At 38.8% G+C, this 72,089-nt stretch overlaps 2 protein-coding genes and 1 long non-coding RNA gene across 3 annotated transcripts; 2 read left to right on the top strand and 1 right to left on the bottom strand.

Annotated features, from left to right (window-relative positions):
• Nucleotides 1-13,016: 13,016 nt before the first annotated feature.
• On the top strand, nucleotides 13,017-31,935 carry LOC125802383 (zinc finger protein 271-like). Its single transcript, XM_049480273.1, has 2 exons — nucleotides 13,017-13,103; nucleotides 29,459-31,935. Exon 2 carries the CDS (start codon nucleotides 29,590-29,592, stop codon nucleotides 30,811-30,813), a length of 1,224 nt encoding a protein of 407 aa, XP_049336230.1. The 5' UTR covers nucleotides 13,017-13,103; nucleotides 29,459-29,589; the 3' UTR covers nucleotides 30,814-31,935.
• Nucleotides 31,936-43,019: 11,084 nt separating this feature from the next.
• LOC125802387 (uncharacterized) lies at nucleotides 43,020-50,544 on the bottom strand. Its single transcript, XR_007439451.1, has 2 exons — nucleotides 50,426-50,544; nucleotides 43,020-47,232 (listed from the first exon to the last, which is right to left on the bottom strand). It is a non-coding gene; the product is annotated as an uncharacterized LOC125802387 (long non-coding RNA).
• An 8,037-nt stretch (nucleotides 50,545-58,581) lies between these two features.
• Nucleotides 58,582-60,700, top strand: LOC111188306 (zinc finger protein 239-like). The gene has a single exon (XM_049480274.1). The coding sequence runs from the start codon at nucleotides 58,722-58,724 to the stop codon at nucleotides 59,691-59,693; it is 972 nt and encodes a 323-aa protein (XP_049336231.1). The 5' UTR covers nucleotides 58,582-58,721; the 3' UTR covers nucleotides 59,694-60,700.
• Nucleotides 60,701-72,089: the final 11,389 nt, after the last annotated feature.

Below are 72,089 nucleotides of genomic sequence, written 5' to 3'. Positions count from 1 at the left end.
AAAACAAGCTATACGATCACGTACATGTTATGTTAAAATACTGTTTTAAAAAAAAAGAACACTCAGACGAGTGAGAGCTCTGAGATGGATGTGTGCTATACCTGCAGCCGTTCATTGCAAGACGTGAAGGATTATTTGATTTAATCTGTTTCAGAATAAACAGAGTGGAAAGCAGCACTGGTCTGAGACTCATTTACTGACCAAACAGTGGTCGTTACAGTGGTGCCGTCGACTCCGTGATTCCTGGTCAGCTTGATGCAGATCGCCGTGGGTGTGCTGCGGAATTCAGCGCAGGAGTGTTGTTGTGCTGCGGAGACTCAGCGAGGGAGTGCTGCGGAGATTCAGCGCGAAAGTGCTGTTGTGCTGCGAAGATTCAGCGCGGGAGTGCTGCGGAGATTCAGCGCGGCTGTGCTACCGAATTCAGCACGAAAGTGCTGTTGTGCTGCGGAGACTCTGCGCGGGTGTGCTGGTGTGTTTCCGAAACTCCTTCAGCGCGCGGACAGTGAGATCGCACCCTTTCAGCGCCGCGGAGCTCTTTGCAATGCTTTTAAAGCATTAGTCAGGTACAGGGGACTGCTGAATCGTTATTAAAGTGTGCATTTTTTTTTCTCTCTTTCACCTGATTTGTGTAAGTTTTAACGTTTACTGAATTCAGAGCTAAAATTGCAAGTAAGTCTATGTATTCTGTTGATATGGATCACAATTTGAGTTTTGGAAGGGGTAGAGGTTTTATGTCTGTGCCTGTGACACCTAAATTTAATGAGAAATATTTAGGTACCGGTACTTCTGTGCTAACTGAGAGTAATGGTGATTCAGGGTTGGGTCAGGATTCAGTTGAATCTACTGTGGGGCAGTTTGCACAGGGTGGGCCAAGTCACTCTACACCTTTTGCTCATGTAAATCCAGTACAACAGCTGAGTGAAATGATTTGTCAAATGGGTTCACAGATTGGTGATGCTATCATTGAAAAACTAGCTTCACAGGGTTCAGTAAATTGCAATACGAACCAATGCACTGTACAGCAAGACAGACCTAGTGGTGGTGAAACGCCATTTATAAATGTGAGTGTCAGTCCTAATAGGGAACCAGTCATTTTCAGGGGTGATGATTCAGACAAATGCTCAGTTACAGAGTGGATTGACATGATGAAGTCCTATGTCAGAAAACAGAATTACACAATAGCTGAACAGTCAGATGAAGTACTCTGTAGGTTGATGGGTAGGGCTAGAGATGTAGTTCGAATAGGCTTGAGAAGCGATCCCACACTTAATGCCAGAGAAAATCCAGATGCAATCTACAACATACTGCTGCAGTATTTTAGTAAGACATCGTCATGCCTGGCACTTGCAGACTTTTATTCTACACTTCCAAGACACAAAGAAAATCCTGTTGATTACTGGATACGTGTCAACAAAGCAGCAGACCTCGCTGATGAGGGCCTTCGTCGTCAAGGCAGACACATGGAAAACATGACAGAGGAGGTAACCAGAATGTTTGTTGCACTGTCCAGACCCTGAGTTAGCTTATGTGTTCAAATGCAAGCCGATTCACGAGTGGAGTGCAAAACAGATTCAAGAAAGAATGGATGAATACCAGCGTGAAAAGAGATCTATGACTAGTGCATCAGGTGCTGTACATTTACGACACAATGCAACTGCTGCTCATGTGAAAGACAGTGATGTGACTGTAAATGGACAGACAGTGTCCAAATGCAGCAATAATGTCCCTAACACTAACGAAACAATTGTGATGTTCCAACAACATGCCAGTCAGAGTGATGCCATGTTAAGTCGCATGATGACAATGCTTGAACAGGTCTTGGAAAAAGTCCAGAAAAAGAATGCAGTGACATCTAACCATCATGAGGGTAGAAGAAGGAGCTGGCGCAACATCACAACTTGCAGCGTGTGCGGTGAGAACGGTCATAGTACTAAATCGCACTGTTTCTCAGCGAAGTTATGTTTCTCTCCAGGCCACACTAAAAGCTCATGTACAGCCAAACTGTCCCAGCAGAGCAATGTGCAGGAAAACTAACAGACCTGTGTATGGAGGGAGGATGCCCAGGTCAGATGGAACACTCCCAATATGAATTTGATGCTCAAGATGGATCAGAACAAACTGTTTTTCAGAACACACAAAAGATTAGGAGCAGTGACAGTCTGTTTTATACTTCAGTAATGGTCGAAAACAAAGTGCCACTCAAAGCTATGCTAGACAGCGGATCCATGGCGTGTACGCTCAGTGAAGCAGCAGAACTGAAGCTTGTTGAAGCTGGAGCCGTGACTGAAACAAGTCGGTCAGACACTGATGTAATACTCATTGGATGTGGAGGTAGCCGTGTGAAGCCAAAGTCTACAATAGAGCTCACCATGGAGATTTATGGCTGCAATATTTCTGTTCCTGCTCTTGTAGTCCAAAATCAATCAGATGATCTAATTATTGGAACTAATGTTATTAAGCATGTTCTTAGTGTAACAGTATGTAAATCACTTGGCCTTGGCTATAGAAGTAACCCAGTAAAGTACACTGCTACAGTAAAATGATTCACTTCTGAGCAAAGAGACAAGTTTCCAAAACAATTAATTTATTTTCCACACAAAATAGAAATCTCATTCACATTTATTTTTACTTTCATTAAAACATTGGTACCAAATCAAGAATATAGTTATTCAATTAAAACACAGGGCTCTTTATGCAACTGAACACCACTGCATAAATCCACACATCCAAGGGGCCTGGAGATAAACAGGTAGACAAGAGAGAAAGGGAAATTTAACACCCAAAAATCTGATTAGTCACACGTGTTTATAAATACCAACAAAAGATCTCACAGCTTAAAACCTCACACTTTCAAAAGTGACAAAAGTATTTCCCTAATTGTTACTCTTAGGTCTAACCAGGCTTCCAAGAACCACTAGCAAAAGTGTTATGATGGCAGTGACTTAATACAGCCCATAAAGTCTCTAGTTTAGTCTACTGAGCGAAACATTATACAAAATAATATTAATCAAAAGAAACAAATAAAACAGAAACAAACAAACCAATATACTCAAAATAAACCAAAACGATCTCAAAACAAATCAAAATAAAACAAAATAATTACAAAACAGCAGCTAGCTAGAGGTCAGTCCTTAAAACCTGAATGGCTGGGCCTACCGTACATAAAATCAAGGCAATAGTCAGGAACTGATCCTTAAAAGCATAAACAGCATTGGCTTCAAACAGGAGCTTCCAGCAGCAGCTAGAGGGGCAAATCAGAAATGGAGAGCAAGGGTGCATGTGTTGTCTGCTTTAAGGAGGCCAAAGGGGCTAATTAACAGGGCCTAAACCAATCAGAGCATGGAGGAAACTATTTTGCTAATTAGCCACTACATGAAGGGGGAAAAACAGCAACAATAAGCCTAACCAGGATGAGACAAAATGGCCGCTCCAGGAAGTGGAACACAGCAAAAAGCAAAATAAAGGTCCATGCCATCACATTAGTCATCTGAAACAAAACAGTCACTACTGGAAGGTGATTTCTACTCCCACCTCAGACTGTCATGAATCTGAGCAGTTCTTGTCTCTTCTTGCTGGTCTTAATCGCTGGACCAGTGGTGACGCTCCTGACAAAGTTGGTACAGCAAAATGCAACACAGCTGTCACTTTAGATGCTGGTACTGAATATCTGTTGTGGGCTAAGCTACCTGGAAAATTTGTAGTATCGCCTGGCAGTACTGTTATCGTGGAACCCACCTCCTCACGTGCTGCTCCCAGAGGTTTGATGGTTGCCCGGGTTGTGACACCTTTATGGGGACATAAATGGATCCCATTAAAAGTGCTGAATGCATCTTCCAATCCTATTACTATAAGGAGAAATGCCAAACTTGTTTTCACATGTTTAGCTCTTGAAGACATGAAACGTCCAGAATCACTGTGTAGCGAAGTCCAGATTACTAGCCATGGTCAGAATGTTCCCAAAGGCTCTGACATTTCCAGATCCCATGAGAGTAACACAGCAGATGTGAAAGAAAAACTGAAGCTTGCGGGCCTGAGCGATCTTGATTTAGAGTCGTGTGATGTTTCTGAAACATGGAAAGACAAACTAGCAGACTTAGTTCTCAAGTATGAGGACATTTTCTCTCGTCATCATCTTGACTGTGGTGAAGCCAAAGGGTTTGTCCACAGAATCCACCTTGTTGACGACAAGCCATTTCGGCTACCATTTCGCAGGGTGCCTCCTGCTGAGTATCAGAAGCTAAAACGTGTCTTGGATGAGATGGAAGAGAGGGAAATAATCAGAAAGTCTACCAGTGAGTATGCCTCGCCACTTGTTCTTGTCTGGAAAAAGAATGGCGACTTAAGAGTGTGCACTGACTTCAGATGGCTAAACAAGCGGACACTGAAAGATGCACATCCACTGCCTCATCAGGCTGATTGCCTGGCCGCTCTTGGAGGAAATGCACTGTTCAGTACAATGGATCTGACATCTGGTTTTTACAACATGCCTCTCCATGAGGATGACCGAAAGTACTCTGCATTCACGACACCGATAGGGCTATATGAATATAACAGACTTCCGCAAGGTCTTTCTAATAGTCCTGGCAGCTTCATGAGAATGATGACGAGCATATTCGGTGACCAGAATTTCCTAAGTCTCTTGTGCTACATTGATGATCTTTTGGTGTACGCACCAACAGAAGCACTGGCTTTAGAACGCTTAGAGCTAGTTTTCAGTCGCTTGCGTTTGCACAACCTGAAGTTAGCACCTAAAAAGTGTTGGTTCCTCAGGCGGTCAGTTAAGTTTCTTGGCCATATTGTGGATGTCTACAGACTCCAGCAAGGTAGATGCTATCAGCCAGATGTGCACCAAAGACTTAATGGAGCAAGACGGTGTCACTCCCTCTCCATCTCGTATTAGATCATTTCTGGGCATGGTTAACTTCTATCAACACTTCATACCAAGTTATTCAGCCACTGCAAAGCCTCTGTTTGAGTTGGTAGCAGGCCAGAAGCAAAAGCGTAGGGGTAGACCCTGTGCAAAAGTTCGCACCCAGCACCGAAAGTTGTCTCCAAGTGACTGGACATCAGCTCATCAACAAGCATTCGATGCACTTAAGTCCTCTTTGCTGACCTGTGTCGTGTTAGCGCATCCTGATTTTACTAGACCCTTTATTCTGTCCACAGACGCTTCGCTAGATGGTTTAGGTGCTGTTCTCTCACAAGTTCAAGAAGGCCAAAGTAGAGCCAGACCCATTGCTTTTGCGAGCAAATCACTCACGCGTGCTCAGAAGAAGTATCCTGCACATCGTCTCGAGTTTCTTGCGCTAAAGTGGGCTGTGTGCGAAAAATTTAGCCACTGGTTGAAAGGTCATGTATTCACAGTGTGGACGGACAACAACCCGCTTACCCATATCATGACCAAACCTAAACTTGATTCATGTGAACAGAGATGGGTTGCAAAGTTGGCTTCATATGAGTTTGATATCAAGTACATTCCTGGCTCTAGAAACATTGTTGCAGATGCACTCAGTCGCAAGCCATTTGTTAAACAGACCATCGGCAAGCGGATCTTGAAAGACTCCTATGATGAACTGCTTAGAGAAACTGTTCCTGTCTCTAACAATTCAGTTCAGAATGCTTTCAGGTGTTCAAGCTGCCCTACAGATCATTTCACAGGTTTGGGACAGAAAACGTGTGCACCAGTGTGCCACAAGAATCATTCTCTTTCTAGAGAGGAAGTGTCGGCTATTCTAGAGACACACAGTGTATGGGACTCTGGAGCTAGAGTGCGTGCTACAGACGTGTTGGATCACTTACCCCAGATGATTTCATCTGATGCTGATATCATCCCTTATTCAGAGAGAGAGCTGCGTGAGGCCCAAATGACAGATCCTGTGTTGTCGAGAGTGCTGAACTATGTGGTCAGAGGACGGAGACCATCAAGACGAGAAAAGGCCAGAGAGTCTTTAATGGTTCTAAGGTACTTAAAACACTGGGATAAATTGGTCACTTGCAGTGGCATTCTGTATCGAGTATGCAAAGATCAAATCTCAAAGAAGAAAAGACACCAATTTATTGTCCCTGACTCTTTCAAACAAGAAGTCTTAAAAGGCGTCCATGACTGTGCAGGGCATCGAGGGCAATTTTGGACCTTAGCAATAGCTCGTCAGAGATTCTTTTGGCCCCATATTGACAGGGATGTGCGTGAATATGTCAGACACTGTCCTAGATGCGTCATTGGTAAATCTGCTGATCCTGAGGGTAGAGCCCCGTTAGAGAGTATCAAAACTACGTTACCTCTTGAGATCGTATGCATTGATTTCTGGTGTGCGGAAGACCGCAACAATAGGTCTGTTGATGTACTTGTGGTCACAGACCATTTTACCAGGTTATCGCACTCATTTCCATGTAAAGACCAATCTGCAAAGCAGGTAGCTAAGCAGTTATGGGACAAGTATTTCTGTATATATGGATTCCCAGAGAGAATTCATTCTGACCAATGAGCTTCATTTGAGAGTCAGTTGATCAGTGAGTTGCTTAAGATCGCTGGAGTCAGAAAGTCCCACACAACTCCTTACCACCCAATGGGTAATGGCAGTGTTGAACGGTTTAATAGAACCTTGGGAAATATGATTCGCGCTCTTACCCCTGACGCTAAGAGAAATTGGCCACAACAGCTGCAAACTTTGACGTTCATGTACAACTGCACAGTGCACGAGACAACAGGCTACCCTCCTTTCTTCTTGATGTTCGGTAGGGTTCCACGCCTTCCCATTGATTTGATGTTCAAAAACATCTTGAGAGACCCTGAGATTGGCAGTTATGATCCTTACGTCAAGTCTCTGACAAAAGACCTTAAAGACGCAATGCTGGTAGCTCAACAACATGCTGACAAAGAACAGCGTCGTCAAGAGCAGATCTACAACCGTCGTGTGAAGGGTTCACAAATCACAGTTGGTGACAGAGTTTTGGTCGCAAATAAGAGAGAGCGAGGAAAGCGAAAAACTGCAGACAGATGGGAGTCCACAGTCTACACTGTTGTCGGTGTGAACGAGTCAACTCACACATACAGAATCCATAATCCTGTAACAGGTCAGGACAGAGTTGTTCATCGTAACTTGCTGATGCTTGCAAATTTTCTTCCCTTGGACATGGATGCAGTGTCAGATGCCTCCTTTGCTGAATCCCAATCAAGTGTGTCACATGACATCTCTGACGTGGATGAAAGTCTGCCCAGAACAGACATTTCTGAAGAAACGTGCTAAAGAATTCAAGACTGGGTATCTAGTTTGCCTTGTAGTGAGGATAATGTGAGCAGCATTGAAAATGTTGAAGCCCCACAAACTGTACAGTCCCCAGTCCCAAGTCAGGCACACACAGGACAGACTTTTCACTCAGAAAATGTAGACCAGCTCAGTGATGACACCAGATCTGATTTAGCCACATCTGAAAACCATGTACATGCACGCACTAGTGAACCTCCAACACAAACTGTTAGTTCAAGTTCTGTACATGAGGTTAGGTCACGTGTGGGTCGCATAGTTAAGCCAGTTGATTGCTTGATTTACACTATGTCGAAGCAGGTAACTGACAGAAAAAGTTATAAAGCCATTGATAAGTTTGCTAAGTCAGTTTTTCAAGTATTCAAATGAGTCAGTTCTAATGTTTTACAGTTCTAGGAAGGTCAAGAAGGCACCTTAAAAAGTTTTTTTTTCTTTTATTCTGTTCTAATAACATTGCAAACTATTCTGGGTTAGCTCAACTTTTTTTTTTTTTTTTTTTTTTCTCTTTCTTTTTTTTGTTTTGGCTCAGTGATAGAGTGTAACTTATTGTGGAACAGGGTTACTGTGGGATGTAGGCTGCATCCTGCTTCCAGAAAATGGTGGAGAATTGGTGCCATTCTCTTTCCCTTTTCATCCCTGGTTGGGATACTCTTTTAAGTTGGAGAATTGTGAATTACCTGTGTCCAAGGAAAATGAAAATTTAGTGTGTGATTTTTGTATCTGAGTGCCCAAGCAATATGTGTGTTCATTTTGGTGAAATTCAGTGGGGGAGGGTGTAACAGAGTTAGAATTACCAGATAATATAATTAGTGAGTTTCACCAAAATTGCTCTACTATTATAAAAATGGGTAAAAAAAGTCTAAAAAGTTCATTTTTTTGTGAAAGTTTATATTTTTGTAAAAAAAAAAGGTTAAATATATTTTTGGGAGCTTTTCATTTCTTGCTTTGACGTCCCTGCAGGCTGTGTCCCTCTGCTGCTGCCGTACCTCCATCAGACGAGTGAGAGCTCTGAGATGGATGGTTCGTAGCTGCTGCAGTTTCTCTCTAAAATATATATTTTCTAATCTTTATCTAGTTAAAAACTTTAAAAACACTGTTCTATAACTTTATAAAAATATCTAGTGCTCTATTTATTATAAAGTTTTGATAAGAAATGTTAACTTTATCGAGTTTAGTCTAGACATGTGCTCCGCACGTGCGGGCCACATTATATAATTCATGTCTCTAAAGTAAAATGTGAATTAAGCTAATCCCTTTTTATCTTATTTTACTTTTTACAACCTCAGTGTGCTATACCTGCAGCCGTTCATTGCAAGACGTGAAGGATTATTTGATTTAATCTGTTTCAGGTATGTTGCTCCCTAGACTTTCCCTCCAAAGATGTTCTTTAAATATTTCTAAATATGTTATTAATTAATTAATTTTTCTAATGCTGTTGTGCTATAAGATAAAAAAATGCTTTCCTCTGTAAATTTTTGAATATGTTTTTATGAGAAAAACAAGCTATACGATCACGTACATGTTATGTTAAAATACTGTTTTAAAAAAAAAGAACACTCAGACGAGTGAGAGCTCTGAGATGGATGTGTGCTATACCTGCAGCCGTTCATTGCAAGACGTGAAGGATTATTTGATTTAATCTGTTTCAGAATAAACAGAGTGGAAAGCAGCACTGGTCTGAGACTCATTTACTGACCAAACAGTGGTCGTTACAAAGAGAGGGAGAAAAATGAACAATAACGAATAAAAAAATAAATAAAACCACTTAAAAGACTTGTCATTCTTGTATTTTGTGAGAAATATATTTGTGTAAATATGCACGTGAGGGAAAAAATTATATTAAATAAAATAACTAAAATATATTTTTTAAATTTGCATTTTATTGCCAAATCTGATCCCCAGTTTTCCCGAAACTGACTGGTTCTAGCATATTTTATTTACATCAGTAATGCATATATGTTGGCCTTTATGTTTAATGCAGTCAGTAAAAGATAACAATAAGGATCATGTGTTTAAATATTTATGCTAGAAAAGGGAATTCTGAGGTGAAATGGAAAGGCTGGAATTAATTAACATTTTGGTATTTATCTTTGAAACTTTCTTATAATTGTTTTGTTGCATAAGCAAGTATTATTAATATACTTCATGAATATTAAACAGTCCGTTCATATTTATTATTAAATATTTCATATTTGAGGAAAATATTAATTTTAAGTTTTATTTACAGTCAGTGTTTATTAAATAGAACTGGTTGGGGGTTTGTTTATTAATAAGAGCTGATTAATGAGGGGATTTTAATGAAATTAATTTGGGTAAAGCTCTGTAAAGTGTGCCGCTGGTAGAGAGGGGTGAGAGGTGAAAGGGCGTCTAAGGTAAGATGGTGGATGTAGTGCGTCCGAGGCTGCGTGCGTACTGCCGTCTGGCGTACTGAAAAAGCGTACTGCTTTGCTCGGCAAGCAGTGCGTACTCACCCCAAACCAGTACGTACTGCTTAAGTACGCGATTTCGGACGCAGCCTCACAGACCGCTGCTGAGGTACGGTGGCTCAGAAAGACCAAACGTAGTGTAACTGCAGTTCACCACTAAACAGCAGGGGCCGCCAAAACTTCATTTAACAGCATTAAAGTGCCTCATTTTATAAAGTTCATCTAAAACAAAGGTATTTTCTTACTCTGTTGTACTTACAACAGTAATAAACGCTGTAAAATAATTGAGTAATGCTTCATTTAACTCTTAAAAGACAAGCCTAGGCATTATTAACCATTAAAATTAATTAAACAAATGACTCAGATCATCATTAATTAACACTGCATTTGGAACATTAGTAACTTAGTAATATGTAATAATGTCTAAAGTATGGTCATTTAATAATGGATTGTTGGTATTGTGGACCATTTTTTAGAAATTCACTTATTCTGATGTATTTTCCTTCATAATACCGAATATCTTGGTGTTATTTTGGGTCAATGAAAGTGTGTAAAGTGTGTCCTGAATTTAAAATATATTAATATAGTTACGGCAGAACTGTATTACTGTGGTACACTTGCTATTCCAAACTAATGGTTTTAACTGGGATTTCTTAATAAAACTAAGCTTAATAAAACTAAACTTAATAAAACAGCGCGGCTAAAGATACTGTAATTTGCGAACATTGTTTTAATATATTTTCAAACTATGTTTATTATCACAGTGAAATTGTGAATTTTCTGTTAAATCAGTAAGTTAATCAACATTACTTATAAAAACACTAGTGGCAGAGTGAAATTCCACTTTACAGAGTCTTGCCTGACCCTTACCTCGCTACATTCGTTTCCAAAACCAATTCTTTCTTTTTAAATGTAATATTTTATAGGCAGACTTTTATTTTGATGGGAAAATCACGTGTCTTTCTGGCAGCTGTTTATGGAGTTGCTGCTGAACATCGCTGTGAAATGAGCAACAGTTGCTAATATAGAAGTCAGCTTGTAAAATATTACATTTAAAAGGCATTCACATATTACTAAATAACGAATGTTTAAAAATGTAGTAGATCCTGTTAGTTAATTGTGATCTGAGCCATTAGTTTAAGGAATTTTAATGGTAAATAATGTATAACCTTTTTAACACTGTGTATGTAATAAATGCTAAAGAGCTTTCACTTTACTGATCAATAGTACCATTTTGACTAACCCAAAGAGAAGCACTTACTCGTTGTATTAAATAATCAATGCTTCACTTTGTGATGGTAACCATGGATATTCAAACAATTGTGTACTGACAAAATTTACTATGCAAGTTAACACTGTTCAAAAATTTACACCAAATTATCCAACCTTTTTAACACTGTGTCTGTAATAAATGCTAAATTTGTACCAGATGGACTTGGTCCTCACTGTTGATGGTAAACCGCAAGTGATGCCCCAACTTATTTGCACTTACATTTCAATTTAGGTAAGATGGCTACAGTTAGAGTGAGACTCAGAGATAGAAATGTGCACAGGTTTATCAGCAAAACGTATTTCATTGTTAGAGTCACTTCAAACTACCCCAATAAATAGCACTTACTAATTACTGTGGAAATATCAGTGCCATTGTTTGAGTACCGACTGGGACATTGATTCCAGTAGACACTTTTTTAAAATCTAAATTTTATTTAAAATATTATAGTTACATTTCCTTTACATTTACCTTCTTGATGTCCTGCAGATTCTTGAAAAGGAGATCGTACTGCAGTAGATCTTGTTTGTTGCTCACCTTGTTTAAAGTATTACTATTTATGTATTCTGAAAGCTTTCTATAAATTGAGGTCATTCACACATACTCCCTGTAAAATCACTCTCTGACATCACAATGGACCATCCTGATCTCTGTATAGAGGGGTACTTCACACTTGTAAAAGCATTTGAAACGTCATATGCAAATATCCGTTTAAAACTAACAATTATAAAATAAAAAGTATTTGGTTAAAAGTTTATTTGTTATTAGGTAAAAACTTTTTAAACTTTTCCAAAATGAGTACAGCAAGCATTCTCATTTTACTACAAAATATTAGCCAATTTAGACAGAACTTTTTGTACACATTAAAGGAAGAATTACTGATGTTGAGACTATTTGGACCAGATTATATCAGGTTCTGTGTAGAAATAAAACTTAATCTATTATGTTTGGGGTCAATTCACTGTTTAATGCATTTATGTAAGTAGTTAATCTAATTTTGTTAACCTCATATTTGGTGACTTTTTCTAATTTAATGGGGACAATTGGGTAAACATAAAATTAATGGGATGTTTTTATTGTGTCTTGTACACATTTTGTATACATCAGTGTTGTTGGACCCCAGGCTATAAATACCAGAATTTGACACACATTTCTGTTGAAAGATGTGAAGGTCAATATGACATGCATTTTTATAATCTTCAAAAAAAAAATTATCCCTAAAATAACATAATTATAACTGTATTAGTGCAAAAAACACTGTTCACAGTTCATGTGACAGGGGGGGGCGGGGAAAACATAATTCACATGAGAACTTGATATTTCTCATTCTGTGGAGGAATATATTGTTCCTACAAACATATTGTTCACACAACATAGTGGTTATTCAGAGATATAAAAGGTTTCACAGCAGCTTTTAAACCAGTTCTTTATGTGTTCTGTGTCTCTCTCTTTCTGCTCTCTCTCTCTACTGAAAATTACGTCTAAGAAAAGGTTTACTCTCAATGAGGATTTCTCACATCTCTTTCACCATGACAGAGACGTAGAGGAGAATGTGTCTGAGAAAAAGGAGGACTTTAGAGAGAATCCTGATTATAATGAATCCTCTGATGAGAATGAGCCCTTTACTGTATATCCTCTTTTTGTCTCTCAATTAATAAAAAACAGACTACCTTCCAAAAGTAAACCGTTATTATGGTCTGTCTCCCCACTTAAAAAAGGGATAGACTTAGTGCTGCTAATGTAATCAGAATAGTTCCAGTGTGTAGTTCTGTGTGTAACTCCAGCATCAGTAGCAGTAATGCTAGTAAATCTACTAAATAAAAAAAAAAATAGTTGTAGAAAATGGAAATATAGGAGTACGTTTTCTTTCTTATTTTAGTAAAATACTTTGTTCTACTTTGTAAAATTAAAGGAAAACCCCCAGAGAAGTAGTTATACAGTGTTTTAAATTGGAGTTTTAGCTGTTTAGCTCCATTCAGCTCCATGCATTGAGGACTCCCTCGCGGGCTCCCTCTAGCGGTGATGGGGTATAATGTGATATAGCGGGGGAGGGGGCGGGGCTCTACATAACCCGGATGAGGCTGAGCTTCCCGGGTCTGTAGCTGGAGAGGAGGAAGAGCAGGATCAGCTGAACTACAGAAGGTAAACACACACTCTCTCTCTCTCTCTCTCTCTTTCTCACCTCTCTCAGGGGGCGGCTGTGGTGGGGGTGGTGAAGCTCGCATATCTAAGTGTTTATTTGGGTGTTGAAAGCGCTTCTGTTTATTTACAGTAAGCCTAGATTTAGCAATTTAGCATTAGCATTAGCAAAACTAGCTTGTAAAATGACCCAGTGTTGTTACCAATACCCAGTGATGGTATAGTTACTTTGAAAAAGTAATCCGATTACTGATAAACTAAGTTACTTTACAAGTTACTTTATTAGTTACTTTCAGCAGCTGCAAACACCACCTCCCGCCGCCTTAACATAAACATTATAACCGCGGTCACGCCATCTGCACTTAGAAAACGCTCGGTCGCGCTATCCACACAGAAAACTGGAGTGCGCGTCTAAACCGTGTTTTACTGTAGCAGCGTGCACAGCGCACCCGGAGGAGCGGAGACTGGCGCTTCTCGTGCAGAGACTTAAAATGGAACAGAAACGAGTTTTACACCTAAATAAACATGATTTAACGAGGTCTAATCCACAAATATACACCAGAAAGACCACTTCTTATCTGTAGAACAGTGTAACGTTTTGAAAAGGTTTGGAGTGTTATTAAATAAGCAAATCAAATTGTTATAAAATCACAGCCCTAAATTCTTAAAGATCTTATTATCATGTATCCCAGATATATGTTTGAAGTGATATTACTGTATCATTTTTGAGTAATTGAATACCAAAACTATCTATTCGGTTTTGTATAAAAGGGATTTTGGAGTGCTATAAAACCAAAAAAAATCTAATTCTTCTTAAATCAGAACATGAAATCCTTAAATAATACCTTCCATACTATTAATGTCATGCATGTATACTGATTGTACAGTATCATTTTGGAGTAAATGAATACCAAACTTAGGAAAAATGTATATTCGGTTGTGCATAAACCAGATTTCGGTGTCCTATAAAACCTTCAAATCAAATTGCTATCCAATGAAACCAAGAAAGTCTTGAAGAAAACATTCCATTCTATTAATGACATGAGTAACAAGTGATATTACTGTATCATTTTGGATTAATTGGATACCAAACTTGGAAAAATGTCTATTCGGTTGTGCATAAACCACATTTCAGAGTCCTATAAAACCAGCAAATCAAATTGTTATCCAATGGCACTAACAAAGTCTTGGAAAACACATTCTATACTATTAATAACATATATATCAAGTGATTTTACTGTACCATTTTGGAGTAATTAAATATCAAACATACAAAAAATGTTAATTTACTTTTGCATAAATCAGATTTCAGAGTCCTATAAAACAAGCAAATCAAATTGTTATCCAATGCCACTAAGACATTCTTGAAGAACACATTCCATACTATTAATGACATGAGTAACAAAGGATATAACTGTATCATTTTGGAGTAATTGAATACGAAGCTTAGGAAAAATGTCTATTTGGTTGCGCAAAAACCTGATTTTGGAGTCCTGTAAAACCAGCAAATTAAATTGTTATCAAATGCTACCGAGACTGTCTTGAAGAACACATTCCATTCTATTATTAACATGAGTAATAAGTGATATTACTGTATAATTTTGGATTAATTGGATACCAAACTTAGAAAAAATGTCTATTCAGTTGTGTATAAACCAGATTTTAAGGTCGCATAAAACCAGCAAATCAAATTGTTATCCAATGCCACCTAGACAGTCTTGAAAAACACATTCCATACTATTAATGACATGAGTAACAAGTGATTTTACTGTACCATTTTGGAGTAATTAAATATCAAACATACGAAAAATGTTGATTCACTTTTGCATAAACCACATTTCAGAGTCCTATAAAACCAGCAAATTAAATTGTTATCCAATGCCACTAATAAAGTCTTGAAAAACACATTCTATACTATTAATAACATAAGTATCAAGTGATTTTACTTTACTATTTTGGAGTAATTAATTATCAAACATACGAAAAATGTTGATTCACTTCTGTATAAACCAGATTTCAAAGTCCTACAAACCATTAAATCAAATTGTTATCCAATGCCACTGATACAGTCTTGAAAGGCACATTCTATACTATGAATGACTTGAGTATCAAGTGATTTTACTGTATCATTTTGAAATAATTGGATACCAAACTTGGAAAAATGTCTATTTGGTTGTGCATAAACCAGATTTCGGAGTCCCATAAAACCAGCAAATCAAATTGTTATCCAATGGCACTAACAAAGTCTTGAAGAACACATGCTACACTATTATTGACAAGAGTATCAAGTGATTTTACTGTATCATTTTGGAGTAATTGGATACCAAACTTAGGAAAAATGTATATTCGGTTGTGCAAAAACCTGATTTCGGAGTCCTATAAAACCAGCAAATCAAATTGTTATCCAATGTCACTAATAAAGTCTTGAAAAGCACATTTCATACTATTATTGACATGAGTAACAAATGATATAACTGTTTAATTTTGGAATAATTGAATACCGAACATAGGAAAAATGTCTATTCGTTTGTGCATAAACCAAATCCTATAAAACCAGCAAATCAAATTGTTGTCTAATAAAACCAAAACAGTCTTGAAGAAAATATTCCAATCTACCAAGAACATTAGTCACAAGTGATATTACTGTGTCATTTTTGAGTAATTGGATAGCAAATTTAGAAAAAAAATGCCTGTTCAGTTGTGCATAAACCAGATTTTGGAGTCCTATAAACCATCAAATCAAATTGTTATCCAATGGAACCAAGTCCTTCTTGATAAACACATTCCATACTAGTTTTATAGGACCCCGAAATCTGGTTTATTCACAACCGAATAGACATTTGGTATCCAATTAATCCAAAATTATACAGTAATATCACTTGTTACTCATGTCAATAATAGTATGGAATGTGTTCTGCAAGACTGTCTCAGTGGAATTGGATAAAAATTTGATTTGCTGCTTTTATGGGACCTTAAAATCTGGTTTATGCACAACCGAATAGACATTTAAATTTTTTTCTATGTTTGGTATCCAATTAATCCAAAATGATACAGTAATATCACTTGATACTCATGTCAATAATAGTATAGAATGTGTTCTTCAAGACTTTGTTAGTGTCATTGGATAACAATTTGATTTGCTGGTTTTATGGGACTCCCAAATCTGGTTTATGCACAACCAAATAGAATTTTTTTCTATGTTTGGTATCCAATTACTCCAAAATGATACAGTAATGTTCTTTGATACTCATGTCATTAATAAAATGGAATGTGTTCTTTAAGGCTTGTGGGGGAAAATCAACATTTATTCCATGTATTCCTGATTTACTTCATGTATTCATAATCAATTATACTGATTATTACTGTTAATCATTCAATATTCATCCTGTTAATCATTCAATCAGTATGTTATCATTGATTTTATGTGAACTGTGTATTCTCTGCTCCTGGGACATACAGGCTCAGATTTGAGGCCTAAAGAGATGAAAATTGAGTTCTGCCTGGAGACTAGCGGGTCATAGCAAATGGTGTTTTCTGATTCATGAATTATTCTCTCCTAAAAAGCTTATCTTCTGGTACGTGCAGTTTCTGTTCCTCTTTTTATATTTGGTAGTGATCTGTTCCAAACAGATCACGAGTTTGGCATTGCCTCATGTATGCAGGGGGGGACTGTATAAAAATGCCCAGTCGACACAGAAACGGGGCTTTTTCCGATCTTTCCTGACTTTTTTCATTTTCATTCATTGCTTTGCTTTTCCTTTTGCAACTTCAAAATAAAAACCTTCTCTTTTTGGCATCCCGGCTCGTTGACTGTCTTTGTCGATTTCCACGACAAATTGGCGTCCCTGGGTGGGCGGCTCGTGCACCGGGACCTCTAGACCCTGCAAGAAAAGCGGAGGACGCTCTTGGGTTAAAAAAAAAAGAAACCCAACCTTAGAACCTCAACTGTTTTTTAGAGGAAAAGGCGTTTTCTCTGGGGGTCGAGGGGTGTCCGGGGCCGCTGCAGCCGCACCACGTGTGAGTATATTTTTATATCTTTCTTCGTCTGGTTTGAGCCCCCTGGCACACAGTCTGAGTTGATGTGAAGAGGTTAGAGGCAAAAGGAGGAACCTGTAATTTTTTTTTGGTGCTGTGTGTTTGCCTCAATCCAAGATTTGGGGCATAGCCCAGAAAAAACTGGTTCCTGGGGCCGGATAACCCGCCTTTGTATGACGATATTTAAAGGTTAAAGATTTTTTCCCCTGGTTTTTTGGTGAGAAAACGGAGGGCACAGTCTGACGGGGCTGTGAGCACATAGGCACAGCGATAGAGTCGCGAACCTGCTGGTAAAGAAAAATGGATCGATCCCTCATCTGTGTGTTGAGAGCGGGGGGTTTCGGGCCAGAGGGGAAACTTTGTTAAAGTACATTTTTCTAAGGGGAAATGAACGGGGATGCCGAAAGACAAGTGTCTTATAAATGTTTTTGCTATCTAAATTTTTTTTTGGCTTTGCTCCGCACCGCTTCCGTTCTTTTCTCACTTCTAAATTTTTCTGTCTGGGTTTTATCCTCTCGTCTTTTCCTGTTTAGAGTGAGTGAAACAGAAGTGTGTGCGACAGTGCGACTGACAGAGAGGAAAAGAAAAGGGTGTACGAGTGTCTGTTAAAGGGATTAAAAGTGTACCTGTGAGTGTGAAAGTGTGCGGGTCCAGTTTTCCTGAGAGAGAAACAGAAAATGTGTATCTTGTGTTGGCGGAGAGAAAGAATGTGTGTGTGGCAGTGAGTGAGAAAGTGTATGGCAGCGAATTAAAGAGTGTGTGTACGAAGTCGTGAGTGACAACGAAATAGGAAATGGATGAGTCCCACTGCAGGGGAGGAGTCCAAGGTGGAATAGGTGGAGTTGGTCCAGCCTATTGGGTTTTAGACTGAGAGGTTGATTTTTAATTGTGAATTAACGCTTGTGAGATATCATAGAAAATAGAACATAAGTTCAGTAGGGAAATAGAATAATACACAGAGGCGAACAGAAAAGGAAAAGGCTTTTGTGTGGGTAGATGTGTATGTATATATATATATATATATATAAGAAAATATAAGGATATAAAAAACCTAAATATACAAGGTAAAGATCTATCTGTAAACGGAGCAGTGCAGTAGATGTTACTAATGGTCATAAATAATTAAATAATTAACAGAGTAAAGTGCAATGACATCTATTATGACAGTGACTAATGTGAAATAGAAATATAATATAATATACATATGCATACGCTATAAGACAGTTCTAAAATAAAAATGTGAAAATGTGGATACCCAATCATGAGTACAGTGTACTTTAATGTAAGCAAGGTTGGGAAAAATGTTAATATAAATAATTAAGTTGTTGAATAATGTCGGAGAGGTATGTGACTGGATAGAATTTATAGAATTTAATAAAGGGATTATGGGGTTGGTTAGCAAAACAAATTAAAAATAAAAGTAACTGGAAATTCCAAAATATACTATGCCATGCAGTACTGCTGTGTAAGATGTCCTCAGAGCAGGACAAATAAACATGGTTTCTTGTTTGATTGTTAAATAAATAAGTTTAATAAATAGAAAATGCTACATAGTGAATAGTGAATGAATTAATGAGTGAGCCATTCCAAACACAGCTTTTTATCAGGTGATTTAGTCAATTATCTTACTATTCGTTTCTCATTCAGACTGATCTCAGTTCAGTCCTAGCTGAATGAGACTTATATAAGACGGATGTAATATCTAATTTCTCTATGTTACATTTTGATCCTCATAAGAGGGATAGTTGATTTCAGAAACCAATGAGAAAAAAACCTTATTTATTTGAAAATGAAACTACAAGCTTTAGTGAATTGGGTCTTTCTCATTTTAAATAAGGGGAAATACAATGAGTTTGAAAATGCAGCTCTCTGTTTTGCTTTACAGTATTAAATTAGACTAGAAAGAGATCTGGAAAACGGCATAGATTTAGTTTTCATGCTTATACAATGCCACCTATAAAACAAATGCATAATTTTCTGGCTGTAGCATGAACAAAATCAGCTAAGCAATATAAAATTGTTTCATCTGCATAATGGTAAAGTTTGCAATCTGAAGAAGCAGAGCCAGTAATATAATTTATATATATATATTAAATAAAACTGGACCAAACTTTAACCTTGTGGTACATCTGTGAGATACAGATGCCAAATCTGAATAATTATTCATTGACATGCACTCTTTTGGGTCTATTCCAGAGCAGTGTTATCAAAGCAAATAATTTAAGCTAAATTCAGTGGGAGAGAAGGGGTGATACTGATGGTAATAAGGAAAATCTGTATACAATAATAACAAATAATAAACCATGGGTACTCGGTGCCTTGCACAGGCTTTCACGGCGAACACCAGAGTGTGAGTTTGTGACAGTGTGACATACCTGGGTTTGTGCTCCCTGCAGAAACACTACAGCACTGAATGTTGATGAAACAGTGCTGCTACGCTGTGTGTGGTTCAGTGGGCTAGGCTGGTTAGCCAAAGACGGGTAAGATCCCAACATATTACACAGGGACAACCTAAGACAGGCACAGTCTCGATCTGACCACCACATGCATTTCAACAGAAAACGGAGAAAACATCGTGGAAGGGAAGCGCAGCCCAGGGGGGAGTGAGTGGATGAATGACGTGATGGGGGGTGTGTTCAGTGGAGGCCTGGGCAGGGCAGACCGGCCCAATGGACAGTAAAGAGGGTGAAGCAATTTTGCGTTAAGTTTTCTGAAACAGAAATTCTGTTTCAGAAAAAGGGGGAGAGGTAAATAGATGATCATTATTGCCACCATTATTTGCCCAATAATTATTTTATAGATATAGAGCATTTTTTTTTTAAACTTTTAGCTTGTTTTATCTTTTAAAGTTTGGTTTTAAAACAACCTCTATGCAGATGAGCAATTACTCTCAGCAATATTGTAACAGTCTTAACTTTAAGACACACCCAATCCTAATTTAAAAAGAAGAAATAAGAAACTTAGAAATCACAAAATTGAACTTTCACTATTCAACATGTGAGACACTTTTGGAGCAAGGGAAACAGTAAGTGGGATTTGATAAATTGTTTAAGGAAATATATGTATTGTTGATAATTGTGAAAAGCAATCTGCTTGGCATTGTATATGCATAAATACATATTGAAAATATTGAAAAGTAAATGTAAAGCATTGCTCGGATTTACTTGCTATAATAACGTGGACAAAGCAAAGCATAACATCTGTGTTTATTAATATTGATAATATTATTGTTTGTAATGGAACGATTGATACAGAGAAAAATAATCACGTTCCACTTATACCAATTCTTAAAGCACTAAATAAAATCAACTAAATCTAGAAATCAAGGCTTTATAAAAATCTTGGGAACTGAATAAAGTCAGAATCATAATTTCTTAATAAATAGCACACCGCAGAAAATTAAAGTGGCAGGTAAAATAATATAGCCACAAGCGGTGATGCAAAAGTTAAAGCAAAAGTAACCCAAGAAAGCCCAGTACATCAACATGGAACCATTCCTGAGACAAAAGCCACATTATGTGTAGTTTGTGCAGAGTTTAAAACTTTGGGCCCTGATATTATATCAATCAGTGTGGAGATGAATGGGAGAATAGAGCAGCTGATCATCAAAAGTTTGCATGGAGCAATGATAATAAACATGATTCAGATATATTTCCATATGTTTGTTCCTTATTTATTATCTATGTAGTATTATCAATACAATATAAGAAGATATGCAGGAAGCATTCAGTGGTAGGTTTAACAGCAGGTGCGTTTAAAGCAGCAGCTTTGGGCTGTGAAGCAGTAAAATATGGTCTGTACAATGATGGTGCAGAATTGAGGTGTGTGATCTTTAGCTTGGTTAGTGTTTGTGAGAGTGGAAGTAGAAGTGTTTGAGTTTGTTTATGTGTACTTGTGTGTGCGTTTGTGTGTGTGCATGAGACATAGTGTGTGTCTAGTGGTAAACTAGGTGTTTGTAAAAGCTAATTTGGCTATAAGAGATTAGTTATAGCCATGGGGAAGCAGTTACACTAAAAGGGAAAGGGATGTGAACAAAAGTAAGGAAAAAAAACAGTAATTAATGGTGTTGATAATTAAATGTTGCAATTTAAAATTGAAAATGACTAAATGTTAGGGATTTAAAGCACTTTTGACAGTAAAGATCATGATTGAGTATAACTGAAAATAAGGACAACTGAAGAAGGTAAGAAAACAAAATTGGGCTGAAATCTGTGCACAGACAAAATTTAAATATGAAATAATTAACTTCCAAGGGGAAATTAGAGCTCAAGTTAAGTGTGATAAATGTATTTTAACCATGTATTTTAACTTGCAGGAAGGAGACACGGAGGACCCCTTAACAGACTTCCAAAATGAATAGAGAACCTTAAACATGATTATAACGAATCGAAAGTCTTGTTTCAGATCTGTTTACACAGGGGGAGAAGGAGAACGTGGTGCAAAGGTGGACCAGTCCAGACACAGAGTGAGGGCTACTCCGCCATTGCGCACGAAAGGGGAACGAGCATGGCTGGATTGAGCCTTTCCAGGTGACTGAGAGAACAACGCACGCAGATCAACTGAAAGGCGAGGGTTCTACAGCTGTGCAGCAACAGAGATCGCTCACAGAGCAAGCGGGAGGAGACGAGACAGCAGCAGCTGAATCGTCTGACTCAGACGAAGGCCGCAGCAGGAAGGAGGGGCAGCTGAAATTGCCCACAGCAGCAGACAGCACACAGCAGGGGCGTCAGTGCCTGGCTGTGACCGAGGAGCGAAATTGAGGAAGTAACTCATTCAGCAACGTTTCGTTTGCGTCAAAGTACACTACATACAGAGACTATTAAACACATCTCATTAAAAACACACATAGTCTTATCACACAACATCAAGAGCCAGAATAAAGCTCTTCGTACGTGGGGCTGAGGTAGTCTACGAGAAAAAGGAAGCCAAACCACTATAGACGATGATTTTCATGTATTTTTTCCTTGTTGCTCTGGGAGCAGGACAACAGCAGGACATTGTGCATTTGACCATCACAGATATCATTGTAATCAGCATTTATGTGTTGAAAATTATTATTATTATTATTATTTTTTTCTTATTGTTTAATCAAAATGAAAATTTTTGATTAAAAGGGGGGAAATGTGGGGGAAAATCAACATTTATTCCATGTATTCCTGATTTACTTCATGTATTCATAATCAATTATACTGATTATTACTGTTAATCATTCAATATTCATCCTGTTAATCATTCAATCAGTATGTTATCATTGATTTTATGTGAACTGTGTATTCTCTGCTCCTGGGACATACAGGCTCAGATTTGAGGCCTAAAGAGATGAAAATTGAGTTCTGCCTGGAGACTAGCGGGTCATAGCAAATGGTGTTTTCTGATTCATGAATTATTCTCTCCTAAAAAGCTTATCTTCTGGTACGTGCAGTTTCTGTTCCTCTTTTTATATTTGGTAGTGATCTGTTCCAAACAGATCACGAGTTTGGCATTGCCTCATGTATGCAGGGGGGGACTGTATAAAAATGCCCAGTCGACACAGAAACGGGGCTTTTTCCGATCTTTCCTGACTTTTTTCATTTTCATTCATTGCTTTGCTTTTCCTTTTGCAACTTCAAAATAAAAACCTTCTCTTTTTGGCATCCCGGCTCGTTGACTGTCTTTGTCGATTTCCACGACAGGCTGTCTTGGTGGTATTGGATAACATTTGGATTTGCTGGTTTTATAGGACTCTGAAATCTGGTTTATGCACAACAGAATATACATTTTTCCTATGTTTGGTATCCAATTACTCCAAAATGATACAGTAAAATCACTTGATACTCATGGTATGCATAGTATGGAATGTCCCCTTTAAGGCTGTCTCAGTGGCATTGAATAACAATTTGACTTGCTGGTTTTATAGGACTCCGAAATCTGGTTTATGCACAACCAAATAGAATTTTTTTCTATGTTTGGTATCCAATTACTCCAAAATGATACAGTAATGTTCTTTGATACTCATGTCATTAATAAAATGGAATGTGTTATTTAAGGCTGTATTGGTGGCATTGGATAACAATTTGATTTGCTGGTTTTATAGGACTCCGAAATCTGCTTTATGAACAACCGAATATACATTTTTCCTAGGTTTGGTATCCAATTACTCCAAAATGATACAGTAATATCCTTTGTTCCTGACGTCACTAATAGTATGAAATGTCTTCTTTAAGGCTGTCTCAGTGGCATTGGATAACAATTTGATTTGCTGGTTTTATAGGACTCTGAAATGTGGTTTATGCACAACTGAATAGACATTTTTTCCAAGTTTGGTATCCAATTACTCCAAAATGATACAGTAAAATCACTTGATACTCATGTCATGCATAGTATGGAATGTCTTCTTTAAGGCTGTCTCGGTGGCATTGGATAACAATTTGACTTGCTGGTTTTATAGGACTCTGAAATCTGGTTTATGCAAAAGTGAATTAACATTTTTTGTATGTTTGATATTTAATTACTCCAAAATGGTACAGTAAAATCACTTGATACATATGTTATTAATGGTATAGAATGTGTTTTCCAAGCCTTTGTTAGTGCCATTGGATAACAATTTGATTTGCTGGTTTTCTAGGACTCAGAAATCTGGTTTATGCACAATCGAATAAACATTTTTTCTAAGTTTGGTATTCAATTACTCCAAAATGATAAAGTAATATCACTTGATACTCATGTCAATAATAGTATAGAATGTGGTTTTCAAGACGTTATTAGTTGCATTGGATAACAATTTGATTTGCTGGTTTTATAGGACTCCAAAATGTGGTTTATCACAACTGAATAGACATTTTTCCTAAGTTTGGTATTCTATTACTCCAAAATAATACAGTAATATGACTTTTCACTCATGCCATTAATAGTATGACATGTGTTCTTCAAGACAGTCTTGGTGGCATTGGATAACAATTTGATTTGCTGGTTTTGTAGGACTCCGAAATCAGGTTTTTGCACAACCGAATAGACATTTATTCCTAAATTTGGTATCCAATTAATCCAAAATGATACAGTAATATCCTTTGTTACTCACGTCATTAATAGTAAGGAATGTGTTTCTTAAGGTAGTCTTGGTAGCATTGGATAACAATTTGATTTGCAGGTTTTATAGGACCTTAAAATCTGGTTTATGCAAAAGAAAATAGACATTTTTCCTAAGCTTGGTATCCAATTACTCCAAAATGATACAGTAATATCCTTTGTTATTCATGTCCTTACTAGTATGGAATGTGTTCTTTAAGGCTGTCTTGGTGGCATTTGATAACAATTTGATTTACTGTTTTTTTAGGACTCTAAAAAATTATGCACAATCGAATAGACATTTTTCCTAAGTTTGGTATTCAATTACTCCAGAATGATACAGTAATATCATTTGTTACTCATGTCAATGATAGTATGGAATGTGATTTTCAAGAATGTCTTGGTGGCATTGGATAACAATTTAATTTGCTGGTTTTATGGGACCTTAAAATCTGGTTTATGCACAACCGAATAGACATTTTTCGCGTGTTAAATATTTTTTTAATATTTAACAAGTGATATTACTGTATAATTTTGGATTAATTGGATACCAAATGTCTATTCGGTTGTGAATAAACCAGATTTCGGGGTCCTATAAAACTAGTATGGAATGTGTTTATCAAGAAGGACTTGGTTCCATTGGATAACAATTTGATTTGATGGTTTATAGGACTCCAAAATCTGGTTTATGCACAACTGAACAGGCATTTTTTTTCTAAATTTGCTATGCAATTACTCAAAAATGACACAGTAATATCACTTGTGACTAATGTTCTTGGTAGATTGGAATATTTTCTTCAAGACTGTTTTGGTTTTATTAGACAACAATTTGATTTGCTGGTTTTATAGGATTTGGTTTATGCACAAACGAATAGACATTTTTCCTATGTTTGGTATTCAATTATTCCAAAATGATACAGTAATATGACTTGATACCCATAACATTAATAGTATAGAATGTGTTTTTCAAGACCTTATTAGTGGCATTGGATAACAATTTGATTTACTGGTTCTATAGGACTCTGAAATCTGGTTTATGCACAACCGAATAGACATTTTTCCTAAGTTTGGTATTCAATTATTCCAAAATTATACAGTAATATCACTTGTTACTCCTGTCATTAATGGTATAGAATGTGTCCTTCAAGACTTTGTTAGTGCCATTGGATAACAATTTGATTTGCTGGTTTTCTAGGACTCTGAAATGTGGTCTATGCACAACCGAATAGACATTTTTCCTAAGTTTGGTCTTCAATTACTCCAGAATGATACAGTAATATCATTTGTTACTCATGTCATTAATAGTATGCAATGTGATTGTCAAGACTTTCTTGGTTTCATTGGATAACAATTTGATTTGCATGTTTTATAGGACTCTGAAATCTGGTTTATGCACAACCGAATATACATTTTTCCTAAGTTTGGTATTCATTTACTCCAAAATGATACTGTACAATCAGTATACATGCATGACATTAATAGTATGGAAGGTATTATTTAAGGATTTCATGTTCTGATTTAAGAAGAATTAGATTTTTTTGGTTTTATAGCACTCCAAAATCCCTTTTATACAAAACCGAATAGATAGTTTTGGTATTCAATTACTCAAAAATGATACAGTAATATCACTTCAAACATATATCTGGGATACATGAGAATAAGATCTTTAAGAATTTAGGGCTGTGATTTTATAACAATTTGATTTGCTTATTTAATAACACTCCAACCCTTTTCAAAACGTTACACTGTTCTACAGATAAGAAGTGGTCTTTCTGGTGTATATTTGTGGATTAGACCTCGTTAAATCATGTTTATTTAGGTGTAAAACTCGTTTCTGTTCCATTTTAAGTCTCTGCACGAGAAGCGCCAGTCTCCGCTCCTCCGGGTGCGCTGTGCACGCTGCTACAGTAAAACACGGTTTAGACGCGCACTCCAGTTTTCGGTGTGGATAGCGCGACCGAGCGTTTTCTAAGTGCAGATGGCGTGACCGCGGTACATTATAACCAGTTTTGCCAATACTCCCTTTATTGGAAAATGCATTTTTGACAGCAACAATGTATCTCTAGACATTTAAAGTTGAACTATTTCCTGAAAAAAAGTTTTTATAAAAATTAAATACCTTTAATTAACTTAACATAAATGATTGTTTTTATAAAAATTATAAAATAAAGTCTTTCTTGACCTGACATATAAAACACTGTAAAACTGAACATTGAACCTGTTGTTCTCTGCAGGGCAGCGAGGAGTGGTTTTACAAAACAAAACCGTGTATATGGTTCAGGCTGACATCATGTGTGCTTTTGTTATTTTGGCCTAGTTTTATTTTGTAATCACATCTTAAGAGTGAAACAGTGGAGTGGGGTGAGTAAACCAATGGTTTAGAGTTTGGATGAAGAGGATTGGTGTGGTCCTGCTGTTCTTGTAGTAATTTGTCTCATGAATTTTTGCAGTCTGAGTACTTGGCAGTTGAGGCACGGATCATGAACATAGTTCGCTATGCTTCTGGATTCTTGTTGAGCCTGTATCAGATGGTAGTGGTTGCTGTGTTCTGCTCACGCAACTTATGTCATTTATTGTGTGTGATTGTGCTTAGGTAGGGTGCTGTGGTTAGTGTGTTGTTGCCATAGTTAAAGGAAGTGAGCATAGATTAAGGAGGGATTCTGTTTGTTCATTGGTTATTTTTCGGTAGGTCTGGATACTTGGCAGTTGAGGCAATGGACCATGAACATAGTTTTAGGCTGTGTATCTGGCTCCTTGTCGAGCCAGTATCAGATTGTGGTGGTTTTGGCTATTGTTTTTAGTTGAGTGAGTAGTAGATCCTGGCTGAGCCCTATGCATAACCTCAGCTGTTAGGTGAAGGATTTGTCAATATCCTGTAATATATTACTTACTTAATTTAATAAATAATTCCCTCAGTTTTAATAAATCTTTCTGTTAAATGTAATACATAATTCCCTCAGTTGAATAAATTGTTCTGTTAATTTAATAAAAAAAATCTCTGTTTTAATTAAATCGTTCTAAATTTCATAAATAATTCCCTCAGTTTTAATAAATCGCTTAAATTTAATAAATACTTTCTTCAGTTGTAATAAATTGGTACGTTAACTTTAATAAATAGTTCCCTTTGTTTCAATAAAAGGTTCTGTTCATTTAATAAATTATTCCCTTAGTTGTCATAAATCGTTCTGTTAATTTAATAAATAATTTCCTCAGTTTTAATATACAGTTTTCTATTAAATAAGGTAATTCTCTAAGGATAGTAGTACAGTGGGGTAGCTGCTGGTGTTGTGAAGTATTTTACCTCAGATCAGCTCAGTTTAGTTCAGTTCTGTTCCCACTCTCCGTTTTGCAGGCGGAATAAATCTTCAGTTAGGAACCGAAAATCAGAGCAGCGATTTCAGGCCGGACATATGAGAATCTGCTTCTGATTGGTAGTCGGCGCCGCGCGTCACTGCTCATTTGCATAAAGTTAAGTTCTGGTCAACTCTTTCGCGTCACTCAAACCGTCTGCTTCGCATCGCGCTGCGTCGCTGCCTGTCGCCCAGTGTCGCTCGCTCTCATTGAAAATGAATGACTTCCGGGTGCTTTGTCGCTCACAGCGTTCGGTGTGGACGCACAGTAACATTAGCACAGTGACTTGGATAAGTAACTTTATTCTGATTACTGGTTTGGAAATAGTAACGCGTTAGATTAATCATTACTGAAAAAAAGGGTCAGATTAGAGTAAAGCGTTACTAAGTAAGGATTAACCATTACAGACAGCTTGTACATTATCCTACCATTTAGGCTATATAACAACAACTTATCACAAATTTAATGTGTTTAAGACATTCAGGCTGCTAATAGTATTTTGTTGTTTGGAATTGCCTGCTAGCTTAGGTAGCTGTCTAGATAGCATTGGCTAGGTAAAGGTGGCTAAAACCTTAATTTACCTTCAAAATGAATGTAAGTAGCTGTATTCTTTTAACAAAACTGCTCTTGTTATTCGATATTTTTCTGTCGTTCGTGGTACATAAAAAATATGCTGTGCGTGTTCCACACAGTTTTTTTATCCACAGATTTCAAAGAGTTAGCTATAGTAAAATGTTTTATGATGTGATTTATTTATGTGGTAATAATGGTTAAGTGTTCATCTACAGTGGGAGCTGACGTGTTTCCTTAATGCGACTGGCAGAGAGAGAAAGAGAGCTGTTTAATAGGCAGAACTGGCCCATAATAGGGGACCAAAGTACTTAGGTTAGTCAGCTAGCTAATGTTACCAGCGGTTTTAACCAGTAGTTAACATTTCCTAGCTAGCTAAAGTTTTAACCCCAGTATATAATGTTCTCTATCTAATGTGTAGCTAACCATTATTCCCAGTGCTTTTTTAACCAAGTAGCTAATGTTATCTAGCTGGCTAATGTTACCAGTGCTTTTTTAACCAAGTAGCTAATGTTATCTAGCTGGCTAATGTTACCAGTGCCTTTTTAACAAAGTAGCTAATGTTATCTAGATAGCCAATGTTACCAATGTTTTTAATTGGTAGGTAAAGACAACACAGCTGCCAATATCTTCACCAAGCCAGGACAAATTTTACTCTTTTAATTTGGATACAAACCTTTCTGCACTTCTTCCTAAATGAGAGTGTAGACATTTCAGACATGAGTAGATGCTGCATTGTCCGACATCCATCCATTTGCGTTTCTTTTTATATTTATTTTAAAGATACAAACACATCTTTTATGATTGAGCTAATTAAAAATGTCATTTCTGGAGCTGTGATGGTATGTAGATGCATGAAATAAGTCTCCACTGATACTGTGTATTGTATAAAATAATATTTGTTATAATACAATAATTAACCCAGTTTTGCCAATAAGTACCCAGGTTTGCTTGTGAGAGAAAAAAAAAAACGTCTTGAACTCAAGAGTGCATATCACTGTTAGTCTGAAGCTAATGTGGTGGAAAATAATGAACTGCTATCAGAATCTTTTATAAATTGATGTAAAGGAAAAAGCTTCGGACATCTTTGGTCACGTGATCAATGTCGAAGGAATCAAGCATCGGCACAGTGGTTCGAACCAATGCGTGTCGTTTTTTACGACACACGCCTCAAAGCTTCAGATTCAAGGGTAACATCACTCACTTAGAATGACTTAGAATGGGATAAAAGTACAAATGCTTTTATGGTAATATGAAGATGTCCCAGTAGTCTTGTCTATATAGTGTAACTGATTCAGGCAGTTCTCTTCAGTTTATTGACCTGCTTTTATTTTAATATTTTTCTTTGTGTTTTCCAGAAATGAAAAATATTCTCCTGAAATTCATATTTCACTAAGAGCAATGTTAATCTGCTGAAAGAGGCGAAGCAGAAGCCGTCCTGAAGAATCTTCAGAAAACAAAGAAATTGTTTGATACATTTAACAGACAAATGAAGCCAAGTCCCGACATGGAGAAACATCAGCACTCTGCCAAGAGTTTTACTAAACGGAGTGATCTCAAAAAACACCAGCGCATTCACACAGGAGAGAAACCATATCACTGCTCAGACTGTGGGAAGAGTTTTAACCAACAGAGTGATCTCAAAAAACACCAGCGCATTCACACAGGAGAGAAACCGTATCACTGCTCAGACTGTGGGAAGAGCTTTAATCAACAGATTACTCTCAAACTGCACCAACGCATTCACACAGGAGAGAAACCGTATCACTGCTCAGACTGTGGGAAGAGATTTAATCAACTGAGTAATCTCAAAACACACCAGCGCATTCACACAGGAGAGAAACCGTATCACTGCTCAGACTGTGGGAACAGTTTTACTGCACTGAGTACTCTCAAACAACACCAGCGCATTCACACAGGAGAGAAACCGTATCACTGCACAGACTGTGGGAAAAGTTTTAATCAAGAGAATCATCTTAAAATACATCAACGCATTCACACAGGAGAGAAACCATATCACTGCTCAGACTGTGGGAAAAGTTTTAATCAAGAGAGTAATCTCAAAATACACCAACGCATTCACACAGGAGAGAAACCTTATCACTGCTCAGACTGTGGGAGGAGTTTTAATCTACAGAGTAATCTCAAACTGCACCAGCGCATTCACACAGGAGAGAAACCGTATCACTGCTCAGAATGTGGGAAGAGTTTTACTCAACAGAGTAAACTCAAACTGCACCAGCACATTCACACAGGAGAGAAACCGTATTCCTGCTCAGACTGTGGGAAGAGTTTTACTCAACAGAGTAAACTCGAAATACACCAACGCATTCACACAGGAGAGAAACCGTATTCCTGCTCAGACTGTGAGAAGAGTTTTAATGAACAGAGTACTCTCAAAAAACACCAGCGCATTCACACAGGAGAGAAACCGTATCACTGCTCAGACTGTGGGAAGAGTTTTACTCAACAGGGTAATCTCAAAATACACCGGCGCATTCACACAGGAGAGAAACCGTATCACTGCTCAGAGTGTGGGAAGAGTTGTACTGAAATGAGTGCTCTCATAAAACACCAGCGCATTCACACAGGAGAGAAACCGTATTACTGCTCAGACTGTGGGAAGAGTTTTACTCAACAGAATAATCTAAAAAATCACCAGCGCATTCACACAGGAGAGAAAACTATCTCAAATTTGTCCCACGACAATTAAAAGTGCAAATTGTAAATCTTTTGGACAGAACACCTTATCCTGCACAAATGTTTCACCTTGTCACTTGGGACACGTTCCACCAGAAACAAACATGAACTGAATTTAACAATGGATTTTACAGGTTCAGCAAAATGATTCTTATCCAGGGATGATGTTTATTGAATTACATGTTATGTTTTCTCGTATATTTGATGTTTCAGGACATTCTTTGTGAGACAGAGCTCAGTTTTTAGGGTAGTTACGGTAGGAGTTCAGTTCTGAAGAAGGGAAGGTCGTTTAAGTTCGAGCGAGGGCACTTACAGTGCTTGCACCAGATGTTAGGTTAGCATAACTTAACTTAAAATTTAGATGTTGTAGTTGTTAGGAGTAGATTAGGATTCTTAGCTTGCAACTAAACGTTCAGTACCAAACCTTCAGTGCTGATGATTAGAAGGTTTTGAAAGCATTTAATCGCTTTTCTATCGCTTTTCTTCGCTTTCAGATTTTATTATTTCTATTCATTTCTAGTACCTCTGTTTTTACTCTGTGGAAGCCGTCCTCAGTTCCCCAAGCTTAGCATAGCTTAGCTTAATGCTATTAACTACCAGGCTGCCCATATGAAAGGAGACGACCACCACCTGAGCCACTCCAGAGAGTGTGCTCCCAAAAGTGAGACCCAGAGCCACAGAGAGACGACACTGTGCTGGGTACTGCCGTGTGGAGCATCCAGACCCCGCAGAGAGACCAACAAAATCTTTTCCAGAGGTTAAATAAAACGCTCCAGCCGTAGTTCTAATACTGAAATCAACCCACTCCAGACTTGTGTAGCACAGTAAGTTTGCAGGCTTATTTATTACCCCTGCTGTTGTTCTCGTTTGTCTATGGTTCAGTCGGTCTGATTAAATATCTGTTACCATAGAGGGATCTACATGGATATTTGTTTGTGTTGTATTACTCTAGTTTATTCTCTTTTTATTATTAGATATATCTTGCTTAAGATTTTTTAATCTCCAAAGTTACTAAGAATATCCAGTTAATTTAGTTCATTGATTGTTTTTATCCAGTACCAACTATTGTCTTTGTATTGCTTCACCTCTATAGGTATTCATCTGTGTGTTTCAATAAAAGGCTTTTATATTGCAAGATCTGCAATCTCAGCGTTTTTTCTCACAATATGGTTGATAACCTTTCTGTGACCTGGAACCTATCCATCCTGAGACTGTCTAATGTTATTATTTGGTAAATACTAACTGGCACGCAAAGGACGAATTCGGTGTGAAATGGACTTGGAGAGTGTAGTGAAATATAAGTACGAACTTTTGTTTAATAGCCCACCGCCATTTACCCCCCGAGAGTATCAAAATGCATAATTGAGTTGTAGTTGGCTGTAAAAGTTTTGTGAGAGCTTTGAAAATGCCCAAACAAATTGGTAGGTTAGGATTCAGATTGCAAAATGAACTACGTGGTAATAATTCCAGATGTTGGCGAAAATATCTCTAATATTCTTGCATTTTTAGTGACAATTTTGAAATCTGTCCCCATAACTTCAATCTAACGTGTCATTTTTAACAAACTATCTATGAAGTTAAAGGTGTAAAGGTGAAAAAATAGCCATTTCTTTGCATGAATAACGATATGGTCCATATCATATCGCTAGTATTGTAAGTCTGCTGGGAGCATTGGATAAAAGCACTGTATTTGGGAATACTGGGGAAGAATTGAGGTGCGTTATTCAACTATTCGTACCCGTCATGTTTCAATACAAGTCAGTTTCACAACAGATTTCTCCTTTACCTGAAGTATTTAAACCATCTGAGCTTCAAAGTCACCTAAGTTGTGGTGTAAGTGGGTCCTGTTAGTGGTTCAGATTCCTAGAAACCCAATGGTTTATGCGTTCTAGCCGATGAGGAGACGAGACAGATTTACGCTACAAACTCTGATTTATAGGGAAGAGCAGCCAGCGGTTCCTGTACGGGTGGAGAGGGTCGGTAACGCTACCTTTACCTGGTTTAGATGCGGTCACTGCACTGCTGTGCCGACTGCAACCGACTGTATTTGCTGTCAGGAGGCTAACGTGGGTCATTTGCACAGAGATCTTCCCTGCAGAAGCCTGAGCAGAACTTTTCAGATGCTTTTTTGAGAGCCAGAAGTTTTGGAGGTGTCTATTCTCTCTATGTGAGGTCTGTGCAGAAACCCTACAGCCCGTCAACAGTAGGTATTGCCATCCCATTAACTAGCCTGTTTATATACAAGTGGATATTGAAACACCCAGGCACTGTTTTGTTGATAAACTGTTCAGTTTGTAAGTTAAAAGGCTTGCTGGGTAGCTAGCTTCATTTAGTTAGTGTTAGCTAGTTAGCTAGCATTGGCTAGCTATCTTAACAAGGCTAGCATTAGCTATTTACCTAACTAACTTAGCTAGCTAAGTCAAGACTGTCTATGTGCAACAGGGACTTCACAGTGCACATGCACCTCCAAGCCCCAGAAATGCACTCTCAAGCCCCAAACCTTCAGTGGCCAATGAAACTGGGTGTGTTCAGTCATAGAAGAGATCAGTATGAACATGTGGGTAAATTGAATGCTGATATCACTTTAGCCAAGTAGCTAACTACTTATTAAATGTAAATGTATCAACGTTTCAGGTAGATTGTTTTAGCTTCTATGAGTAGCTAGCTAGCATTAAGCATATTTAATTGCTAAATTGTGACATGTCAGTTATAACCATAGACTGTATATAAAGATGGACGCTGTGTCGCCGTTCCCATTCATTCAATGAAAATGAAGCCAAAATCTTCCGCCATTTTGGCGATTCAGAGACCAGAGTCTGCTCAGTAGAGACCAGAGGAGGGAGAAAGGCTGTGGAGAGACCGCCTACTCATTTAAATAACCCCGCCCCTGAGGGCTGCCTTTCGGTCACAGATTGCAGAGCGGGGCGGAGCTGACGGTCTGTTATTGGTCCCGCCCATAAGCAGCCCTTTTACCATAACCACACCTTTTTTGAATAGAGCTGAATAACGTTTTAAAAAACGAATTCTGTGGGGATATAAAAATTTGACAATATAAACAGAGGTTACACTAGCTGTTGCATTTAAATAATGGAGGTAGAATTACAGTATATTAGAAAAAAACAAGATTGACAAGATTGAAAGTTGTCTGTTTTGCCATTTAAACCTATGGGGATGGGTGGAGTTACACAGCTTTCTGCAGCTGAACAGCAGGGGGCGCCCGACCTGTGGTGGCTTCACTTTTAAGAGACGATGCTCTGTCCAGCTATATACAGTCTATGGTTATAACAGTAGCAAGAAGCTAACTGGTTAGGTTGGCTAACTAGCTTACCTAATTGCTAATCAAGCTAACTAGCTATCCACAGCATAACAGTAAGACAAAACATAGACACTAAAGCTTAAAACATTTAATATTTATGTTTATCTAACAATCAGTCTATCTACAATGCAACAACTTGGGGCTTGAGAGCGCATTTCTGGGGCTCGGTAGTGCATGTGCACTGTGAAGCCCCTGTTGCACACAGACCCCTCTCAGCTAAGTAGCTAATTCTAGCTTTGTTTTCTGTTGATCGTCAGCTTATCTAGACTTTCGGTACCTCTCGCTGCTAGTGTTGCCAACCGTCCCTTGAAATCCGGAATTGTCCCATATTTGGGCAGTAAAATACGCGTTCCGTATTGAATTGATCCGGGACGCGATTTGTCCAGTATTTTTAAGGTGAGTTATTAAGGCGGGTGATTTGTTTCAGAGACACTGCAGCGGCGCTGCCCCCCTCCGCTGGAAAACAGCCACTCCTTCTAAACAGCGACTCTCATTGGTCATAACACAGAGACTCACAGCCAATCAGAAGCGCAGCCTCTGTTCAGGAGTGGCTGTCCTCCAAGCAGTGGCGGGGCAGCGAGGTTGCTGCCAGGCATCTCCAGAAGCTAATATGGTATTAAATTCACATTAACAACAAAGCTAATTTTAAAGCATATATTATGCTAAATATATTATTATGCACCTGTGGGAATTTCAGTAAAGAAAAAGCTTCTTATCTGTGAAGTAAGTTTTTAATAGCTCAGGAAAACTTTAAAAATATAATACATATAAACAGCAATTTTACAAAAAGCAGAGCTTTTACAGCACCGTTTTCCTTAAAACAGCTCCTAATCTTTCCTTATCTGTTTAATAGTTATTTCTAGTTATAGTATAATATTAAAGGGATAGTTCGGTATTTTTGACATGAGTCTGTATGGCATCATCATAACCAGTGTCGTGCATCCACACTGACTTACCCCCCACAGCGTCCTGTGAGCCGAGTTCTTGTCCAGTTTAGGTCAAAGCGAAAGTAGTCCGGCATGTTTGCTGGGGTCAGGAAAATAACTCCTTTTTCTTCCCAAAGCAGTACGTGTTCAAAAGAGTGATTTATTTACATCACAAAAAACTAACCCTGCAAAAGTCACGCCTCGTAGATCACTTGGGTCCTACTTTCTCTCATTTCGTATCAGTGCGCGTCATTCTGACAGCGAGCTGCGCACGCGTCAACAAACGAGAAGTAAACAAAGCGACCCAAACACGTAGGCTAGCTGTCAGGTTGCAGCGCTGCGCGCATTGATATGGAACGAGAGAAAGTAGGACCCAAGTGATTTACAAGGCGTGACTTTTGCAGGGTTAGTTTTTTGTGATGTAAATAAATCACTCTTTTGAACTCACAGGCTCACAGGATATAACATACTTAGTATTTAAGTTGATTGCATCTGTTCAAATCATATGTGTATGTAGGGTTGCAGCGGTAACCGGTTTCACGGTATACCATGGTATTAAAATGCACGGTTATCATACCGTGTGTGTTTGCTTATTACCGGTAAAACGCAAGCCAGCGGTGAAACTCACCCGCGCATGCGCAACTCTGCTCCGCTTCAGCTACTCAGCACACAGCGGTGAGAACGGCAGAAAGTGCTAGACTAGAGCTTCATTAACAATTATTATTGTTAATGAAAACGAACCAAATAACGAAAACTGAAAGTGAAACTTAACCAACTTATTTATAAGCGCTGTTTTCACTCCCGCAGTTCTACAGCGGGAGGTGTTGTGCCGATTCTGTCCGCGAAGCGGGAGTCGGATTGAGCAGGGAGTCGGATTCGGCACAACAGCGGCAGCGCGGCAGCACCTCGCGGTCCGCGGTGTTAGTTGTAAGCGCTCGCGCTAGCCGCAAAATACGACAGAAAACACTGAGAAACTGCAGAATTATGTAACGTTACTGGACTAAAATGAGCACGAGGAGATAAAAGAGAACCTTTACCTGTGAGTAGCTCACATCAGAACACGCAAATCTCTCTCTCTCTCTGTCTCTCTCTCTCGCACGTGAACTTCTCCGCACTGTGTTTAGCTGTTCTTAAAAATCATTTTAATTAAATAATAGTTCTATGCTTCTATGTTAGTGTTAATTAACATAATTCTGATCATATTTCGCTCATTCAAACAGCCTGAAAACAGACTTGTAATCTTGTAATCAACAAGCTTGTAATCAATGTGGCCGTAAAGTCACAGCTAAAGGAGGAAATACATCAAACCTGTTCTCCCGTCTTCGAAAACACCACCCCGCTGTGCAGCGGAAAGTATGTGTTCAGTTTATAATTTTAATCTGAACATAAATAAAAACCTCTTTGTAGTCGTGCACAACCCATGCGGTAAGCGCCCGCAAAAGCGCTGAGTTATCCGAAATTTGGGCACGCAGGTACAGGCGTGAAGTGCGTGCTACGATGGATTCACGTGTCCGTGTAAAGGTCCTGGCCGGACTGGATGTGAAAGACGCCATTCATTTACATGCGTTTATTTTCAAATTCTGACGTGCCTGTTTTTCATTTGTTGAAGGTTTTAAGGTATGAAAGCCTTAAAATAGAAATCTCTATTGTGAGGATCATGTCAGAAATAAATCCCCTCTTTCTGCAGTATCTGGTTATATACCAACTTTTTTTATATATATACACTCTTAATGCCCTTAAGAGTAGTGGAAAAACATGGTTTCCTTCACCTGATGGTGTAGTTTCTACAATAAATAGTTAATTGAACAAAAAAACTTTGTTGTAATTTCTTTAAGGGTCAGTTTAATAATATATGTAACAAACTGTGATACCATGATAACCGTGATACCGCGGTATTTTCCGAGACGGTTATCATACCGTGAAAATCTCATACCGTTGCAACCCTAACCCTGTATATAGTAGAGTATTGCTCAATTAAAGGATTCTATGTGAATATGATCAGCATGATAAAAGCCAACCCTACAGCCTTAAAAACATTTTAATCTAACATGATTTGCACAAATAAACAACAGTTCTGCTGCCCCAAGAGCAGCACTAGTTGGTATAAAATATATTATTGCTAAATATGGCTAGGAATCAATTATATTGACCCAAAATGAACAATAATATAAATCAGTAAGATGCAGTTCAAATTTATAGTACATTGCCGCCGCCTTTACAACTACTGTTCTGCTGCCCCCAGAACATAACCCTGTACCCAAGAGTAGCAGTATTCTTTATATAATATAAACATGCTAAATTTCAGGATTTAATATTGGTGTTGCTCAATTTTACAGACCCAAAATCTGCATTAAAATTAATCAGTATAAAAAAGCCCAAACATATAGTTAATTACTTCTGATTTTTAAACCAGTGCTTTGCTGCCCCAAGAGCAGCGTTAGCCTCTATATAAAGTGGTAATGCTAACCCTACAGACTAATCTTGTACATGTTTCAGTTTTCCTGCCCCAAGAGCAGCATTATGCTGTGTCTGAATTTCAAATGCTCATCTGAAACAGTCATCATGCCAATGGTTCAATTCTGCTGCTCCAAGAGCAGCAATACGCTGTATGTAGTCAGATATTCTTCAATTAAACAAACCTATGTGAATACATGATTTAATCCTCCTAACCCAAAATGCAACATTAATCATGATGATAATCAGGATGATAAAGGCGAAACTTACAGTACATTGGAAGCAGTTGTGTAACTCATAATTTAAAACAAAACCAAGTTCTGCTGCCCTAAGAGCAGCGTTATAGTACACCTATGTTATATTTAACAATTCAATGTGTGCATCAGTACTAATTGACATCACATTATAAATTACATTTGCTAAACTATTTATATATTTGAAAATCATATTTACTTTGCAAAATAGGAACAAACAAACAAACAAAAAAGAATTTTGCCCTATGGCCCGCTTGCAATACCTCTGCAGCCCACTTGGGGGGTGCGGCCCACAGGTTAAAAAACACTGTTATAGAGTCTTTTATGTCAATAGATCAATTCGTCTGCCCCCAGAGCAGCAAAAAACTATATATTAACGTTACAGTGGCTTATAACACAGCACGAGACACATTTCTACAATTCCTGTAAAGCAGTATAAAACTTTTCCATTCTCAAGTTGTGTTTGTATGACTTAATACACTACTACACATCCAAGTAAGCAAGAGTAAATATACCAAGCATGCTAGCTAAAGCCTGTTGAACACTGCTATTATCTGACTAACATTAACAACCTCTATGCAATTTTTATCCCTCATTTCATATAATTGTAGATTATATCAGACTGAATATTGTTTAATAGCTGACAAATGTCTAGCTGACCTTATCAAAACTACTTTAAACTATGGAGCTAATTAGCTAACCTAAGTATCTGAACTTGCTAGCTAGCAAGGTTAGCTGGCTCAGTAGCCTAATAATGCACACTATTATTTTAAGTTCATTTAATAAGGCATATCTGTTCCCAAAATAAACTCTTTAAAATAATAATAAAAAAAAATACTTAATTACTTTTGCTATTTTTTGGCTAGCTGACTATCGAAAATACTGTGCTAATCTTGCTAGCCAATTAGCCTGAAAATTCACACTACTGTTTCAAGTTAACTTAAAAAGCTCTTATTCAGTACATTAATATTATTTTAATAAAAATAAAAGCATCTTACCTTCAAAAACTGTGATTTTTCACTCCTCAAAGATGGCTGGATCCAACTGCCCGGTCTTTTTTTTCATTTAGCAGATCCTGCCTTTTCCCCCGCCTCTTCTTTAAATTGATTGGTTGTTTCTCTGAACCAATCAGTTTTCTTTCTGCCCTCAGAACCCTTTTGTGTAAGTAAAACTCCCATCTGCAACTGCCCGGTCTTTTTTTTCATTTAGCAGATCCTGCCTTTTCCCCCGCCTCTTCTTTAAATTGATTGGTTGTTTCTCTGAACCAATCAGTTTTCTTTCTGCCCTCAGAACCCTTTTGTGTAAGTAAAACTCCCATCTGCAACCTAGCTAGCTAAAATATTCCACACTTAAATAAAGTAGTTAACGTGACCTAAAGTAGCTAGCTAAATCATTCCACACTGAAATATAGTAGTTAACATTAGCTAACCTAGCTAGCTAAATCATTCCACACTGAAATAAAGTAGTTATCATTAGCTAACCTAGCTAGCTAAAACATTCCACACTGAAATATTAGCTTACGTAGCCAGATAAATCTTTCCACTCTGAAATAAAGTAAACTATTTTACTGTGGAACATCTCAGTAAGACAGGTTATTGTTAGTTGTTCAGGTTGTCTGTCAGTTTAAATTACAGTTTGCTAGCAACCATTTTCTGATTATCACCCTTTAGTATCTGCAGGTCCCCATTAACAATTAATTAAATTAATAAGTAATCCCAACAAATTACACTTCTTACTAGTTTTTTCTAAGTTGATTTCTGCTCGCATTGCAGTCCTTATTAATTACTTTATTATTTAATTGTTTTAAGACATATTAAAAACAACAAGTTAATACATTTTTACCCCCAGTTACAATGAAAAAACTAGTATGAAGTCCTTTCTCATGAAGCAATGTTTACCCAGCTATTAAAACACTCACTGATGTTATTTGTCACAAAGCCTTTTGCAGATCTGATCTCTTCAAGCTTTGTCTGAACGCTTGGTGGACAGACTATGTTTCATGCCTTGTCCACAATTTTTTATCTTACAGGCATGTTGCGTGTCCTGTAAATGTCAATGTTGGTGTCTATATATGCCTTCTCATCTTTATCCCAACATTTTTAATCATATAGGTCTGATCCAGGGTCACTTTGCCCTCATTTCCCTCTGTCAGGTATAAAGTAAACACTGACGACTCATCCCTCAGTGCAAAGAGTTGATTAGTTGTGAGATCAGCTGACACCGTCTCTTCGAAAGTGAAGGATACTGCAGTTGTTTGGGTCACTTTCGCAACACATTTCAGGTGAATGTAACCTAAATCCTCTCTGGTAGGATGAGGCTCTTCTAAAGTTTTGTTCCATCTAAAAACATAAATGCATAGCCACAATCGTAATCTCTTCATAATAATTCAGGTATAAAACAGATCTATAAACTCATTTTGACTAGTCTTAATACCAGGATCATTAATGTTGTTTTTCTAGTAATATGTTTCCATTTATTTACATGGAATCTCACTTACAAAATGCCCATTTTTACTACTGAAAATTCAACTACTTAAATTAGCATTATTAGCAGTATTATTCAGAAATCCCTTACAGATGTGGAGTCTTACTAGTAAAAAAGTGATTATAGACAAGGGAAGTTTAATGTAAATCAGATAACTCCATGTAGATATCTATATTTTAGATCTACACTTACACTTACAAAATACACTTTTTCCTAGTGAAAAATAATTTGAGATATTTTATATCAAATGAATCAACATTTGTACAATCATAATTCATAATTAATATGGGTTTAGATGGATTGGATTGATTTGTACTAATAAAACATTAAATAATATTAGATAACTGTAACTGGAGTTTTTACTGTTTTCCCATTTGCAATCCATTTTTCATACAACCGCTTGCAAATGTGAAAAAAACAATATAGCCATTTAAAGCCGTTTTAGCTTAAAGCCACACCAGAGATACAACTCTGGTTTCAGATATTACCTCATATCCTCAATGTAGTTCTGACTAGGTACATGTTACCATTGATTTACATGAGATTTTACTCTTTTTTTTTTTTTACTGGAAAAACTCCAGTTACAGATATATACAATGACTTTTGACTTACAATAATATTTTTCTTGAAATCTTATTTCAAGATATTTCTTATTTAAATATCATTAGTGTAAAATACAATTTAACAACCTAAATATTCTAAAATAAGAATAATAATAATATTAATGAGGCTAATGATTTACATGGAAATAGATTCTCTTTTATCTACAATTACATTACTAGTAGCAATTGAAATTCTAATTAGTAAAACCCCAGTTCTAAATAGGAAAAATATTATTAAAATCTAAATTATACATACCCAAAATTAAATAAAAAAAAATGTAATATTGCACATATGCAAAATGTAAATTTCTAAAATTGAAAGGTAGTCAGAATTCTTGTATAGATATATGGATCTGGACTTTTTACCAGGTAGAATTATAGTAAGGAAATCTGTAACTGGAGTTCTTACTAAAAAAATACTAGACTTCAGAAAAACTGAATTGGCACTTAATCACATTTTCACCACAAGAAAGGCAACAAACAATTCCACATTTTCCTGACAAATTGTCCAGCGATTTACACTATTTATTTTATAGTCAAACTGTAACAAGGAGGAGGAGGCAGGATGCAAGTGCAAGTTTTTTTATTATCCATATTTAAACTAACAAAGAAAGGAACACTAGGGAGTATAAAAAGAAAAGGTAACTAAAACAAAACACTATGAAACAGAGGATAAACTAAAATACTGAACCAAACAAGCAAACTAAGCAAACAAAGAAACAAACTAAATAAAGCAAACCTGAGACACTGAGGCTAAACAAAACATTTAAACACGATCTGGAAAGATTAACGAACACGGTCAAACAAAAAGCGCGACAGAGAACAATGGATCACATGAGGTATTTATACACAGGCACACACTAGGGACACCTGTGGAAGTAATGAGGGGGCGGAGTTACAAATGAGACACAAGGTGACACAACTAATGGCTTGGGCAGGGCTAGGGCGGGGCTAGGGCGGAGACAGAACAATAACAAAACAATGCCATGTGCTCAAAAAAGCACATGGCTGGAAACACAAGACAGGAAAACAGGGCAGGAGCACAGAAAACCAAAAGAGGGAAAAACACAGGACAGACATGGGCTGAGGTGTAACACAAACTTTAGTGCAAAGTGTAGTATAGTGTAATTCACAGTGTAATAAATGTAAAACATGGTGCAAGATAACTACAAGATACATTAAAACATTAAAATGCAAATATGAGAACATTAAAATGATTTGCTTTCAATGTGTATTATGTATTTTATAATAATAATTAGAAAAGCTGTGACTGTGTTTTAATGAAATGATGTAAAACTAAAACATTAAAACAATTTAAATAACAAAAATAGTAAACTCTGACAATGAAATTGGGAGAGCATTTTTTTAATGCTATCCAAAATAACTATTTTAATAAAACTTTGATTTACCTGTATTGTCATGCTTTGGTAAACTGGGCATGAAGGAGCTTGCTCAGAGATCTTTCTCATATTTAACAAAGTTAATGTTCAGAAGGAGTTGAGTGGTGGTATGTGTGATATATTTATTAAAAAAATGCATGAACACAAACATTTTTTGTATAACATTGTAGCAAGCAAGCAAACAATACTGAAAGCAATAAAATCACTTATAAATAATTGGACGAGCTGACTTATACTTACTGACTGCAAGATGCAACCTGATGCCATATATTTTATCAAGCTTTCAGATGGTTTTTACTTGACTATTGAGCTCTAGAAATGTCACACAGCTGCTTGTGATACTTTTACAATTGATGATGGAGGTTTGTGTAGTTGCATTGTGGTGATGTGTTTGGGTAATATTCTACAACGTACCTTACATTTTCCTTGGGGTTTCATGTGTTGGGCATATATGCAGGTTAGCATATTATTGGCATTCTGCTATATAGCCAAATGTTTTTTGATGCCAACATTTAGCCAACATTTTTTGACGTAGCTCTATTATCTCATAAAAATGTATTCCACTATTTAGTTAAGTGTATTTGGAATCCACACCACCTAGACCAATTTCCAAACGTAAAAACTATTACTATGAAGGGTAGTTTAAAGTGACTTTTAACAACGAAATACATTTTGCCGTAAAACTTGTGCACATTTCTATCTCTAACTGTAGCCATCTTGCCTAAATTGAAATGTAAGTGCAAACAAGTTGGGGCATCACTTGAACACATCAACAGTAAGAACCAAGTTGATCATTTATTACATATAGTTCAAATTTTTGAACAGTGTTAACTTGCATAGTAAATTTTGAATATGCATGGTGACCATCACAAAGTGAAGCTGATTAGTAAACACAGGTTTATTTACAGGACTAGGCAAACAGAGGTAGTCAGGGACAGGCAATGTCCCTGATAGAAGTTGGTAACCAGAAATAAAACAAACTAACTATTTTTATATTTATATATTTATATATTTTCTGTAATCCAGTGGCATGCAAGTCATATAGTAGGTACCCCTTCTGAATCACACCCTCCCCCTCCTCCACCCGCCGACCTACACATAGATTTATATTAGAACACCATATGCTCTGTCTCAACTTAGTTATATGAGCTTAATGCACATTAACAGCCCAAAAATACAGCGACAAACGACAAAATCAATGCTAAATTTGCCTACAAGTACAGCCAGCCAACAAATATCACTCATTTGTATGCCTACAAGACGGCAGATCAGCCAAAACATTAAGTATGCACAAAAACCCACCAGACAAGCGGCCAATTATTGTGCATTAGTTTCACATTGAAGGGTAGCCTTTGCAATCCATTTTAGTTAGCTAACTATTAAACTAATCCAGCATGTGTTTTACAGTAAGCAATGCATAGCCCCTTCCATCAGCACGCTGACAAGGGGTTTGACAGCCATGGCCCTGCCCCCGGAGTGAAAATCATGAATCTGATTGGTTAGATTGTCCTATGACTTTGCTAAACACTCATTACTACAACCTTCACAAAATCAGTAGCAGGGTCAGGCAGACACACGGTGGCAGAAGCCATTTTAAAAAGCTTTGATTGGTTAGAACCGTTGTCACTGACTAATGCTTTGAATTAGTTGCTATTTTTTATTTTAGTTAATTTATAAAATATATGCTTATAGTTTACAATAACTATAATAAGAAGGGCCTTACTGCACACCACTGCTGTAATCTGTAAAACACTGCGCTGGAAAAGTGCTATATATATATATATAAATAGAGCACATGTGTCAAACGCCACGTCCTTTAATGTGGCCCGCGAGAGCTTGTAAGATCTTAGTGTCTATAATAAATAGGTCAGAAGCGTGCTTTGACCAAAAACTACTTTTCCCACAATGCTTTTCGATTGTGTTACGGCTTACTGCCACTACACGGCAGTGTAGTCATTGATGTGGAAACCCTGCCGGAGGGAAGGTGTAACTTCGCGGGTGGAATTGAGACATATAAATGTTTATCCCATAATGTCCAGAAAAAGAAAAGTTGATGCAGACGGACAGCTGTGCTTCAAGGCGAAAGACCGGTATGCATTTTGTGTTACGAAAAGTGTTACTGACCAAAATAAACGCTTTTTAGGAGAGATATAAGTTGTGTGTAAATATTTATAAGACAATAGCTGACAAAATCTGTTTTAATTACGTTAATAAACATCACTGTGACAGTGCTAGTCGCAGTTTCACCACAGCAAAGGACGAGTACGTGAATCACTTATCTAACCAGCCTGTACTGATTTCTGCCACCAATAACCCTTTCAATAACCTCCAATAGCCTTTAATAGTCTTCAGTAGCCTTCAACAGTCTAACCTTGCAGCCGTGGTGTGTCCACTAAACTCCGTAGTTATAAACATCCTGAGGTTAGCAGCGCGCTAACTGACCTGTTTATAATGTAATCCCAGCAGTGACTCCGTGACTCTGCTCTAAACTGCTGCTGTTAGCTGCTTGGGCTGAAAGATGAACTGTAGAGAGCTGTATTTTCTGGTTATTGGGGTTAAGACCTTTATTTCCTATACAAAAGAACTTTAAAAACTGTAAAAACGCTCCAGACTGGCTCAGCTGAGTCCTGTAGCCCGTGGCTGGGCTGTAGCTCTGACTAAGTAAAGACTGCGGGCCAGCAGCTCCCACTAGTGATTGGATGAGGAACTGCTAAATCTGAGGAAATGCTAAATCTGTCACATGTTCTTAACAGCTCACAATTTTTAATTTTATATTTAATAAGCCTTATTTCAGTATCAAACGTTTTGATCAAAGTTAATATAACTTGTATTTTATGTAATTTCTATTCACTTGAATAGTTTGGTTCTTGATTGATGGAGTTTTTGGATTTCATAACATGACAAATTAAAAGGATTTATGTTAATAGAGCAACAAGCAAACATATTTTCCATTGAGAGTTATTTAACATTAAGGAGTAACTACATTCATTTTATATTACATTTGGTTACATTTTATTACATTTATAAGTTACATCTGGCGCTCAGAGGACAGCCAAAATGCCAATGTGGCCCTCGGCCAAAATGAGTTTGACACCCCTGAAATAGAGATTACTTACTTACGTACTAGCACTAAAAACCTGATGGGAGCATCTGCTATAAGCGATGTATCTTGGTATGCTGACATTAACCAGATGTTTTTTAACTTCGCCCAAGTCCATTCAAGTCTGGGTGCTCCTCCAGTCCACACGGCAGTACCCGACACAGTGTCATCTCTCTGTGGCTCTGGGTCTCACTTTTGAGAGCACAGTCTCTCTGGAGTGGCTCAGGTGGTGTTTTGCCCTTCTCATTTCATACAGGGTGGTCTGGGGGTTATTAGCATTAAGCTAAGCTATGGTAAATGTAAACTGAGCACGGCTTGGGAAATGTAAAATGTAAACTGAGCACGGCTTCCACAGTGAAAACAGAGATACTAAAAATAAATAGAAATAATCAAATCTGCATATACTAGAAAAGAGATTAAATGCTTTCAAAACCTTCTAAGCATTAACACTTAAGGTTTGATCCCGAACGCTTAGTTGCAAGCTAAGAATCCTACTCTACTCCTAACAATTATGGCATTTTAAAGACTAATTTATGCTATTCTAACATCTAGAGCAAGAACTGGCAGTGCCCTCACTCAAACTCAAATGACCTTCCCTTCTTCAGAACTGAACTCCTACCGTAACTACCCTAAAAACTGAGCTCTGTCTCAAAAAGAATTTCCTGGAATATCAAACATACGAGAAAACACAACATGGAATTTAATAAACATAATCTCTTGATAAGATTCATTTTGCTGAACATGTAAAATCCATTGTTAAATTCAGTTCATGTTTGTTTCTGGTGGAACGTGTCCCAAGTGACAAAGTGAAACATTTGTGTAGGATAAGGTGTTCTGTCTGAAAGATTTATGATTCGCATTTTTAATTGCCGTGGGACAAATTTGTGATAGTTTTCTCTCCTGTGTGAATGCGCTGGTGTTTTTGGAGATTACGCTGTTCAGTAAAACTCTTCCCACAGTCTGAGCAGTAATAGGGTTGCACTCCTGTGTGAATGTGTTGATGCTGTTTGAGAGTACCCAGCCGATTAAAACTCTTCCCACAGTCTGAGCAGTAATATGGTTTTACTCCAGTGTGAATGCGCCGGTGTTTTTGGAGATTACTCTGTTCAGTAAAACTCTTCCCACAGTCTGAGCAGTGATGCGGTTTCTCTCCTGTGTGAATGCGCTGGTGTTTTTTGAGATTACTCTGTTGAGTAAAACTCCTCCCACAGTCTGAGCAGTGATACGGTTTCTCTCCTGTGTGAATGCGCTGGTGTGTTTTGAGATGACTCTGTCGATTAAAACTCCCCCCACAGTCTGAGCAGTAATACGGTTTCTCTCCTGTGTGAATGCGCTGGTGTTTTTTGAGAGTCCCCAGTTGATTAAAGCTCTTCCCACAGTCTGAGCAGTGAAACGGTTTCTCTCCTGTGTGAATGTGCTGGTGTATTTTGAGATTACTCTGTGCAGTAAAACTCTTCCCACAGTCAGAGCAGTAATACGGTTTCTCTCCTGTGTGAACGCGCTGATGCAGTTTGAGAGTCCCCAGTTGATTAAAGCTCTTCCCACAGTCAGAGCAGTAATGCGGTTTCTCTCCTGTGTGAATGCGCTGATGCAGTTTAAGAGTCCCCAGTTGATTAAAACTCTTCCCACAGTCTGAGCAGTGATACGGTTTCTGTCCTGTGTGAATGCGCTGGGGATTTTTGAGATCAGTCTGTTTAGTAAAACTTTCGGCAGAGTGCTGATGTTTCTCCATGTTGGGTCTTTGCTTAATTTGTCTGTTAAATGTAGCAAACAATTTCTGTGTGTTCTGGAGATTCTTCAGGATGTCTTGTACTTCACCTCTTTCAGCAGTTTAACATTGCTCTTAGTTAAATGTCCTGGTTGTTGGTGTTGAATTTCAGGAGAATATTTTAATTTCTGGAAAAAACAAAGAAAAATTCCATTGAATATAAAAGCAAGTAGGAATGGGCGATATATTGAAAAATATAAACATAAAAAATATTGATATAGTTTAAGATGCGATATAAGACGAGACAATATCCTGTATGTATCGATATAGACTACGCCACGTTACAGTGAGCCCTGTCAGTTCTCCCGCTGTCTTTGTGCAGCCTCCCCTAGCCCCGCTCCGCGGCAAAACCCATTTATAATTAGTATAATTTAAAATGACTTTCAGTTGTTGATTATATAAAATGCTGCTAGAACTGCTAGGCTACTCTAATATACAGGATACGGCACTGAATTATAAAAGTACCAATATAAAATTTGAAACATGTAGCTTTGTCTCAAAAGTATCTTTTAGATATTACCTTATGGGATGAAAAAATATCGAGATGTATATTGTATATCGCAATTCAGAAAAAAATATGGAGATATAGTTTTTAATCCACATAGCCCTGTACTAAAAGCAAGTCAATTAACTATAGAGAACTTCCTAAATCAGTTACACTATACAGACAGAACTACTGGGACATCTTCATATTACCATAAAAGCTTCTTTACTTTTATGCCATTCTTAATCCATTGTACTATTGTGAAATAGTACAGTAGAAAACATGCTGTCAGCAGCTGAAAAATATTTTTCTTTAAAATGTTACTTTTATTAAAAATTTAATCACGTTGTTTGACACATCTATACATGTTTAACAAAATATTTAAAAAATACAGATAACATTAAGTTTACATCAATTAACCGTGCTTACAACAGTAACAAACATTGTAAAATTGTTGATTAATGCTTCAACTAGTTATTAGATGACAATAGTTGACATTATTTACCATAAAATTCCTTAAACTAAAGACTCGGATCATAATAAATTAACAAGATCCACTACATTAAAAAAAAAAATTGTAATTTAGTAATATGTGAATGTCTTGTAAAAAATGTAACAATTTATTTTAGAAACTGTGGACAAATGTTAAAAAATCCACTAATTCTGATGCATTTTACTTCATAAAGCAAAATGTTAGTTTCTACAATTTAGTTTTTTCCATCCTGTAAATATATGGTGCGAGTTGTTAAATTGTGTATTTTATGTAAAGTTGCCCAAAATGTGATTCTTTTTATTATTTCTTATTATTTTCACATTATTATTATTATTATTATTATTATTATTATTATTAAAGTATTAGTAAAGGAGCAGCTGGAGACTGTATTCCACAGGAATGGTTTAACTGGGATTTCTTAAAAACAGCGGGGCTAAAGATATTGTAATTTCTTGTTTATTATTACAGAGAAATAGCAAGTTTTCTGTTAAATCAGTGAGCCAATTAACGTTACTTTGTGAAATTCCACCTCTTACCTGAACTTCTCCACACTATAATCACTAAATCTTCAGTTCTTACATTTAATATTTTACAAGCGGACTTAAGGCAGGTAAGAAGTGGAATTTCACTCTGCCACACAGGTTTGTTTCAAATAACGTCGATTAGCTTGTTAATTTAACAGAAAATTCCATATTTTACTGTATTAATACACAGAAAACATGTTAGCAAATGGAAGTATCTATGCCCATGCTGTGTAATAAAACACTGTAGTAATAATAATAATAATAATAATAATAATAATACATGAATGTGACAATAAGAATAAGAAGTCACATCACACTTTGAGCAATTTGACATTGTTTAAAAAAATACACAACTTCACAACCAGCATTATATACCCAAAGAATGGAAAAACCTGAAAAGAATATTTGGGTTGAGAAATATTTGGCATTTTGAAGTAAAAATATAATACATTCTGTTATTAATTATGATTTGAGCCAATAGTTTAAAGAATTTTCATAATAAAGAATGTTTAAGCATTTGTCATTTTAATAACTAGGCATTCAACAACCATTATACATTTGTAACTGTTTTAAGCATGGTTATTTGATGTACATTTATTGTAAATGTTATCAGTATTTAAAATAAAAAATTAAAAAATAATAATTTCTTTAGCCATTGACAGCATGTTTTATACTAGCGAATAATAAAAATCTGTGGATTTTAGAGGTTTTACTGTACTAAAGCTAGTGTTGCTAATGATGTCTCTTGTGTTTTTTTTAAGTTTCATGAATTTTCAATAATCTGTGCTCTGATCGTGTCATTGTTTCCATTTGGTTTAGTGTTGCGTTTCCAGTATTTCACAAATTCCAATATGGCCGACTTCCTGTTGGGTGGAGCTAATACAAGCAAATGGCAGATATGTGCAGGATCATAGTTTCTATGTTCCTACTAAAATGAGAAAATATTGGAGAAAGTTTTACACCTCCACAGATAATTTATTAGCCGAACCAATTAGGGGGCGCTGTAGAGTCCGCTAGCTACAGTGTTTTTAGGTCTTATGGAATCTAGTCCTGAAGACTGAAATCCACAGATTTATACTATTCATCTAGTATATAACATGCTGTCAGTGGCTGAAAGAATATATATTTTTTCTTTATAATGCTGCTTTTATTAAAGAGTTATGTCTCCTGAATCAGAATATATTGATAAAGTGCCAGCGCAATACTGTATTACCCAGCAACACTAGTTTTAGTAGGATTTCTTACTTTTTCTTTTATTATCTACGTTATTTAAATGTTTATAAATTTTGAAAAGCTTTAAATTAGTTTTAAACTCTACATGTTATTAAACAAGTAACATATTTCATTTACAGCCTCAAAAACGACTTTTATTTTGACATGAAATCGTTTTGGACTCTGGCCAAGCGTTGCTAGAATCACAATGCTACCGGATTTAGAAGAAGGAAAATTTGAAACTAAACTAAACTAGAATAACTAATAAATGAGCAGAGACTTAAGAACACACAAACTTAAGAAGGAATTTCCACAGGAATTTCCAACTGGTTTATCTCAGGTGTGTATTAGTGATGTGGGGGAGGGAGGGCAGGAGTGTGAGGAGTCGTTATCCTTTGGATAATCTGTAAAGCCCCCCTATCCCCAGCTCCGCGACCCCCTACTCAAACCCCCCTCCTGTGTCTGTGGGTCAGAGGCAGACTGCTGAGCAGAGCTAGTAGAAGATCCAGTGCTGGTGGTGTAAATGCTGCACATGCTGAAGGTGGTGGTGGTGTAGGAGTGAATGTTGAACAGCAAGTGTTGTGAGCAAGAGAGAGATCTCTCCATACCTTCTGTAGTTCAGCTGATCCTGCTCTTCCTCCTCTCCAGCTACAGACACCGGAAGCTCAGCATCATCCGGGTTATGTAGAGCCCCGCCCCCTCCCCCGCTATATCACATTATACCCCATCACCGCTAGAGGGAGTCCGCGAGGGAGTCCTCAATGCATGGAGCTGAATGGAGCTAAACAGCTAACGCTCTCATTTAAAACACTGCATAACTACTTCTCTGGGGGTTTTCCTTTAATTTTACAAAGTAGAACAAAGTATTTTACTAAACTAGGAAAGAAAACATACCCCTTTATTTCCATTTTCTAAAACTAATGTTTTTTATTCAGTAGATTTACTAGCATTAGTAAATCTAGCGTTAGTAAACATTCTAAAAATCTGTAAAATACTGTATTAATACATAAATAGTCTGTTATTTGAAGGTTGACATTTAAATAACAGCGTAATTATGTTACATGATATAATTATTCAAGCAATATATAGCATGGAAATGTAAAATCACATCGATTCTAAAAGAAAAGAAAGTAATTTTGCAATTATTTAATTGCTGTAATTTCTTAATAAGCAGGTTTAAAGCTTTTACTGTCAGGTTTAAAAAAATTACTGTCTTCTATATCTATATCTATATCACATGCAGTGGCTCAATAATTCACAGATCCATGCATTCCCCAAGAAGATGCAGAAACAAACAGCACAATCTGTTTAAAAAACACTTTATTATTAAGCTTATTATTTAATTTCATTTCATTTTTATTTCATTTTTTATACAGTACACCACATCTTTTTTCACATTTAAAACCCAATAAACACATAAAATCAGTATATAAACAAATTAGAAATTTTGCATGAGCATAACAAGCATTTCTTTAAAAACTTTAAAATTAAAATAATAATAAAACACTTCTTTTTTTTTTACAACATATTTAGTAAAACATTTCTTAAAAAGACAATTCTATTTTTAAACCAATGTTAGTGTTGTGCATTTTGTGTGAATAAGTCCATGCAGGCTGAGGTGTTTGTCTTAAATTTCTACACAGAGCCTGATATAATCTGGCCCAAATAGTCTCAACATCAGTAACTTCTTACTTAACTGTGTACAAAAATGTGTCAAAATTGGCTAATATTTTGTAGTAGAATGAGAATGCTTGCTGGACTTATTTTGTAAAAGTTTTAAAAATATTCACCATCCTATAAACAAATCATTTCTTAAAAAATAATAATTTTACAGTTCATTAGTTTAAGCTGATATTTGCATATAACATTTCAAATTCTTTTACAAGTATGAAGTACCCTTCTATACAGAAATCAGGATGGTCCATTGTGATGTCAGAGAGTGATTTTACAGGGAGGAGCTGTGAATGACCTCAATTTATGGAAAGCTTTCAGAATACATAAATAGTAAGACTTTAGACAAGGTGAACAACAAACAAGATCATCTGTAGTACGATCTCCTTTTCAAGAATCTGCAGGACATCAAGAAGGTAAATGCAAAGAAAATGTAATCATAATATTTTAAATGAAATTTAGATAAAAAAGTGTCTACTGGAATCAATGATACAATTGGTGCTCTAACAACGGCACTGACCTTTCCATAGTAATTAGTAAGTGCAATTTTTTGTGGTAGTTTTAAGTGATACAAGCAACCAGAGGTGTTTATCTTATATTACTACACAGAACCTGATATAATCTGGCCTTAATACTCTCCAACATCAGTAACTTCTTCCTTTAATATGTACAAAAAAAATCTGTCAAATTGGCGAATATTTTGTAGCAGAATGAGAATGCCTGCTGGACTCATTTTGGAAAAGTTTAAGAAGTTTTTACCATCCCAAATAAACTCAAACAAATCATATTTATTTTACAATTTATTAGTTTTAAACTGAAATTTGCATATGAATTTCTAAATTCTTTTACAAGTGTGAAGTACCCTTCTATACAGAGCTCAGGATGGTCAGAGAGTGATTTTACAGGGAGGAGCTGTGAATGACCTAAATTTATGAAAAGCTTTCAGAATACATAAATAGAAAGACTTTAGAAAAGGTGAGCAACAAACAAGATGTGCTGCAGTACGATCTCCTTTTCAAGAATCTGCAGGACATCAAGAAGGTAAATAAGGTAAACTAATAGTAGTTTGAATAACATTACTTACCCTATGGTTAGGAACTTATGTGTTCACAAAAGTGTCTTTGTTCAACAAAGTGTTATTTTGCTACTTAAAGAAGACCTGTAAGTCGCACATTGACCAAACTAGGTTGTTCAGGGTGACTTGGAGGACCAAATAATGCAATTTTTTAACATAACTCTAATGGTTGAGGAGTTAGGGAATATAGTCACATACGTGTCTTTCTTCACCAAAGTGATTTTTTGCTAATTAAAGAAGACCTGTAAGTCGCACATTGACCAAACTACTGTTAGGTTGTACAGGGCCACTAGGCGGATCAAATTAAGCATTTTTTTTCGGCAGTAACCCTTGTGTTTAGAGTTATGAACTTGAAAAAAGATAATACACACACACACACACACACACACATATATATATATATATATATATATATATATATATATATATATACTGTATATGTGTATAAATGGGTTACAACTATATATCTCGCCCGTAGTAAGTCCCAGGGTCATCAAAATGTTATACATGTTTCTGACCATCTGACCATCCTAGCCCTTGTGCATCATGGCGCCCCCCGAGGCGGACGTGTTTGCTCGCTCTGCTCTAGTTTGCTGTTTTTATCTTCTTTTTTGGACTTTTTATGCTCTCTTAGCAGTACACAAATACCGTGCACTGCTAGTATATGACAGACAAACTCTGTTGGACATCGCATCACACAGTAATTGTGGATTTACTGGCTTTATTCCACCGGAGCTGCAACCCATTGTTCGCTCCCACAGCCTCGGCCGCCAGGAAGACCCAGCGGCACCGATCCCAAGCGAGTGCGCTGAACCAAGGAGAGCGCTTCGCAGGCGGCAACACAGGCGAGGCAGGAGAGGAGGGCTACATGCTAAGCTAAAGGTTTGCGCTAGCCAACCACCGCTACCCAGCCTCCTGTTAGCTAAGGTGGAAAACAAACTGGACGAGCTGAGAGCGAGGATTACATCACAGCGGGAATTAAGAGAGTGCTGCACTCTTATTTTCACCGAGACCTGGCTCTCAGATAAAGTTCCAGATGGATAACATCGTGCCCACCATACAAGTGAAGAGATTCCCCAATCAGAAGCCCTGGATCAACAGTCAGGTACGACACATGCTGCGTGCTCACTCCCTTGCATTTAAATCAGGCAATGAGAAAGCTGCAAAGTACAGACTGAGGAAGGCCATCACAGCAGCCAAGAGGCAGTACAGGGAGAAACTGGATGGCTTCTACTCCACTGCTGACTCCAGGCAGATGTGGCAAGGCCTGCAGCACATCACAGACTACAAGACCACCACCAGCACCTTGAGCTCTGCAGACACCCTATCAGATGACCTCAACACCTTTTACACCCGCTTTGAAACTCCCAGCACTACCACCGAGAGGCACACACACACACACACACTCAGCCCTCCACACCCCCCTTCTCCCCCCTGACAGTATCATCAGGCCAGGTATGCAGAGCTCTGAGGAAGATCAACCCCCGCAAGGCAGCCGGACCGGACAACATTCCTGGAAGGGCCCTCAGAGCATGTGCTAACGAACTGGCTAACGCTTTCAGCTCCATTTTTAATCTTTCCCCCAGCCAGAGTATTGTTCCCACATGCTACAAGAACACAACTATTGCCCCCCTTCCCAAGAAGAGCCTCCCTACCTGCCTGAATGATTACAGGCCAGTAGCACTCACTCCGATCATTATGAAGTGCTTTGAGAGAGTGGTTCTGGCTCACATCCAGTGCATCATACCAAATACCCTGGACCCCCTGCAGTACGTCCCAACAGATCCACCTCGGACACATTGCTGCTGCCCTCCATTACTCCCTCTCCCACCTGGAAAACAAAGACTCCTACATCAGGATGCTCTTTGTGGACTACAGTTCTGCCTTTAACACGGTCATTCCTCGCAAACTCACAAACAAACTGTCTGTACTCGGCCTGCACCCCACCCTTTGCAGCTGGCTGTTGGATTTTCTGACTGGCAGGCCTCAGTCTGTCAGGATTGGAGACAGGACTTCAGCCAGTATCACCACCTACACAGGCACCCCACAGGGATGCATCCTCAGCCCTATCCTCTACACCCTGTTCACCCACGACTGTGTCGCTTCCCATAAGGACAACATCATGAAGTTCGCAGATGACACCGCAGTGATAGGACGTATTAGTGGCGGAGATGAAGCGGCTTACAGGAGGGAGGTGTGTCACTCTAACTGTAGCCATCTTACTTAAATTGAAATGTAAGTGCTAACAAGTTGAGGCATCACTTAAGGTTTACCAACAACAGGACCAAGTCCATCTGGTACAACTTTAGCATTTATTACATACAGTGTTAAAAAGGTTGTACCAATTTGGTGTAAATTTTTGAACAGTTTTAACTTGCATGGTAAATTTTGTCAATATTTTGTCAAATTTCCATGGTGACCATCACAAAGTGAAGCATTGATTATTTATTACAAGGAGTAAGTGTTTCTCTTTGGGGTAGTCAAAATGGTACTATTGATCAATTAAGTGAAAGCTCACCTTATTCTGTTCATTTTCAGTAATCAAAGTTTATTATTCTATTTTAAATAAAATATGGACTACTTAATTTCATAATAATATATACCAATATAACTAAACAATTTAAGAAGCATTTGTTAACATATGGTTTCTTGGTGTAAATCACTCTTACATATTAAAAGGATCCTGAAGATTTCTTAGTTCTAATGGATCTTTGTATTGAAAAAAAACATCTCACAATTTCTACTTTAACAATAGTTCTGACCTTTGAGTACAATTTGGTAAGTGCTTTTTGTTGGGGTAGTTTTAAGTGACTCAAGCAACCAGATGTGTTTGTCTTATATTTCTATACAGAACCAGATATAATCTGGCCCAAATAGTCTCAACATCAGTAACTTCTTCCTTTAATATGTAAAAATAAGTCTGTCTAAATTGGCTAATTTTTGTAGCAGAATGAGAATGCTTGCTGGACTAATTTTGAAAAAGTGAAAAAAGTTTTTATCATTCTATAAACCAATAACTCTTAAACAAATCTTATTTATTTTACATTTAATTAGTTTAAAACTGAAATTAGCATATGAAGTTAAAATTCTTTTACAAGTGTGAAGTACCCTTCTATACAGAAATCAGGATGGTCTATTGTGATGTCAGAGAGTGATTTTACAGGGAGGAGCTGTGAATGACCTCAATTTATGGAAAGCTTTCAGAATACATAAATAGAAAGACTTTAGACAAGGTGAGCAACAAACAAGATCCTCTGCAGTACGATCTCCTTTTCAAGAATCTGCAGGACATCAAGAAGGTAAATGCAAAGAAAATGTAACCATAATGTTTTAAATAAAATTTAGATTAAAAAAAAGTTTGTACTGGAATAGCAAAATAATAATTTTTAAATGACTGATACTTTATAGAATTTTTTTTTTACTCTTTAAAAAAAACAGAACAACTTTAACTATTTAATCACCGCAGAGATAATTATTAAAGCTTTTAATCTGCAGTTGTAATCATTTTAAACAGTAGCAGTAATGCTAGTAAATCTACTGAATAAAAACATTAGTTTTAGAAAATGGAAATACAGGGGTACATTTTCTTTCCTATTTAGTATACAGCGTTTCAAATGAGAGTTTTAGTAGTGGGCGGGGCTCTCCATAACCTGGAGGAGCCTGAGCTTCACGGAGAGGACCTTTGTGATTCTAGCAACACTTGGCCAGAATCCCAAAAGATTTTCTGTCAAAATAAACGTCCCATTAAAATTTAATAAAAATCCGTTTTGAGTGTGTAAATAAAATACTATAAACTAGTTTGAGAAAATAAAGAATATAAAACTAATTAAAAGCTTTTTGAAACTGAAACACATTAAATAATATAGATAATAAAAGAAAAGGTAAGAAATTGTACTAAAACTAGTGTTGCTGGAAAAGACAGTTTTGCGCTGGCACTTTATCAATATATTCTGAATCAGGACACAACTCTTTAATAAAAGTAGCATTATAAAGAAAAACATTTCTTTGAGCTACTGACAGCATGGTTTATTCTAGGCAAATAGTAAAAATCGGTGGCTTTTAGAAGTTTGTCTGTAATATATGATGCTGGTTGTTAAATTGTGTATTTTTAACAATGTAAAGTTGCTCAAAGAGTGATGTCATAATGTTCCTTTTCTTCTGTATTGTTCTGTATTAATATTCCTTATCTTTTCCTTATCTCTCTCTCTCTGTCTTCAACACGCTGTTGTACATTCACTGCTACACCCAACACTCCAACACCACCTTCAGCACCATCAGCATGTGCAGCATTTACACCACCAGCACTGGATCTTCTCCTAGCTCTGCTCAGCAGTCTGCCTCTGACCCACAGACACAGGTGGGGGGTTTGAGTAGGGGGTCGCGGAGCTGGGGATAGGGGGGCTTTACAGATTATCCAAAGGATAACGACTCCTCACACTCCTGCCCTCCCTCCCCCACATCACTAACACACACCTGAGATTAATCTAAACCAGGGGTCTCAAACTCATTTTGGCCAAGGGCCACATTGGCATATTGGCTGTCCTCTGAGGGCCAGATGTAACTTATAAATATAAGAAAATGTAACCAGATGTAATATAAAATGAATATAATTACTCCTTAATGTTAAATAACTCTCAATATATTATTTATTCAATCAAATATTACAGTTGCTCTATTAACATAAATCCTTTTAATTTGTCATGTTATGAAATCCAAAAACTCCATCAATCAAGAACCAAACTAGTCAAGTGAATAGAAATGACATAAAATACAAGTTATATTAACTTTGAGCAAAACGTTTGATACTGAAATAAGGCTTAATAAAAATAAAATAAAAAATTGTGAGCTGTTAAGAACATTTGACAGATTTAGCATTTCCTCAGATTTAGCATTTCCTCATCCAACCACTAGTGGGAGCTGCAGCAGCACAAGCCCGCAGTCTTTACTGAGTCAGAGCTACAGCCCAGCCACGGGCTACAGAGCTCAGCTGAGCCAGTCTGGAGCGTTTTTAAAAATTTTAAGTTCTTCTGTGTATGAAATAAAATAACCCCACTAACCGGATAATACAGCTCTCTACAGTTCGTCTTTCAGCCCAAGCAGCTAACAGCAGCAGTTTAAAACAGTCATCACGGAGGCACTGCTGGGATTACATTATAAACAGGTCAGTTAGTGCGCTGCTAACCTCAGGATGTTTATAACTACGGAGTTTAGTGGACACACCACAGCAGCAAGGTTAGACTGTTGAAGGCTACTGAAGACTATTAAAGCAGGCAAAGCAGCGTAAGCAAAAAAAAACAAAAAACACACACACACACACACCAAAATACAAGTTAAGATAAAATATGAAAACGAACATAATAAAGCATAAATAATTACATTGAATTGCGGGCCAGATGTATGCTTATTTTGTTAACCCGTGAGGGGCCGTATGAAACCGCGTCGCGGACCGGATGTGGCCCGCGGGCCGGTACTTTGAGACCCCTGATCTAAACTAAATCTGAGATAAATGTGGGTTAAATCTGATCTGGATCCGTCATACAACCAGGGTCTCCAAATGCACAGCGGTCCAGTCTCAGCATGGATCTGCTTCTGGTTTCAGACTGATAGCGAGTCAGAACCAGAACAGATCCTCCTGTTCTTGAGTTCTTTAGTCTGAATGTGGATCTGATCCGCTGAGCGCTTTACTCCTTATTCTGCGTGGTGAACAAGGGGCGTGTTTTGGAATGTCTGGTGCAGCAGCAGCTCCAGAACTTTTCCGTCAAAATAAAAGTCCGCCTGTTAATTATTACATATTACAAACTTGACATTATGATACATCAAAATCATGTGTGCCAAAATGTGGCCTCCCTCTAGTGGCTGGAGGACCACCAGGTACAGTACAGAAGCTTTTATGGTAATATGAAGATGTCCGAGTAGTTTTGTCAATATAATGTAACTGAATTAGGCAGTTCTCTTCAATTAATTGACCTACTTTTATTTTATTATTCAACTGCATTTTTCTTTGTTTTTTCCAGAAATGAAAATATTCTCCTGAAATTCAACACCAACAACCAGGATATTTTACTAAAAGCAATGTTAAACTGCTGAAAAAGGCGAAGCAGAAGCTGTCCTGAAGAATCTCCAGAAAACAGAAATTGTTTGATACATTTAACAGACAAATGAAGCCAAGTCCCGACATGGAGAAACATCAGCACTCTGTCAAGAGATTTACCAAACAGAGTGATCTCAAAAAACACCAGCGCATTCACACAGGACAGAAACCGTATCACTGCTCAGACTGTGGGAAAAGTTTTACTAAACAGAGTACTCTCAAAATACACCAGCGCATTCACACAGGAGAGAAACCGTGTCACTGCACAGACTGTGGGAAGAGTTTTACTGAACAGAGTAGTCTCAAAAGTCACCAGCGCATTCACACAGGAGAGAAACCGTATCACTGCTCAGATTGTGGGAAGAGTTTTACTGAACACAGTAGTCTCAAAAATCACCAGCGCATTCACACAGGAGAGAAACCATATCACTGCTCAGACTGTGAAAAGAGTTTTAAGCAACAGAGTAATCTCAAAAATCACCAGCGCATTCACACAGGAGAGAAACCGTATCACTGCTCAGACTGTGGGAAGAATTTTAATCAACAGAGTAATCTCAAATTACACCAGCGCATTCACACAGGAGAGAAACCGTTTCACTGCTCAGACTGTGGGAAGAGTTTTACTAAACAGAGTCATCTCACAAATCACCAGCGCATTCACACAGGAGAGAAACCATATCACTGCTCTGACTGTGGGAAGAGTTTTAATCAACAGGGTAATCTCATAAATCACCAGCGCATTCACACAGGAGAGAAACCGTATCACTGCTCTGACTGTGGGAAGAGTTTTAAGCAACAGAGTACTCTCAAAATACACCAGCGCATTCACACAGGAGAGAAACCATATCACTGCTTAGAGTGTGAGAAGTGTTTTTCTACAGAGAGTTATCTCAAAAATCACCAGCGCATTCACACAGGAGTAAAACCATATTACTGCTTAGAGTGTGAGAAGTGTTTTTATACAGAGCGTAATCTCAAAAAACACCAGCGCATTCACACAGGAGATAAAACTATCCCAAATCTGTTCCACGGCAATTAAAAGTGCAAATCGTAAGTCTTTCGGACAGAACACCTAATCCTACACAAATGTTTCACTTTGTCAATTGGGACACGTTCCACCAGTGGATATAGCGGGATATTTTGTTGTTCTATTACTCAAGTTTTTTACACTTTTTCCTATTAGTAGTGATGGGTAGATGAGGCACCATGAAAAATCCCTACAGGCAACCTAGTTGACGGACTGATTTTATGAACTAGTCTATACAAAATATGTTTTAAGTCATTGTATTTTATTTTATATAATATTTAATATGTTCAGTTACATTTAAAATATCTTTGATATTCTTAGATACAGTCAATAAATAATGTGAACATGTAACATAACGTGAAACTCTAAGGGAATGTGTTTGGAACGAGGATGCTTGTGGACGTTTTTTTTTTCCACTATTTTTTATGGTTGTATACGTGAGTTCATTCTGAGTGTATCTGGGACTTCATTCTCATGTTTGACTCTATAATGCCTCAACATTGAGGAGGTGGATTTGTTTAAATATGACAGTTCTGTCAAACAAATGTGACATTTAACCTGCAGAACATAATAGGAATAGTAAGCTAAGAGTCAATTTGAGATGAATTGGATTCAGATAGATCAAGTTGAAGCTCTGAAAGGAACCAAATTAAACAACAACGCAATGAAAACAAATACCTTATTTTCCGATGTAAGATCTGCTATCTCTGTGTTTTCTCAACATATAGTTGACATCAAACCTATAGGCCTGAGATTATCTTATGTTATTATTTGTTAAATACTCAAAGTCGCCCAAAAAAGAAATCCAGTGCGAAATGGATTTGGGTTGAAGTGAGACATAATTGTCAATTTCAGATTGAAATTTAGAAGGACATTGATATTTTTTTTTGTAATAGTTCAGGCTTAAAATGGTTACATAAACATTTACTTCCAACGGTAGAGTAGCATGTGTGTTTAACCTGTATTCCTATGTTTATAAAGTTTTTTATTATTATTGTGAATGCTTATGGGTTGTGTTTGTTTTGTTTTTGTCCTGTTTTAATGACTATTATTGGTAGCTAGCTCGCTAAATGTACAAATGCAGCATTAGCTGTTTTACTGACCACTATTATTGGTAGCTAGCCTAGCTATAGGCTTAGACCACATCATTAGGATTCAAGGAGATTTTATTGTCATTCGCATCATGTGGTACATGAGGTGGAACTAAAATTATGATCTTGGGTTTACACCCAAGAGCTGTTGTTAATATATATATATATATATATATATATATATATATATATATATATATATATATATATACATATATATATATATGTGTATATATATATATATATATATATATATATATATATATATATATATATATATAGATAGATAGATAGATAAAATAAGATAACAAAATAAAAGAATGCAAGAAAAATAGAATATACAAAATAGATAAAGATAAATACCCCCCAAAAATAAATAGAGAGAGTAGACAGGTAGCAGCAACATGAAGTCCAGAGTGCAAGTTTTGCTATAGCAGCATGAAAATGAAATTAGAGCAGTAGAAGATAAAGTGTCTCAGTGCGTTTTAAAGTGACAGTGTTTGTAAACAGTAATTTGTCCTTGTGTGTCAGTGCCGTGTGTTATTTAGGTGGAATTTAAGAACCTTACAGCTTCTGGAATGAAGCTGTTTCTGAGTCTGGTTGTTTTGCACTTCGGCCTGAGGGGAGCGGGACAAAAAGTGCAAGTGTTGGGTGGGTGGGATCCTTCCTGATGCAGGTGGCCCTCTTCCTGCATCTGGAGGTGATGTCCGTGGTGCTGGGAGGCTCCAACAATCCTCTGTGCAGCCTTCACCACCCTCTGCAGAGCTTTCCTGTCTGTAGCAGAGCAGCTTCCACGCAACACGTTGATGATGCTCTCCACCACACATCTGTAGAAGGAGGTACGGACTGTGCTACCGAGTCCAGCTTGTCTCAGCCTCCTGAGGAAGTAGAGCTGCTGATGTGCCTTCCTGACCAGAGTTGGAAGTGTTGTTGCTCCAGGTGAGGTTGCTGCTCAGGTGCACACCCAAGTACCTGTAACTGTCGATAACTTCCACCGCAGATCCTCCAATGTGCAGAGGGAGGTGGGCATGCTGGCCCCTTCTGAAGTCCACAATCATCTCCTTCGTCTTCTTTACATTGATGCAGAGGTTGTTCTAGTTTTATTTTTAGATGTTGTGATACTAAAGATATGATTTTGTTCAAAAAAAGTGTGTGCCATTATCCCTATGCCATTCTTTCGGGGATCCCAAATCTGGGAATAATTTCTTTTAATAGTGTTTTAGCTACAGTTATTGCGTCAGGTGCTGAACTGGGAAACAATTCTATCCATTTTGTGAACATAACAATAACTGTCAAGCAATATTTTTTTCAATAAAATATATTGTTCAATAAAATCCATGCACAAATATTGAAATGGATATTGTGGTTTTTGGGAATTGTCCTCGCTTTGGCCTTACATTTCCCACCAACATTTCCTCTGATCACTGCCTGGTAGGCATGAGAGCATGCACCATGAACCTGTCACTCTGGCCTGGGCCGAACAGCGGTAGTTGCCACTGGCCCTCCTGTCTGGAGGAGAAGGCCTTTGACCGGGTTAACCAGATTTTCTTGTTTGCTGTGTTGGATAGGATGGATTTTGGACCTGGTTTCCTGGATGCAGTGCGACTGCTGTACAGAGGAGCTGTGAGTCGCGTTGGCATAAATGGATTCTACTCTGGTCTCCTTAAGTAGGGGGGCGGAGTCAGACAGGGTTGCCTGTTGTCTCCCCTCCTCTATGTGCTGTATTTAGAACCCCTAGTGGAGCAGATCTGACAAGAGCCCAAGATGATAGGCCTTCATATCCCAGGGGGGAAGGGGCTGGCCGCCAAGGTGTCATTTTATGCAGATGGCGAAACTCTGTTCCTGGGCTCAGACAAGGACTTCCAGGTCACTATCAGGGTCCTGGAGGCATTTTCGGATGCCGTCCTGTACGCAGGTGCATGGGCGGGCAGGAGGGATGTGCCAGGAGGTTTCTTCCTGTGTCGGGACGGCCTCAAGATCCTGGGCATTGTCTTCGGGAGAGAAGGCAGCACCCAGAGGAACTGGGACATCGCCCGGGGTAATGCCAAGGTGGAGCTCTGGGGCAGGAGGGACCTGTCATTGACGGGCCGAGTGCTGGTGGTGAAGGCTGACCGCATGGCCGGGCTGATCCACTTGGCCTATGTACCCTCCCCCCCTTCCGTGATGGGTAGGCAACTAGAAAGCATGCTCTTCACCTTCGTGTGAGGGGGGAAGACAGGGAAAAGTTAGTAGGTGTACCATGTACAAGGACAGAGAGAACGGAACAAGGGGGGTGCCATGTGCTCCTTTTAAATTCCTTTCTCTGTTCGTGGCCCTTCATGCTAGACTGGTGGGGGGGAACCGCAGGTCATGCCGCAAGACTTTTTGCCAGGTTCTGGCTCGTATTCCCCTCGAGGGCGGCAATCCCTTGGAGAGGGACAGTGCTGTGGTCAACTAAACGCCCGTGGCACTACCAGAAGGTGGCCGAGTTCGTCCGGGACCAACCTTGGTTATTAGAGAACATCTGCAAAGGCACGGGATGGCCCGGTCTCCAACCTGTCCATTGAAGTGCGGGGGTTAGGAAACAGTTGGCCATGCTATGTGGTCATACCCCATTGCCATTGGCCTCTGGGCTAGGGTGACAGACTGGTGGCGGTCCATAGGAGGAAGGAACCCCCTGAACAGGGAGCTCGTCCTCAATGGTCAGAGGTTGCACCAGGCCCCACAAGAGGAGGTACATGTGCTTGGGAATGTAGTATCGGTAGAAAAGTGTGTGTCAACACATTGCGAGTACCTTCAACAATTTGACCCAAAGGCGAAGGCTTTGCATTTAACCCCTGTGTTTTCAGCACTGGAGCTCAAGCTTGAGGACCTTGTCTGCACCCAGCGCAACAATACCCTAAGGTTTTTCGATGTCACCATGGTGTCAGAGGCAGCCTATGAGTGGGTCCTGGGGCAGGTCCAGGTCCTGGGAGGCCATCCGCTGGGGAAGGACTACAGCATGGACCCTTTATGGCTTGTTGGCCGGCGGATGGTCACCATTCACGTCTTTAATCCCTTCGTGACAGCTGAGTCCGTCCGCTAATTTTTACAGCAATTTGGAGAGATCCAGCCTGGGGAGCATTTGGTCCGGGATGAGCTGTCATCTACTCCTGCCCCGTCTAGGTGCAGTCATATGCTGTGGCCCTGGTGAGGGCGGGAGTGAAGAAGATCCATCCAAGGTTGGAAGAGCAGGACCCCATCAAGACCAAAAAGAAGGTAAGGAAGACGGGCACCTCCCCTCCGGCGGCACCCGTGGGAGCCCCTTTAGCAAAACCAGCTGCCCTCAATACGGAGGGCCTTAGGTGAATTATGGACACCTCGCCACCATACGTGCCGATGTCGTCAGGTTTGGAGGGGGAAAAAGTCCTCTGGAGAAGAGTAAGAAAACTTGAGGGGGGCTCCCTCTGTATCCTTTAAAATATTTGTAACTTTTTAATGGTCGGCCCAAGCACAGTCTAAAAGAGAGAAGCATTTTTTAGATTTGTTGTTTAGTTCTTTTTTGTGTATGAATTAAATGTTTTTCTTTTAAGTGTTTTTAGAAAAAAAAAAAAATCTGTCCTTTGTTGTCTCAAAGAGCAATGGCTGAGAGAGCGTCATCATCAGCCTGAGTGGTGCGACTAAAGCACACGGTGCATCTGGAACTGGTTCTGGAAGCGGAGGCGGCGGACAGGATTGAACTTTGGATTGAATCATGTGGTCCAGCAGGTGCTGAGGGATTTCGGAGTGCTCGGACACTCTAAGATAAGGGCTTTGTGGACGTCACCCTAGTGTCCTACACTGACTGCACGGTGTTCTTCGCAAAGTGCAGCAAGGGGGCCCAGGAAGAGGTACTTCAGGGACTGGGGGCCGTCCCCCTCTTTGCGATGGACAAAGTCCCGGTGACGGTCCACATGTACAAGCAGCACGTGGAGGACGAAGTCATCCGGGCCTTCTTGAGGCGGTACTGCAGCTCCGTCTCAGCAGGAGAAAAGGTGAGAGGGCGATTTGGCATCTAGAACGGGAAGAGGAGGTTCCTGGTCCGGCTCTGGGTGGGGTCCCTGAATGTTCAGGGACTGAGGGACAGGGTGAAAAGGGAGCCGTTTTTTTGTAGTCTGCGAGTGTTCTGATGCAAGGTCTTGTTCATGCAGGAATGCCACTTGACCTCACAGCCGGATGCGAGCAAGTTCTTTACCCAGTGGAGGGCGGGGCCGTTGGTGTGGAGCGGTGGGGGAAGGAGTGCTGACCGTTCAGTCTCTTGTTTTTGCTTGTTTTTCGTTTAATGTGGTGGGCTACTGTTTCCGTAGGTACGGAAGGGTTTGTTCTTGGGTGGCCCTTCTGGGAGCACAGTGAGAATGCTGGCCAGTGGACTAAGAGTGGCCAGTAGCTGGAACTGAAAGGGGCAGTAATTGCAATTATGGGGGCTGGGGTGATGGTGGTGGGCTGTGAATTTTCTGTTTTGCAATGTATGGCTTGTTGATTTATGGTTAAAAATAAATGCACTGGTTATGAACAAAACATGTTCTTATCAGTTTTGGATTGCTGGAGGAACTACTCTGCTGTGCTGTGCTTGGGCATAGTTTTAGAGGAGTTCAATGGTGAACATATGTGCAGCAGCTGGTGGCTTGACTGCGAAGTTCTGCGACGGGACACTTAGCCCACTCCTGTCCTAGTCTGGCACCGCCTTATGCCACAGGGCTGGCTGGGGCAGGGGCATGAGGAAGGAGGGAAGTGGCTACCAGGAACAAAGAAAAAGAACCCAGTTCACCTGGGGAGGCTGTGGCCACCCCCTGCCCCATCAAAGCCAGGCGCCTCAATCAGGGCTTGACCCCTCAGCCCAACGTGCAGGCACCCCCCACCATCCCCTCAGGGAAGCGGCCAAGAAAGCAAGTGGATCCAAGATGTGGCATCTGTCTCTCCGACCATCTGCTGTTCTTAGGAGATTTACCTGCGGGACCAGAGGGACGTGGCTCTTTTCTCACAACAATGGAAAAGAGGTATGGCCTACTGGAGCGTGGGTGGCATCGATTCCTTGGTGTGGGAATCCTGCTGGGAGACCACACCTTCGAGAAGGTAAGCCCTTTTACCATCCATCAAGGCATTGGGCTTAGAAGCCACAACATTACATGCCAAAACATTAGAGCTTTGTGCATTTACGCTCCAGTAGATGCTTCATCTTGTATCAACTTTTTAGAAGTTCTGGCCCCCTTTTGTGTAACAAATAGTCACTTAATAGTGGCAGGGGATTTTAATATAAATTTAAAGGAGGGTGGTAATGTCAGTCGGAAACACTTCCAGAAGTGATTTCAGCCTTACTGACGTTTTTTTTGCAACCCGGGAAATGCGGGCCACACCTGGCTTAACACTCAAGGAGCACAAAGCCACCTAGATTACATATTAGTGTCCTCCACTATAGTTGTTAAAAAAGGCCTCCTTGTTCCCACAGTGGTTCTCTGACCATATGATGGTAGAGGCCACAGTCTCCATTAATAGAGATCACTTTGCAGTCTGGTCAGACTGCAAGGGTGACTTTGCTTCTCCAGCTGCATGGTGGGAGCACATTAAAGAGAGAATCCGTGCTCTGACAAACCACTATTGCAGATGCTGCAAAGCTGAAGCGGGTAAGGGACTTAGAGAAGCAATTGAAACAACAATACATAAACTTCAACACTGTACCTAGATAAAGTGCCCAGGGTACTGCACGAAAGGTCGGCGGCTGATAGGCTGTTCAATGCCAGGGTTCAGATGGCAGAGAAGAACAAAATATGTTCTGCCTCCGTTTTTCGAAGGGTTTGGCTTTGGGGAGCAATTTTTGTCGCACCTAGAGACGCGCCTTCCAAAAAGGCTTTCGATCGAGTGGACCACCGCTTACTTGACAGGGTGTTGACGACACTAGTGTTTGGGCCCAAGCTCCTCAGATGGCTATTCACGTTATATGCAGGGTTGGAAGCCGTGTTTCCATCAACGGCCACCTTAGCGATTTAGTACTGCAAGTGAGTGGAGTATGACAGGGGTGTCCTCTTTCCGATTTACTCTACACGCTCTATATAGAGCCAATTGCAGCAGCCATCAGAGCCCACACTCCCTTCTTGTCCCGGATGTGGTTGGTGGTGAGCATTACCAAGCGAGAGCTTTGGAATGCTCTTACTGACCTCATCCATAGAGGGACAAACCTGGAAACTGAGGGAATGTACAGAAGGATTCGTGCTGATTTGCTTTTTCGGATGGATTTAGAAAAACATGGACCCTTTTATTTTCAAAACACAAACAACAACGAAGATGAAAAAAAGATAAATGTAAAAACAGTGAAATAAAAAATGTTTTTACCATAGTAAATGTGTGTAGTTGTAGCAGGAGGGGTTTTGTTTACCCCACCTACATTTCTTCATTTAATAATGGTGTGCGGGCGCTTTAAGGTGCTGGGCGGGATTTCTATCCCCTATATATAGATGGGGGACCCTTATTTGGTGTGCGCTTCCTGTCCCCCACTCCTCTCTCTCCCGGAGCGTCTCACTTCCGGTCCAGCGGCATTCAGCTTGGTTGATTTAGCGCGGTTTTTGGCTCACTTCCAAAGAAGGTATTTGTGGCTACAGTAGTTTGTTATAACCTTACTGTGTGACTTGATTAACTCATTAGCACATTTTACTTGTAGACTTGAAGATTTTCGGCTGTTTTGCCGGCCCAGCAGCGTTGTATTGTGCTCTTGTGGGTCTAGTTTCACTTTCAGTTTCATAAGGTAGGTCTGCTTTGCTTATTTTGTTAGTTTGAGCGTGATTTTAGAATTACAGCTGACTTGCTCTTTTGGATTGGGGGTAGGGATAGCGGCCGTGTGGCTGTGCTGTTGCCGTGCTGTAGCTGATCGTCTGCTGTGGCCATTTCCTGTGTCTGCCGTGCCATTTTCTGCTAGCTGCTGTTTGCTGCACCAGCTGTGATTTCCAGTGGTGTTGTCTGCTCTCTGCACTCTAACCCTGATTGATTGGGGAAACTGCATGCTGTATGTTTTCTCACCCAGACTGTGCTGATTGTGGCTTTTAGCTTCTCACAGTGCTGCTGTTTTGTTTCTCTATTTTTGTTGTTAATTTTCTTTTGCTATTTTCTGTCTTATTCATTCTTTGTTTTGGATTATTATATCTTTGTTTAAATTTGGTTTCTGTTTTGCCTGAGTTTGTATTCTATTTTTATAATTTTGCTTTGCGTTATCAACCCTAACTATCTGTGGCTTCTTTTTGTTTTGTATGGAATTAGGGTTGATTTCTTATTGACTACTTTTTCATTTATGATTTGGTGTCTTGTCATTTATTAAGTATTTCTCATTTGTTTCATATATTTGATTTCTTTATAATTTGAGTTTGAGTGTTGGTTAATTTGGTGGGATTATTTTATTTTGAAGATTAGTGCAGTCAGTCGACTGCACTTTCCTGATTTTTGTATTTTGTGTTTGGATTACTTTAATTTGGGTTAATTTTGGTTATTTGGACTATCTTCTCTTTCTTCTGTTTAGCAGAACTGTGTGTGTGTGTGTGTGTGTGTTGTGGTGGTTGTACTGTGGTGTGGTAAAGAGGGGCTGCGAGAGACCAGGACTAAATAAGATAAGTGTTTTTCTCTTTTATATAGTTGTCGTAATTAATTGTGTAGTTTTAATTTGAAATATAGTTCTGGTAAAATTATTAGTGGTCTCTCCCCTCTACCATTTGCCATACTTAATTTTGTTTCTTTTTTTGGCTGGACAGGAGCTGCGGGCCAAAGCGACAGAGCTTGGGGTGTGGAGTATCTTTTCACCATTCTGTAGTGTAGAGCACTTGGTGTTTGAGATATGCAGTGCAGTCACGTGTGGTGTGTGTAGTGTAGGTGACCTCGTATCCTTTTTCTGCTCCTTTCTGCCACGGTAAGCCCTCAGTCCAGTCCTGGCCTGAGTCTTAATATTAATTTGTCTGTCCAGTGTTTGTGTGTGTGTGTGAATGTTTTAAAAATAATTGTTAATAAAATTGTTTAAATATTTGGAACTCTGTCTCTGGTCTCAAAGTGTCCTAGATCTGCGTGTCTTTAATTTTCTTGGCTTTAAGGGCCAGTTATATTTCCTAGGGGTGAAATTCCCTTAGGTGGCGTAGTCGTGCACTATTTACTATAAATATTTATTAGTATTCTTACGCTCTCTTGCCACATTTGGCGTAGTCGGCAGGGTTTCACTTTTAGAGATCCGGAGACGTGGTGTCCATTTTTGTAATAATTCTGTTTTGAAAAGTTATTTGTGATTTGGTGTTGAAGGTAGAGACAAAACAGCAGCATTTGTTTGAAGATTTGGATTGTTAACTAATTTGTTTTGAGTTTTGGTGCAGCTCACCCTTTGTTGGGATGGAGGACGAGATACAGCAGCTCAGAGATCTAGTTTTGCAGCTTAAGGCTGATAATGAGCGACTACTGCAGGAAAGGGCTGCTGCTTTACCTGGTCCTAATGTAGCTACTTCAGCTTCTCCTGTTATGGTAAGTAATGTTCCACCTGCCAGTGCTAGTGCTGTTACAGAGCGTTTTGTGGTTATTCCGCGAGATCGAAAGTGCCCGTTCTTTAATGGTAAGACTGGGATGGGTATAGTGGAATGGATAGAGGAGATACAGGCTTGTATGCGGGTCCGTCACCTTTCAATAGCTGATCAGGCTTTCTTTATTTTTGATCATTTGGAAGGGGAAGCAAGGGAAGAGATAAAATATCGCCCTAGTGTAGACCGAGGGGATCCAGCCAGAGTTCTAGCCATTTTAAAAGATCTTTACAGTAGCTCCCAGTCTTATGTTACGTTACAACAGGCCTTATTCTCAAGAAAACAGCAGGAAGGAGAAACTTTACAGGAGTTTTCCTTGGCCTTAATGGGTTTAATGGAATCTGTACAGCAGCATGCTCCAGAGGGGATGCTCAATGTAAGTATTTTACTTCGGGATCAGTTTGTAGAGCATGTTTTAGATGGGGCTCTTCGTCGGGAGTTAAAGCAGTTTGTTCGCCGGCAGCCTACTGCTACCTTGTTGGAGGTACGTGGGGAAGCTATTCGATGGGAGAGGTTACCAGGAGGTGCTAGAGAGCGTAGTTTTTCTCTGCCATCTGCTTATGGTCTACAGTATGGTGTACAGGGAGGTTCCCGCCCAGCCCCTTCAGGTGTCTCTCAGTCATCCGAGTTTGGGGAGTTAAAGGAAATTTTGAAACGTCAGCAAGAGCAGCTTAACCAGTTAACTAAAACTGTTGCTTCTTTGCAGAGCCCCTCTTGGTCTATTCGTCCTTCTCATCAGGGACGTGTGATTTGCCGACGATGCCAACAGCCTGGTCATTTTGCGAGGGATTGTGATGGGGAACGTGTTTTTCCACAGCCTAGGGGTCCGCCGTCAAACGTGGGTAGGTCCTCTCACCCTTCACAGCAGTCGGAAAACTGAATCCCACTGAACTGCAGAGCCACAGTTCAGAGGGGGTGTCTTTAGGCTCAAGGGCAGGTGCTGTGTCTAGGCTTATATCTTCTTGTCCAGTCATTAATGTTTCGATTGCTGGTGTTATGGTTTCTTGTCTGCTAGATACTGGTTCCATGGTGTCTACAGTAACAGAGAGCTTCTTTTTGAAACAGTTTGAACCTTGGGGGCATGATAGGCTTCAGTCCTGTCATTGGTTACAGCTTCGGGCAGCTAATGGGCTGGATATCCCTTACATAGGTTATTTAGAGTTGGATGTTTTGCTGTGTAACAAGATTATGCCTCGTTGTGGGATCTTAGTCGTGAAGGATCCTCCTGGTGCCTCGTCTGAAGTCCCTGGTGTTTTGGGGATGAACGTCATTAGCCGGTGCTATCAAGAGCTGTTTGGATTACATGGTCCTTCTTTTTTTGAGTTGCCTTCAGTGGTGCAGGCTCCCAGTCCAGTTATTGATGCTTTGCAGCAGTGCCATCAGTCGGCCACCAAAGTTCCTAGAGACCCTGTGGGTACCGTAAAGGTTCGAGGAAGTCGGGTGTTGCGGATACCTGGTGGTGTGATAAAATTGGTTGCTAGCACTTGTCCAGAACTGTCTTTTGGTCGGTCTGCACTTTTTGAGCCTTTTGAGGCTGGCCTCCCTGCAGGTTTGTTGGTTTCTCCCTGTCTTGTTCAGGTTATCAGAGGCACGGTTTACGTTCCGGTAGTTAATGTGGGGACTACTGAAGTTCTTCTCCATCCGCATACCCGTTTGGGTTCTTTAAGTGCAGTCCAGGTTGTCAGCTTACCTTCTGGGGTTACTGAGGTTAGGTCCACCACTGCCACAGTGTCATCCCAAGTAGCTGTTAATTCTGCACAGGCTGGCGTAGAGAGTGTTGATTTGTCTGCTTTGCCTGATCAGGAACAGAAGGAGGTTAGATCCCTCTTACAGAAATATAGTTCCGTTTTCTCAGCTCATGAGGGTGATTTGGGTTGTACAAACCTAATCACACATGAAATCCCTTTATTGGATAGCGTGCCAGTGCGGCAGAGGTATAGACGCATTCCGCCATCTGAGTACGAACTGGTAAAGGCACACATTGATCCGCTTCTTGAGGCTCAGGTTGTGAGGGAGAGTAGCAGTCCCTACGCGTCCCCTATCGTACTAGTTAAAAAGAAGGATGGTACCTTGCGTATGTGTGTGGATTATCGGTTGCTTAATAGCAAGACACGCAAGGATGCTTTTCCTCTGCCTCGCATTGAGGAGAGTTTGGACGCACTTTCTGGAGCTCGCTGGTTTTCAACCTTGGACCTTGCCAGTGGGTATAATCAGGTCCCGGTAGCAGAACAGGACAAGGCTAAGACTGCTTTTTGTACACCATTTGGCCTATTCGAGTGGAACCGTATGCCCTTTGGACTCTGCAACGCTCCAAGTACTTTCCAAAGGTTGATGCAACGGATGTTTGGGGATCAGCAGTATCAATCACTACTTTTGTATTTGGATGATATTATTGTGTTTTCGTCCTCTGTTTCCCAGCATTTGCAGCGGCTGGAGGTTGTGCTTGGGCGCCTCCAAAAGGAGGGCTTGAAAGCTAAGCTAGAGAAATGTGTCTTTTTCCAACAGGAAGTGAGCTACCTGGGACATGTTATTTCCAGTAACGGAGTTTCTACTGATCCTGCTAAGATCGAGGCAGTAGCACAGTGGCAGCGTCCCGGCAACGTGTCAGAGCTGCGCTCCTTTTTAGGGTTTGCCAGTTATTACAGGCGCTTTGTGGAGGGATTTGCTCAATTAGCAGGCCCTTTACATAAGTTGGTGGCTACACTCGTAGGCACCAAAAGTAAAAAGGGGTTAGGACAGGCTTTGGGGATGGCTTGGACCCCCCAATGTGAAAACAGTTTCGAGGC

This window comes from Astyanax mexicanus, chromosome 6 (assembly GCF_023375975.1).
Source record: "Astyanax mexicanus isolate ESR-SI-001 chromosome 6, AstMex3_surface, whole genome shotgun sequence".
Taxonomy (NCBI): Eukaryota; Metazoa; Chordata; class Actinopteri; order Characiformes; family Acestrorhamphidae; genus Astyanax; species Astyanax mexicanus.
The sequence above is the reverse complement of the archived record's forward strand: the minus strand, read 5'-3'. Positions and strand labels throughout refer to the sequence as shown.

Bases quoted from the DNA above. Each gene is read 5' to 3' on its own strand.
- LOC125802383 (XM_049480273.1), top strand. From the start codon at position 29,590: ATGAAGCCAAGTCCCGACATGGAGAAACATCAGCACTCTGCCAAGAGT.
- LOC111188306 (XM_049480274.1), top strand. From the start codon at position 58,722: ATGAAGCCAAGTCCCGACATGGAGAAACATCAGCACTCTGTCAAGAGA.